The following is a 53,754-nucleotide window of genomic DNA, read 5'->3' as shown; positions in this document are numbered from 1 at the left end:
AGATCTATAGAGGAAAAATATCCACAGTGGCAAAATGAGCTTTTTACCCCTGCAAGAATTTAGATTGTGTTTAGTCTTGCTTAATTAGTTTCTATAGATTTGTTAATCTAAAAATTATGAAATTTTTGCAGTAACTTAATTTAAACATGAGTGATCCACCATAAAATTTTCATACTCATAGGACCTAGTTTAGTATATGAATATAATATGTAACGAAACTTAATGATGTGTATAGGTATAATAATATTTATTTTACATGTAGATTTTTATACAAATTATAAGAGGCAAATAATAATGTCTTTGCTAGTCATTTTTTGTTTTATAGTAAATCATGCTCTAATTGATAATTTGGCCTTTAATTGTTTCTAGCACTTAGGGTTAAAGTTAATTATCACCATACTTGCATCCTTTTGAGTAAATTGTTAATTTGTTTAATGCTTATCATCTAATGGCAAAGTCATGTTGGCATTTACTCATTGTATCATATGCATGACAGTTACTCATTGTTTCATATGCATACATATAGAATCCGCGACCGAGGAAGTCGTGTACGAGGTGATCGCGGAGCCGCAGGAACAGACGGAGCCAGCCCCGCAGGCGTTTCGTGACGACCCGGCCCAAGGCCCAGTGGACACTAGCTTTGAGCAGCAGCCCACAGGCAAGCCCCGGTGCATGTCCTAGTATTTAAAAATTATGACATCCATATATGTTGCTATTACTTATGCATTACGTTTTAGGAGTTGATTTGAAACCTAGTTGCATGATCCGTAGTTCCTTGAGTTGTACTAGTATGTATAGGGCGATAGCAACGCTATGCTTAATAAGTATCGATAGAAGTCGAGTGACTGCTTGTCACTCGCGAGATATAGGATGTTTAGAAGACGAGTAATTTCCAGTTACTCGCGAGATATAAGTTATATGTATAGTTATGTTACAGTATCTGAGTTATTGAAAGTGATATGGAATTGTGAGACCGGGCGGGGAGTGATGATGTTTAGGTATGGCAGCAGGACAGGGTTCCTGGTTGTCTTAGCCCCGCCTGTGTCGATCAAGGACCGGTCGTTGTGGCAATGCTGATCGGGGATTGAATTGTACTAACTGCATGCCGGGAGTAGGAGGTAGTCGAAACCGGTAAGCCGAGTACTGCCTTACTTCGAAAGTACAGGACTCCTTCCCACCCCTTAGGGCGAGTCGAGTAGTCGCGGAGAATCGGGATGCATGTATTTACTTTTGGTGGTCTCTCGTTGAGCTCGGCTGACTATACGCTGGTGGGGCGGTCCTGTAGTTTGAGGCGGGGAGGGGAATGGTTGGTTTGTATTGTCCGACGGGGCAAATACGGGCCGTGTTGGTTAGGTCCACCTTGCAAGGTTAAATCGGATCGATTCGCCGTGTCTCGCGGTTATGAGGGCCTTGATCTCTTTGTCGCCACGTAGAAATGTATTAGAAATATTAGTGATACATGATGGAACTATTTCGAATTGTTATTGTAATGCTCCAACATGATTGTTTTAGTTAGGCCAACATTAGATGAGAGTCTTTCTACATAGAATATGAGGCTAAAACATTGAAAGTAAGGATTTAATTATAGACGCTTTTTCTGCAAAACAACTATGAGCCAGAAAGCCGTACATGTCTAGATATAGGGGCTATGTATACCCCTGGTCGGGTAAGCCTTGCTGAGTATTAGAATACTCAGGGTTTGTTGCCACCATTATTATTTCAGGACCCCAAGATGTAGACTTCTGCCCGTGTTGTGCTAAATTTATACAGCTGGGCGCGGATGGTTGGGAGGTGGCCGGACCAGATGCTTAGTCATTGCTAGTTTCCAAATCACACACCCGTGGGCTGAGTGTGTGATTCGATACGGCACTTCGTGTATTATAGACGTCAGGTTTCTATATTGGATTTGTTTTAAAATAAAGTTGCTCTTGTATATTACATATGTAATTAAACCAGGTCTGTAGAACTTAGTGTACTCCACTCAGTATTGTAATCGTATTTATATGTACTCGTCATATTTGTACTGCCTGCTCTCACCTTCGCGTGAGACTACTGGTGTTTGTTTCGATCGGAATGTCGGTTTCGAAAGGACTGTCAAGTTAAACCGTTAAGCCAAATGTGCCTGATGTGTTCAAATGATGGCCATTTAGCTTAATTTGAGTTTTAATTTGACGGTTCTGTCACAGCTGGTATCAGAGCCGAAATACACCAGGGGTGGTATGGATGTGACTATTTTCTAGACTTTCAAAAGTAAAAACGAATTTCTAGGTTATAAAGAAAATCGTTTCAGTCGCGCTTTACGATTAAATCCGTATTAAGCCCTACATAGTACTTGGTTGTTTATGAATTGGTGGCAATATTTATATTCACTGACTTCCAGCACATTTCTTTCGGTTAAACCTTAATTTCTTGCATAACCTTTACTTAATGTTGTAACGACGCACCTACGCTGAGGTAAGCAAGGTGAGCATACTTGGTAGTCCTTAGAATAGCCCACGTGTTTCATACGTGCGCGGGTCCCGTATGATGAGCATACGAGGAGGTGATAAGGCTCCATTCAAATGAGCCTGTCGCTATCTGCCGCCTGATATGGAGTGCGGACTTCCCGCCGTGTGATTGCAATCACGGCCATCTCGTAAGGCAATGTTACGAGATGTAAATCTGTCATGCGATTGGCCATGACCGTGTACCTTGGGGCACGTTTACCCTTGGATGTCCTGTAAGGCGATTTGTACGGGAAGTGAATACGTTGCCTCGGTAACGTATGCAGCGCTGTCCATGCAGCGTTGAACGCATGGACGCCATCTCTATAGTGGATGGTGATGTATGTGTGAATATGTGGGCAACTGCATATGCGTTACCCATGTGGCGTAGGACACATGGGGGCCGTTCGTGTGTGCTGGCACGAAGGGTCCAGTCGTGGATATATGCATATATCTGTATATCATGTGATTTCTGCAGGTACACTAACAAACGAACGCGTAAGTTAAGACGTGTAGAAATCAATTATATAATTGAGAGCGTATGTGCCACCAAAAGACCACGTATATTGCCCTATTATTGTCGGCAAATTTTGTTGGAAGAGTGACGTAGGACGATCATGCATAATACCATTCATTGCATTGTAAGAGTGGGTTAGCGAGTGAATTGTGTTGTGAATTTTTGTTGGAAGTTTGAAATTAAAAGAGTATTGTTTTTCTAGAGTGCTGTAAGTGTTTACCATTTTATTAGTTGTGAGTTCGTATTTTCTTTTGGGAATGTTCCTTACCGCTGTCGGCGTTTTTCGCAGATGGCGGCTTTGTCGGACTTCCACTTTGACGAGGACGGGTGGGTGCGTTCCACTTGTCTTCACCGTGAGGGCCTTCCCGTGTTGCTGTGGGAGGTGCTCCAGGAGTTTGGCCACACCGAGCCTCCCCAGTACTACGGTCGCGTGCCTTCCGAGGGGGCCATCTCTGGTTGGGAGGCTCGCCTGCGAGTTCCGGCACGCCTCGGTCTCTTTCCGTCAGACCCTTGGGAGGTGCACACTGAGGGTGCTGAGATTTTGAGCGTCTGGGATCGTGCAGCTGCGATGGCTATTACCCAGTTTTGTGAGCAGGAGCCCATTTTTGCGAGTTACTCTGCTTCGACGGTTGGTTTTCCTGTCAGAGTGACTTCTGAGTACTCGAGGCAGCGGTTCTCTCTTCTGTTGGACTCTACTCTTCCAGGCCACGTCCCAGCTTTGGCCAGGATCGCCCGCTACGCCGCCGGTATGTTGGGTGTGTGCGACCAGTTTAGGAGTGAGAACACACTCTACCGGCAGGGACTCCGGACAGCCCACGCTACAGCACAGGAGCAGACTCAGCAGATCTTAGGACAGAGCCAGCAGCTCGCAGAGCAGAGTCAGCAGGTAGTGGGGTTGGCACAGCAGTTCTGGGAGCAGGAGCAGAGGATAGTTGAGCAGGCTCAGCAGATTTTGGAGCAGTCACAGCAGCTAGAGGAGCAGTCACAGCAGCTAGCGGAGCAGACACAGCAGCTAGCGGAGCAGGCTCAGCAGATTGAGGAGTTGACTGAGCAGGTGGACGACCAGGAGGCTCTAGCTGACCACTTACAGGACGCGCTTCAGGTTGCACTAGGGAACGTGCACCAGTTGCAGCTTCAGCAGCAGCAGGCCGCAGCCCCACCTGAGCCACCACCTCAGGTGTCAGGTGTTGAGTCAGGAGTTGGGCCTCAGGAGATGTCTGATGCAGCGAGTTCCGTCGGTCAGAACGACGTTCCACCTCAGGCAGGGTCCACAGCCATCTTAGTGAACGAGCAGAACGTGGGACGCCTGCAGGAGGAGTTACGTGCGCGTGGGATCGAGGTGGAGCGTGTCTTCGAGTACCAGCCGCCGCGTTGAGGAGCTAGACTCTAGATGTAGGAAAGGCTGACATAGTATTGTAGTTTGGTAAATGTCCTAGGGACAACTAGATCCTGTAGTATGACTAGAATAATTCTGATGTAAGATAGGAATGTGGGTTGTATATGTTTGGACCGAGCTTGTATGTGTGTAATCCCATTGTAAAATATCGTCTTAGTGTTCGACTTATGGTAATTCCGAGGTTTAGAACGTAAAAAAATTCGTGAAGACGATCCATGCGGTAAACGCGTGTTATACTAAAGTTGTAGAGTATTCTGATGGCCATTCGTTTGCAAAAATTACGAATTTTTGGACGTATAGTTTGGGAGATACTGCCAAATCTATACCGCGAAGATTTGTGATATTGAGATTTAGTTGGGGCCTATTTTGTATTCACTAGATGATGCAAAAATGGTTTTACCTTCCTCATGCATGATCCAGTTATTCTTGTTGCAATTAGGGGGCATAAAAGTGGTGATACAATTATTGAGTTATTTAATCAGTGTTCTAAATTCAGCATTTTTCATGAATTGAATATTAGTTGCTATCATGATTATTTAATTTAATCAGATATTGGGACTAATCGATTCATGATTAATTGCAGAATGCCGAACACCGATAATGACTCCTCTGCGCCCAATAGCGCTAATGCGCTGCCACCGCCTCCCAATTTGGTTGAGGCAATCGCGGCCATGTTGACTGGGCGCGATGAACAGACGGAACTGCTCCGTCAGCTCGTTCATCAGGGTGCTGCACCGCGGCATGGAAATCATAATCATCACCAGCCGCCTGTCCCTGGTTATCAGGAATTCTTGGGTACTCAACCACCGCTTTTCCATAAGGCGGATGAGCCACTGGAAGCTGATAGTTGGCTCCGGACCATTGAGTCCAAGTTCACTCTATATCAGTATGATGACAATGACAAGGCATCATTTGCAGCTCAGCAGCTCAGAGGTCCTGCACGTACGTGGTGGGATAATCACGTAGCTATGTTCCCTGCTGGCACTCGGTTTTCTTGGGATGAGTTCAAGGAAGCTTTCAGGGCACATCATATCCCTGCAGGGGTGATTCGCAGGAAGCTTAATGAGTTCTTGGCTCTGAAACAGGGCAATAATACTGTGATGCAATACGCTCAAGCTTTCAACACCTTGTCTCAATATGCTGGATATCATGTGGAAACAGATGAAAAGAAACAAGCATGCTTCAGGCAGGGGCTTAGCAGCAAGCTCCAGGAACGCTTAATTATGTTCAAATTCAACACCTTTAGTGAGCTGGTTAATGGGGCTATCACTCAAGAGGACGCCCATATAGCTCATCAGGCAGAGAAAAAGAGGAAGGCACCAATGGGTGGATCTTCTAGTCAGGCTAATCAGAGGTTTCGTCTGATTCAGGCCGGACCCCCTCGTGCACCTTATCAGCATCGGCCGGTGTACCGACCAGTGCAGTATCAGACCACATATCGGCCTCCACAACAGCAGTTAGGTTATAGGCCAACACAGCACCAGACGGGTTATAGACCACCTCAGTACCCACAGCCTCAGGGGGTAACCAGATCTCCGGTGCCTCAGCAAAATATGCAGAAGACGTGGGTGCAGCCACAGGGTGTACGCCCTAATCTTCCTCCCTGTTACAACTGTGGTCAAGTTGGTCATTTTGCACGCTAATGCCCTATGCCACCTAAACAAGTTCAGGGTTCTAATCAGCAAAATCAGAAGCCGAAAGTGGCTCATTTCAAGCCAGGACGTGTGCACTATACCACACTAGAGGATGTTCCTGAAGGAGCTCAAGTGATGGCGGGTACGTTTTCAGTTCATAATCAACCTGTTACCGTATTATTTGATTCGGGGGCATCTCACACATTTATTAGCAAGGAGTGTGTGATCAAACTTGGGATAGAAATAGAATATATGCCAAGATCGTGCTATATTCAATCACCTGGGGGGCAAATAATTACCAATCAAGTTGCCAGACGAGTGCCTCTACTGCTGCAAGGAAAATATTTTACCACATCTCTTATAGTTCTCCCAACCCAAAAAGTTGATATTATATTGGGTATAAACTGGATGGGAGATCATGGGGTTCTTTTAGACACTGCTTCACAACATGTGCACATTGATTCTCCTCTGTATGGTTCTATGACTTTGAATCTTATGAACCATATACTTTCAACATCCACAGTGCATCAGGTTAAGGTCAAAAATCTGGCTGAAATACCAGTGGTGTGTGAATACCCGGATGTTTTTCCGGATGACTTACCAGGCATGCCACCTGACCGTAAGATAGAGTTTGCCATTGAATTGCAACCGGGAACGGCACCAATTGCCAGAAGACCTTATCGTATGCCACCCAATGAGTTAGCAGAACTAAAGAAGCAATTGCAGGAGTTGCTTGATAAGGGTTATATCCATCCTAGCACTTCACCTTGGGGCTGTCCAGCGCTCTTTGTTAAAAAGAAAGATCAAAGCCTCAGGTTGTGTGTGGACTATCGGCCTTTGAATACTGTCACTATCAAAAACAAATATCCACTCCCCCGAATTGATATTTTGTTTGATCAGTTAGTCGGGGCTAAGGTATTCTCCAAAATTGATCTTCGATCGGGCTATCATCAAATAAAAATTAGGCTCGAAGATATTCCAAAGACGGCTTTCTCTACACGATATGGGCTTTATGAATATCTCGTTATGTCATTTGGATTGACGAATGCCCCGGCTCATTTCATGTATCTCATGAACTCGGTGTTTATGCCCGAGTTAGATAAGTTTGTCGTGGTTTTCATTGACGACATTCTTATATATTCCAAGAATGAAGAAGAACATGCTGAGCATCTTCGCATTGTTCTCCAGCGTCTTCGGGAACACAAGTTGTATGCCAAATTCATCAAGTGTGAGTTTTGGCTAAAGGAGGTTCCATTCCTGGGTCATGTTATATCAGAAAATGGAATTTCTGTTGACCCTAGTAAAATCCAAGATGTTTTGAATTGGGAAGCACCTACATCTGTTTCGGAAATTCGGAGTTTTCTTGGGCTAGCAGGATATTACCGGCGGTTTGTTCCGGATTTTTCAAAAATTGCTAAGCCCATGACTGAGTTGCTCAAGAAAGGGGTGAAATTTAATTGGAACGATAAATGTGATCAGGCTTTTCTGACCTTGAGGAAACTATTGACATCTGCCCCTGTTTTAGCCCAACCTGATATTACTCGACCCTTTGATGTATATTGTGATGCATCGGGTACGGGTTTAGGTTGTGTCCTCATGCAAGACCGTCGAATAATTGCTTATGCTTCCCGAGCACTCCGACGACATGAGGAAAATTATGCCACTCATGATTTAGAACTAGCAGCAGTGGTTCATGCTTTGAAGATCTGGCGTCATTATCTTCTGGGCAATCCTGTTCACATATATACGGACCATAAAAGTCTCAAGTATATCTTCACCCAGAATGAACTAAATCTACGCCAAAGGCGATGGTTGGAATTGATTAAGGATTATGATTTGGAGATTCACTATCACCCGGGTAAGGCCAATGTGGTAGCAGATGCTTTAAGCCGCAAGGCTCAGTGCAACTGCCTGTCTATTGTGCCTTTTAATGAGACCCTTTGTTATGAACTGGAAAAATTAAACTTGGGGATCATCACGCAAGGCAGTCTTGATAATTTAGTCCTTTCACCTACTCTTCGAGATCGGATTATTTCTGCTCAAAAACATAATGTCGGGATGGAAAGGATTCGCCAAAGACTTGCGGAAAATGACCCGGGGGTGAATTGTTTTCATTTAGATGAGGCTGGAATTCTATGGTTCAAGGATCGTTTGGTGGTACCTAAAGATGTAGAGCTCCGAAAACAAATCTTTGATGAAGCTCATCTCTCTATGTATTCTATCCACCCGGGCAGCAATAAAATGTATCAAGATTTGAAGCAATGATTCTGGTGGACAAGAATGAAGCGGGAGATTGCTAAATATGTGTCTGAATGTGACACCTGTAGAAGGGTCAAAGCGAGCCATTTGAAAGCAGCAGGTCCTCTTCAGCCTTTGAGTATTCCATCCTGGAAATGGGAGGACATCAGTATGGATTTCATAGTCGGCTTACCCAAAACTTCCAAGGGGTATGACTCGATATGGGTTATTGTGGATCGCCTCACCAAGTCAGCCCATTTTCTACCGGTAAAGACCACACATACAGCGAAACAATACGCTCAGCTGTATATGGACCGTATTGTGAGTCTTCATGGGATTCCAAAGACAATTATTTCGGACCGGGGCACTCAGTTCATTGCCCGGTTCTGGGAGCACTTTCACGCCGCTCTGGGCACTCAACTGATCCGTAGTTCGGCCTATCATCCTCAGACAGATGGTCAGACAGAGAGAATTAACCAGATTCTGGAGGATATGCTTATAGCATGTGCACTCACCTACAGTCAGAAGTGGGATGAATCTCTACCCTTAGCTGAGTTCGCTTATAATAATAGCTATCAAGAGAGCATCAGGATGGCTCCTTTTGAGGCGTTATATGGGCGAAGGTGTAGAACTCCATTGAATTGGTCAGAAACCGGTGAGAGAAATGTATTCGGCCCTGATATGGTTAGTGAGGCAGAAGAACAAGTCCGGGTTATACAGGAGAACTTAAAAATAGCCCAATCCCGGCAGAAAAGCTATGCGGACAAGAAACGTCAAGCGATCTCGTTCCAAGCGGGAGATCATGTCTATTTACGGGTATCTCCAATGAGAGGAGTCCAATGGTTCGGTGTGAAGGGAAAGCTCGCCCCTCGCTATGTTGGGCCTTTTCCTATCATCGAACAATGTGGGCCAGTAGCATATCGCCTGGAACTTTCTGCCCAATTATCCGCAGTTCATAATATATTCCATGTCTCCCAGCTCAGGAAATGCCTCCGTGTTCCAAACAAGATAATGGACATAGAGAAGTTACAAGTGGAGCCCGATCTTGTCTATCCAGAGCATCCAGTAAAAATTGTTGATAACAAGACTCGGGTCACTCGAAATCAAACCAGCAATTTCTATAAGGTACAATGGAGTAATCACTCAGAGCGAGAAGCTACCTGGGAAACGGAGGAATTTGTTCAATCCAAATGTCCTGAGTTGCTCCAATTATACCAAGGTATATGAATTTCCGACTTCCTTTCAATTCGACACTTTTCTACTAAATCTCGGGACGAGATTTCTTTTAGGGGGAAGGATTGTAACAATCCAAATTCAATTCAATTGGAAATTCAAAAAATAAAGAAGAATCTTACACGTGGACCCCACCTGTCATACACCCACCTCCCTTCTTCCTGTGCTGCACGTCGCAGTAATGGCGGTCTCCCGAAGCTCCCCGCCGTGCGTGTCGTCGTGGAGGCCGATCCCGGTTTCCCGGCCGTCGGTGACGCCGCCAAGTCGCCCACGACGTCTCCCGAGCTCGCCACCTGCCCTCACTCCCGTTTACGCGCTCCCGTTCCTCTCCTTCTCCTTCCCTGGTCGCCATGAACGGCGAGTGAGCAAGCTCACTGTCTCCACCCGATTCGCGAGCTCCGCTCCACGAATTCCAAATCCACTTCACCCGAAGCTCCTCCACCTCTCTAGCGACCTTCCCAACCCCTTCAATCCTAGCCACGACCCCTGCTTCATCGAAAATCGGAGGTTTTCCTGCCGCCAGCCATTAAAGCCGCTTGGAGCTCTGGTCGCCGTCGAACTCCCTCATCCGATCATTGTTTTCGTTGCTTGACGGCTCAAATCGACCCTAGGTGAGCCACTGGTGCTCATGCCCTCCACGTTCCCTTGCGTTCGCTTGGTTTCCACGCTCGTTTCACGCCTTGCTGCCGCCGGCCGGGGTGCTTCGCCGCCGCCGTACGCCGCGGACCACGCTGCGCGCCGCCCCCGCCACCCTTGCGCGCGCACCAGCGCCGCCCGACACCACTGGTGCTCACCCGCGCCGCTCCGCCGCCGCTAGGGCGCCGCCGCCGCCGGCACAAGCGCGCCGCCGCTTCCCCTGTTTCGCGCCGCCGTTAGGGCACCGCAGCCGCTGGCCACCCCGCCGCTCTGGGTCGCGCACGCGGGCCCCACGGCGCTGCTGTAGCCGCGCCGCCGCGCGGGCCGCCGCCGGCCAGCCGCCGCCGCGGGCCGCTCGGCCTGACGCCTGCGCGCCGCCGCACGCCACGGCGCGTGCGCTGCCGGGTGGGGAAGAAACCCCTCCCACTGACCAGTGGGGCCCGCTGGTCAGTGGGGTAAAAGGGGGGGATTTTATTTATTTTGTGTTCAATTTGGCTGTGAATTGTAAATTCCGTATAAATTCAAGGAAAAATGCGAAAAATATGAAATAAATTTTGTTGGATTTGTTAGAGTAAGATCTATAGAGGAAAAATATCCACAGTGGCAAAATGACCTTTTTACCCCTGCAAGAATTTAGATTGTGTTTAGTCTTGCTTAATTAGTTTCTATAGATTTGTTAATCTAAAAATTATGAAATTTTTGCAGTAACTTAATTTAAACATGAGTGATCCACCATAAAATTTTCATACTCATAGGACCTAGTTTAGTATATGAATATAATATGTAACGAAACTTAATGATGTGTATAGGTATAATAATATTTATTTTACATGTAGATTTTTATACAAATTATAAGAGGCAAATAATAATGTCTTTGCTAGTCATTTTTTGTTTTATAGTAAATCATGCTCTAATTGATAATTTGGCCTTTAATTGTTTCTAGCACTTAGGGTTAAAGTTAATTATCACCATACTTGCATCCTTTTGAGTAAATTGTTAATTTGTTTAATGCTTATCATCTAATGGCAAAGTCATGTTGGCATTTACTCGTTGTATCATATGCATGACAGTTACTCATTGTTTCATATGCATACATATAGAATCCGCGACCGAGGAAGTCGTGTACGAGGTGATCGCGGAGCCGCAGGAACAGACGGAGCCAGCCCCGCAGGCATTTCGTGACGACCCGGCCCAAGGCCCAGTGGACACTAGCTTTGAGCAGCAGCCCACAGGCAAGCCCCGGTGCATGTCCTAGTATTTAAAAATTATGACATCCATATATGTTGCTATTACTTATGCATTACGTTTTAGGAGTTGATTTGAAACCTAGTTGCATGATCCGTAGTTCCTTGAGTTGTACTAGTATGTATAGGGCGATAGCAACGCTATGCTTAATAAGTATCGATAGAAGTCGAGTGACTGCTTGTCACTCGCGAGATATAGGATGTTTAGAAGACGAGTAATTTCCAGTTACTCGCGAGATATAAGTTATATGTATAGTTATGTTACAGTATCTGAGTTATTGAAAGTGATATGGAATTGTGAGACCGGGCGGGGAGTGATGATGTTTAGGTATGGCAGCAGGACAGGGTTCCTGGTTGTCTTAGCCCCGCCTGTGTCGATCAAGGACCGGTCGTTGTGGCAGTGCTGATCGGGGATTGAATTGTACTAACTGCATGCCGGGAGTAGGAGGTAGTCGAAACCGGTAAGCCGAGTACTGCCTTACTTCGAAAGTACAGGACTCCTTCCCACCCCTTAGGGCGAGTCGAGTAGTCGCGGAGAATCGGGATGCATGTATTTACTTTTGGTGGTCTCTCGTTGAGCTCGGCTGACTATACGCTGGTGGGGCGGTCCTGTAGTTTGAGGCGGGGAGGGGAATGGTTGGTTTGTATTGTCCGACGGGGCAAATACGGGCCGTGTTGGTTAGGTCCACCTTGCAAGGTTAAATCGGATCGATTCGCCGTGTCTCGCGGTTATGAGGGCCTTGATCTCTTTGTCGCCACGTAGAAATGTATTAGAAATATTAGTGATACATGATGGAACTATTTCGAATTGTTATTGTAATGCTCCAACATGATTGTTTTAGTTAGGCCAACATTAGATGAGAGTCTTTCTACATAGAATATGAGGCTAAAACATTGAAAGTAAGGATTTAATTATAGATGCTTTTTCTGCAAAACAACTATGAGCCAGAAAGCCGTACATGTCTAGATATAGGGGCTATGTATACCCCTGGTCGGGTAAGCCTTGCTGAGTATTAGAATACTCAGGGTTTGTTGCCACCATTATTATTTCAGGACCCCAAGATGTAGACTTCTGCCCGTGTTGTGCTAAATTTATACAGCTGGGCGCGGATGGTTGGGAGGTGGACGGACCAGATGCTTAGTCATTGCTAGTTTCCAAATCACACACCCGTGGGCTGAGTGTGTGATTCGATACGGCACTTCGTGTATTATAGACGTCAGGTTTCTATATTGGATTTGTTTTAAAATAAAGTTGCTCTTGTATATTACATATGTAATTAAACCAGGTCTGTAGAACTTAGTGTACTCCACTCAGTATTGTAATCGTATTTATATGTACTCGTCATATTTGTACTGCCTGCGCTCACCTTCGCGTGGGACTACTGGTGTTTGTTTCGATCGGAATGTCTTTTTCGAAAGGACTGTCAAGTTAAACCGTTAAGCCAAATGTGCCTGATGTGTTCAAATGATGGCCATTTAGCTTAATTTGAGTTTTAATTTGGCGGTTCTGTCACGGCGACGAACGACGGGTAGTTGAGGCCGCCGGGGAGCGCCGTCGTCGTGCACGTGCCCAGGTCGGGCGCGAACCGGCGCAGCTGCTCCGTGGTGTAGTTCAGGGCGCACAGGAAGTCGACGTAGTCCCTGGCGCCGGCGTCGTACACCAGGCCAGGGTCCATGGCCAGCTGCGGGCGGACGTGCCCAGCCCCCGCGGCGAAAGGCGTCGTCGGCGTGGCGCCGGCGCCGCTTCCTTGGATATGGAGGACCACATCGTCAAGGATGCTTCGGCCGGTGTTGTCGAGCGCTCCCGCGGTTGTGATCAGCGCCGACCTTATCATGGCCGGCGTCCAGTTAGGATGCTTCTTCTTGATCAGCGCCGTGACGCCGGCGACGTGCGGGCAGGCCATGGACGTGCCCGACTCCAATCGGTAGCTGTTGTTTTTTTTTTTGAAACGAACCAGGCAGAAGAGCTGCCAATTATATTAAAAAGTAGATCAAGCCCAGACTGAGCAAACAACAAAAGAAAAAAAAACTACAGAGCAACACCGGCCGGCTGGATTGGGGCATCAGTACGCGCCACACAATGCTAAAGAAACTCAACTAAACTCCACATCGGCCGGTTGGATTGGGACATCGACACGCGCCGAGCTCAACTCATCTCTAACCCACCCAAGTGCCGCGGCACAGCACAACACTGCTGTTGTTCGTCGGTATTCTCGCCTACGACAGTTTGGCAAGCAAAGCTGAAGGAAGAAATTGGATTTTGGAATGCGCTTACGTATTTTCTCAGCCTCTCGCCGGCGCTGAAGCTCAGAACTAGGATCGGTCCTGAGAAATCCACGGCCCCAAGGTCCATAATTCCATCTTGGGACCAGGAACTCTCGACAAGAACTATCCCAGCGGGCTGGAAACCAACAGCATCGTCCCGGACCCGGACTTTATTTCCTCTGGGTCCTCCATCATCCATGCACACCAGAATCTTGCCCTCCAAATTGTCTTCTGGCGTCAGATATTCCCCATAGCACGAGCTGAGCAGCATAGGCATCATGATGGTGCGGTTGGCTTTCGAGGTGTAAAGGGACTGGCCGCTGAGCACAGCTCCGTCGCCAAGAATGAGGTCTGCAGGGAACAGCCGGTCCGCGGTGGCGGCGCCGACGGTGGTCATCCACGGCGCCACGTTGGTCACCGTGGACGCTTTAGGTCCAGCGTTGCCGCCAGCAAGGACGACGCTCACGCCTCTGCGCTCGGCGCCAAACGCCGCAACGGCGAGTGCGTCGTCGTAGAATGGGTGCGGGTTATCGTCACCGAGGGAGAGGGAGATGATGTCCACGCCGTCCTTCACCGCGGCGTCGATTCCCGCGACAATCTCCGCCATTGCCATCACCGACAGCTTGTACATCGAGATCCTCGCCTTGGGAGCGACGCCCCTCGCCGTGCCCCGCGCAAACATGAGGAAGCCCGTGTCGGGGACCTCGGAGCCGGCGGCTGTCGACGCCACGTGCGTGCCGTGGCCCAACTTGTCCCTCGGCGAGGCGGAACTGTTGCGCATGCCGAAGGTCTTGGCGCCGACCAGCTTGTTGTTGCACATGCTGGCGTTGAAGTCCCCGGCGTCGACGCACTTGCCCCTCCAGCTCGACCGGACGGGACCCAGCCCTCTGTCGCTGAAGCTCGGGCTCTCCGGCCATATACCGGAATCGACGAAGCCGATGATGACGCCGTCGCCGGAGTCAGTGTCCCGCCAGGCTCCGAATCCGGGGTCGAGGCCGAGGAAGCCCGGCGTCCTCGTCGTCATGTGATGGAGCAACCTGTCCTCGTACACGCCGGCCACGCCCTCAGCACCCGACATGCGTCGAGCCTCGTCGCCGGTGAGCTGGACGGCGAAGCCGTGCATGACGGTGTCGTAGGTGTACAGGATGCGGCTGAAGTCGTCGGCCACGGAACGAGGTGAGTGGGCGGCCACCATGGAAAGGTACCAGTGCTCGAGGGAGGCGAAGTGGGGAGGCTTGACGAGGTGGTTGGCATGGACGATGTAGGTGCTCGACGCCTGAGGCTTGAGCGCGGGCTGGTTGTTGGTCTTCGGGACGAGGGCTGAGCCGGTGAGCTGCGCGAGGAGGAGGAATAGGGCTAAATGGTGCATCAAGAGATTGGTGGTGATGGACGCCATTGCTGGTGGATGTGTGAGCTCGGTGGTGAAGGAGTGCGTGCCCGGCCGCGGAGGGCTTTATATATAGAGGCTGATCGAGCCCAGTTCATCTGCCACCCAGCGGGAAACCTGCTGGTACACAGCACATGGTGGATGTACACTAGGAGAAGAAATTTTGCTCACTACCAAATTACAAGGATAGCCACAAAACATGTGGATGATATGTGCGGGCGTATTGTCAGTGATAACAATGCTATTTGTTCTTTGTAGTACTGCGATGCAAAACTTTGCTTGATGGTTGATACATGATAGCGGAAAAATGGACGCAATGCAACCAATACTCCGTATGAGCTAATTCTAGGACTATCAGACACTGGTGCCCAAGTGCCTCTAGGGCTCTAGGCTCTAGAGGTCTATTTTACACTTGAGCAAGGGATTGCTCGTGTTTAGTTGCCCCCCTAATTTTTTTCACAAAAAGACGATTGTATGCATAGAGTACTAAACGAAGTTTATTTATGAAACTTTTTCACATATAGGTGTAACTTTGCGAGCTGAATCTAATGAGTCTAATTAATTCATGATTTATAACAGTAATGCTATAGTAACCTTCCTTTAATCATCCTCCAATCGTATATTCAAAGACTTCATTAGCTACAGCAACTGCTACAGTACCATAGTTATGGAGGTGGTTTTATAATTAGACTACATTTAATACCTCTAATTAGTGGTCAAAGGGGCAAAAAGTTTTCGCAAATTTTTTTTCACTGGCAACCAAACACGGCCAAGATGGATAATGGATTTTACCCAGGTGAGAAGCTGTAAAAAAATGGGCCTTTTTTTTGGCAACTATCAGGCTAAATTCATCATATATTGTTTGTGTAGAAAAAAAAGGAAAACTCCCAGCCTATGCTCATCTTATACCGCATAAACTTGCAGGACTTGCGGTTTGCAAATGGCATTTTTTCTGGAGATGCAAAGCAACGAATGATCGTGCACTCTACAGGCGTGCATTGCAGACCGAAAATATGTGAACACTGTGCGCCCCTGCACTCTGAAGCAAGCATTAGTAGGCATTCTGGGCCGCAGGACAAATCAGGGTCTGGAGCTATCTACTTTGGTACAGTCGATAGCAACTACACATAGTTTAAGGGAAGCGTAAGGATTCCGATTTCGCCAAGATAGATGACATGTATATAGTGAATATGAAATCTGAAATATCAGATTAGGAATGGATAGAAATAAGCATTCAGTTGACACCTTGCAAATTCACAGCACCATGTATTCAGAATGAGAGAGCAGCACAAGGCTTGTCTGGCCTCTGATATCCTCGAGGTTCAATCAGACCCAGTTACACTAGGGAAAAAAAATCAGATGACACATATGAAAAAACGGTGGTCAGTTAGGCTTCTTCGGTTCTTCCTATCTATTGAATTCTGAAACCAGTTGCTTGCATCTGTCTCCTGAATATCGGAATCACTGATGGACTGGTAGGCAAAGTGGCTGTCAAAATGGATCCACAAAGGTATATAGTTGTGGCCTTATGGGCTTATGGCTAATAGGCATTACCTGAACGTTATGTGACTTCATCTGAGGGTTGTCCTGGATTTACTCAAATCAACATGAACCCCTTCGCCTTTGGGAAAATAGTAGAGAAATTTTTGTGTGATTACTGGGCTAGAGATCTACTCGAAAGATATAAAGTTTCGAGTAAAAGAAAGGGAGACACACAGTTTTGTCAATTATTTGGATGAATTTATCCTATATAACTAAAATTGCAGAAAAAGAGTGCTTCACAAGACTTGCCGCTTTTGCCTGCTCACCCTATGAAAAGTGCAATGCGCTGGTGGGCAACCACTAGCATGTGCTGAAGCAAGCACTAGTGGGAATTCTGGGATGTAAAACAAATCAAATTTTGGAGCTATCCAGCTTTGGTATTATAGATACATGGAAGTGTAAGAATTTAATTTCATCGGGCTGCTAAATCAGGAGAAGGCGACATGTATACTAAATGTGAACTCTGCATCAATTTCCATTCAGAAATGACGAACTCTGAAGCCATTGGATGCTCCTAAGAAAGGCTAGGCAGTGCTTGTCCTGCAGTCCTTCTCAACCATCACATTCCATAATTTTCTGTCAATTTTGAACCAAGGCTAAAATAGATAAACCCATTTACATGAAAACTCCTGCCATCTTCCATCTAGGAATAGGAACGGGTAGAAACAAACATTGAGTGGTTGGTCAGACGCTCACAGCCACTCAGAATGAGACGCCAGTACGCCACCCACTAACCTGGTCCTGCCTCAAATATGCTCTTGGTTCAACCAAATTCAGTTGCATCAGGCAAAGTCACACCGCACATGTAAGAAAAACAATGCTTCGATCAGCTCGGTTAGTTAAAGATTCCGGCCACGTATGTATCAACGATGAAACCAGTTGCTTGCATGTGTCCTCTAAATATCAGAAATAATTGCGTAAATGGTGGAGCTGAGCGCTCTCTGTCTGTCACAATATGTAGTACGAAGCTAAGTGTGAATCATCACGTGACAGTCATTGATAGGTAGTTGGTGCTCTTTCACTAGTACAAGACAAACACCTATATATCAACATATACTGCGGAAAACCGGGTAACCACCCAACCACGTCCTGTTACAAACAGCTCACCCTGAGAAATCCCAGTCCAAGTACATCCATCAAACAGGAGGACTTTTGCGCACACAATACGATCATATACTGCTGTCTAAAAAGGATTCATATGTAAACATCGAACGGTTGAGATTTATCTATACTACTGAAGCATTGATCAGTAGTAATAGTATGACGTAGTATATCTAAGCAGTACAGATAGTCAGAATCGCCACTGGTGAGGCGGCAAGTGGCGCACCCAATGCGTGGCCCCTAGAAGGAGGACGGGACGGCCGACGCTCCCCACTGGGAGGCATCCATGGCGTCTCTCGCCAGCATGATGGTGGATCGGCTCCCGCCCATTGGTTTAAGGTCAATTTATATTAAGCTAATAATAACAATCATACCCCTTCTAATGAAGGATTGGATATTTTCTATACTGTATACTATCAAGTGGTATATTGTGCGCCGTAAAAGATCACTTGAACAGAAGTAAAACAAATTAAATTAGTCATCGCTAGGTTTTAGATCTTGGCAGCGGCAGGTGAGGGTACGGTGGTCAACTGGTCATCCCGGCTTGGCTATCTGCTGCGGGCCGGTCGGTCATGGAGGCCGTGCCGCGGTCGTGGACGTGGGCATGCGGTTGCTGCGTGGGCGCGCGCGCGAGGCCGAGATGGGCAGCGCGGGCGCGTCAGGGCAGGTGGAGGAGGGCGACGAGTGGAGCCTCTTCATCGACCTGCCCGTGCTCAAGGCAGCCACGGATGGCTTCTCCGACTGCAACCTCGATCCTCGGCCCCGTCTACAAGGCAATCCTCTCTTTTCCCTCTACCCATGTGCTTCAGTATTCAGTTCAGTTACAGGATTTAGCACCGGCTTAGTTTTGCTTCGAAACGGTATATTTTCCTTGTTGATTCACTGATTTGGTTGCGTCCATCGAGTAGGCACGCGGCGATATTGGTTTGTGGTAGGCAGCCTTGGTTTCTCCATTCATTGCTCCCATGTTTTATCCTTCAGCAACCAAACATGCTTCGTTGGGTTTCGGAAAGGAACCATATGCACCTCATATGTGCATCAAGATCAAATGTACACACTGTAAAAAAATAATGTTCAAAACGTAAACAAAAGAGCATGCACTGTAAAAAAAGAGATAGGGGGTGAATAATGTAGAGGAGATATGCTACTATAAAATTTTAGGAGAACACATTAGATCCACCTAACCTGTACTGTATACAGTAGAACGATGAATACTAATGGATGGTACGCCGCCACGGTGCACGTAACCGTCGTAATAATTAGAGCAATACTGACTAGCGAATGACAATAAAATGACATTACGATGATTACGTACATAAGGACTTCTGCGACGTACAGGCGCCGCGGAGCCATCGATCAGCAGATCAATCGATCAGGCACCGTCGTCCCATCCGCCCCCCACCATGGCCGCGAAGAAATCGATCTCGTCGCCATCTTCCAGATCGAGCTCCGCCGCCGTCTTGAAGCCCAGCAGCCGGATGGATCCGTCGAACATGAAGGTCCCGGTGCCGTAGGTCACGTCCAGCCTGTCTGACATCCTCATGGTGTGGAAGGCCCTGCGACCCTCCTGGTCCGCAACCTTGAGAGTGATCAACGGATCCGGCTCCGGCTTGACGACCCCCTGCGGCGGCGGCGGCGGTGACATGCAGCTGGGCTGACCGATCCGCCGGTGCCTTGCACTCAGAAGCGCGATCTTGCAGTCAAAAGGAAAGGTTGCCGTCAAAGATCTCCAGAGTCCGGCCAGGCCGCTAGGGCTTCTTCCTATTTATATTAGCAACAGTGGTTGGGTTGGTTCACATCAGAGCAATCTGTGGGCTCTATCCTAACAACAGATCCTCAGGATGGCTGCAAACTCGGCATGTACAGATATACTCCGTATCACACATTTTTTTTAGGGAGCCTTGCTTTCCATTTTGTCGGAAGCCTAAGTGCAGTCCAAGGATCCAGTTTAACTAAATCAGCAGCCCACGAATTCAGCAGACCACAAAACATAATGTCTTGTTCGTCCATTGCTCTCGTTCCCTCGCTCGAGGGGCAAAGCCAGACGAGAAAACCATTAGAATCGGATGCATTAAACGTTGGGTAGGCTACAGTAATTTTCCATTAATTTTAGCAAATTTCGTCGGGGTCCGACGACCCAGCTCTGCCCCAGCCCATTTACACAAAGGCGGCGAGCGTGCCAGTTGCCACGCCTTCTAAATCTAATCCAAACTCGTATTTTGTGGTCACAAACACACATTTAGAGAATGAATTTTAGTTAAGAATTATTGTTCCAATACGAGAAAATTGTTTCAAAAATTTCCGTTGCTTAAAAGCGTCTCTTCAGTCTAAACCGCTGTAGTGGCGCGATTAAAGAGCCAATTGATCAAACGAAAAGGTAAGATGCCTTTCTTTTTTTTTTTTGCTCAATCGCTTCCATTAATCGAATTCTGAGTTGTGAGTTCATATAGTATCATCGACTGCACAAAAGACATTACGGATACCAGTAGTAGCATATGGAACGTGCGTCGATCAGGCATCGTAGGACTCCCGCCGGCTGCCACCGTCGGCGTACGGGAAGAAGTCGATCTGGGCGTCGTCCTCCAGCTTGAGGTCCGCCGGCGTCTTGCCGCCGCGCAGGCGGATGCAGCCATCTACCAGGAAGGTGCCGGTGCCGTAGCCGACCTCAGGCGCCTCGGCGTAGTACCTGTCCATCACAGCCTGGAGACGGTCCGTCGCCCTCATCCTGTGCTCGACAACGCGGCCTTCCTGGTCCACCACCTTGAGCGTGACGAGCTCGGCCTTCACCTGCAGCCTGGCCAACTCCTCCAGCTGCACCATCATCCACCGCGACATGCCGGCCTGCGGGCTGGTCGATCCCCCGTGCGCGACGCGTGCCCTCGTTGATCGATCTTGTGAGCTGCGAGCCTGCGAGCTCAGATGGGGAGCAATGGCGTGGCGCGCAACCCGTGTGGGTGTGGCTTGCTTATATAGGGGACTCAAAGTGGATAGTAGTAATTCATAGTAACTGCACAGACTCTTCGGCAACCGCGGCAGAATTCAGGGAGCCCGGTTCCGAAGCGCCAAGGGTTTGGGTATGGAGCGGCGCCGGCGGCGACTCCGCGTCTCCACCGGCGGCGATTTGGAGAGGCGCGAACCGAGGCCGACGCCACTACAAAGAGATTGTTGGGCTAGGTTTACTGGGCTGCAAGGCCTACCTGGCTTGGATGCACACCAGCCCACAGCACAAAATAATCCAACAAAAAATGCCCCGACACCTGAACCAAGTTCGGTACTCCGGTTCACTGTGGAACTTGCTGCAATGCAAAGTGAAGCTGGAATCTTGTCTGCACCCCTGCCACTGGTGCCACTGCCAGCAAGACGCCAACGTCCCCCTCGGTACTCCCGTGAACTCGATAGTCGATACTCCTCCACGCGCCATGGAACCGCGAGCCCTCTCGCTTCCTTTCGGCCGTTTCCGTAAAGCGGAGTGAGCACCAGTATCTCCCCGGCGACCATCACGGCTACGTGCAGCCCACCAAGTGCGTCCAAGTTCCTTCTGCCCAAGGCAGGGAAAAGGGCCTCGTCAGCTCCCTCCTCGCCTCGTCTGCTTGGACCTCTCCTCCTGGCTCCTGTCGCCCGTGGCCGCTTTCACCTCCACCCTCCCCAGTCCCCATGACCATTGACACGCATGGGAGGGAGTACGAGACAGGACACGGCACCGCTACCCAGCTTTCTTCCTCCTTGGACCCCTCTGCTCGTCCTCGTCCTACGCTTTGTACTCGTGCGCCGTTCAAAATTGTCTACTCCCCCGCGCGGAATCGTCACCCCCGCGCTATAAAACCCGTAGATTTCTCGGTCAAACGCAGGCGAAAATCTTCTTTTTGCAGCTGCCAAGATGTCTCGCCTCCGCCATTGCTCGTTGTTCCTGCTCCTCGCCGTCTTCATCCACCTATCCATACGCTCAGTGCACGGAGAGCTCGCCAATGGCGGCCACCAGGACCTGCCCGCGCTGCTCGCTTTCAAGGCCTACAATCCGAACGCCACGGCCCTGGCGACCTGGGCCGGCCCCAACCCGTGCTCCGGCGCGTGGTTCGGGATCAGGTGCTACCGGGGCAGGGTGGTGGGGGTCTTCCTCGACGGCGCGTCGCTGGCCGGCGCCGTGGCGCCGCTCCTGCGGCTCGGCCAGATCAGGGCGCTCGCAGTCAGGAACAACTCCCTGTCTGGCGCCCTCCCCCCGCTGGACAACGCCACGGCGAGCCCGTGGCTGCGGCACCTGCTCGTCTCCCGCAACCACCTCACCGGGAGCCTCAACGTCTCGCTGGGTGCTCTGGTCACGCTCAGAGCGGAGCACAACGGCTTCCGGGGAGGCCTGGAGGCGCTGCGCGCTCCGATGCTCAGGAGCTTCAACGTGTCGGGGAACAGGCTAGCCGGTGAGATCTCCGACGACCTGTCCAGGTTCCCGAGCTCGGCTTTCGCTGACAATCTTGCGCTCTGCGGCACGCCTCTGCCAAGATGTGCTCTTGCTTATAATGCATTGGGATCAGTTAGTTCCTCCTCGAATGCTACCACTAGTATTGCTGCTCAGTCTCCTAGCGGTGGTGTCTCTTCCAGCAATGGAGGTTTCAGTAAGCGTAGCTTGATTGCGCTAATGGCCACCGGCATTGGCAACGCGGTGCTCATCACGGTCTCGCTAGCCGTCTCTGTTGCCATGTTCGTGTACATGAGGAGGAAGCTCCGGTCCGCGAAGGATGCTTCCGACGCGGCGCCGTGCCTCGAGGAGGAGGAGGACAAGCGGAACGGAGGTGACGGCAAGTGTCAGAAGAGCAGCGGGCTGGTCTGCTTCGAGGGCGGCGAGGAGCTGCGGCTGGAGAGCCTCCTCAAGGCGTCCGCCGAGGTGCTCGGCAAGGGCGTGTCCGGGAGCACGTACAAGGCGGTGCTCGAGGACGGCATCGTGGTGGTCGTCAAGCGCCTGAGCGCGCTGCAGTTCCCCGCCGGCCGGAGAAAGGCGTTCGACCGCCACATGCGGCTCGTCGGCCGGCTCCGGCACCGGCACGTCGTCAGCCTCAGGGGGTACTGCAACTCCAACGGCGAGCGCCTGCTCGTCTACGACTTCCTCCCCAACGGGAGCCTCCACTCCCTTCTGCAAGCCCATGGTGGGTTGCGTCGTGCCGAAATGAGGAAAAAAAAAGATCCAAATGCATTGCCAATCTGCAGTCGTGTTCTTGACGGCCTATTTAATTTGTTCTTGTTGCAGGTGGTGGCGCGAGAAGCCTGGACTGGGCGGCGAGGAAGAGCATCCTGTTCGGCGTGGCGCAGGGCCTGAACTACATCCACACGTTCCCGGCGCGCCCGGCGCTGGTGCACGCGAACGTGAAGCCGTCCAACATCCTCCTGGACGAGCACGGCGGCGCGTGCGTGTCCGAGTGCGGGCTCATGCGCTACGCCACCAACATCCAGCACTCCATCCTCCCGCAGGCCGCCCGGTTCCCGCCGGACCTGTTCCTGGGCCGGGCGGCGGCCACGGCGTCGCCGGCGCCCGCGTCGAGAGGCGGGTGGCACGGGTACGCGGCGCCGGAGCTGGCGCCGGGGGCCGGCGCCGGCGCGAGGGCGACGCAGGAGTCGGACGTGTACAGCTTCGGGATGGTGCTCCTGGAGGTGGTGGCGGACCGCAAGGCCGCGGACGGCGAGGAAGGCGGCGAGGGGGAGGAGACGATGGGGATGGTGAGGATCGGCATGCTGTGCACCGCCGAGGCGCCGGAGGAGAGGCCCGCGATGGCGCAGGTGCTCGCCATGATGAGCGAGTTCATGTGATGCGGCTGTGCTTGCCTTGTCCGTCGCCATTGCCATTTGCTACTTGCCAGTGGTATCAGTATGTACCTGCAGTACGTCGCCTTGTTGAGTCTAGCTTGCTACGCTGCAGATGTCGAATCGAAATGCCGCGGGAAAACGAAAAGTTCTTCACATCTTTTATAATTGGAGCTTCCTCCAGAAGTTGCCCGATAATAATCAATCAACGAAACACTTAAAAAGAGAGAGGTTCCTCTAACAATACCCGTGACATTCCCCCATTATTCCGGCCGGTGGATTAAACTGGGAGCGCAAATGTAAGTAAGCCCAAAGCCCACCGGCAAACTTAGGATGACAGCTGCCCAACAAACTGGCCCGAAACGTTTCCGAGCAGGCCGGAGAAACACAGAAATGTTCTCTCGGTCAGTGGGCCGTTGGGAACGAGAAGCCATCCTTTTTTTCTCTCTCTCTTTGCGGGTAGGGAACGAGAAGCCATCGATCGACCAGCGTCCCACATTTACGAGCACGGTCAAAAATTCCATAAAAAACATACCACACTAGTAAAAAAAAAGAGCGTGACACAAGCTGCCAACCACGGTTGGATCGACGAGCTCGGATGATACTGCAGGAGGCTGCGGCGATGGCGACGGCGCACCATTTCCAGCTTGGAGCTGGAGCATGCCAGCCGGGATACAGCAGGCCGATATGGCTGCCGCCACCAAGACAACTCATCTGTGGACCAGTGCTTAACCAGCAGCACATGGCTCGCGGCTGTCAAGTGGCAACGCCAACATGCTTCAATCATTTCAACCTTCGGAACCCCGCGCCACAGCATTCTTCTCGAGGGAGGAAAGAAAAGTAAAGCCTTTCAATTCTGAATTGGTTCATCATCATGAATAAATATCGTTACGCCGGTCGTTCTGTTTCAGAATTCAGATAACGGTGAGTGTCCATTTTCAATTGCATATTTCAATTTTTCCTTTTCTAGACACGCATCGTTTTGCTTTGTAACGGGTAAAGAACTACCGGGACAAATTCGTTCGAGTTATTTCGCAGTCTGCACATCCAAATTCGAAAGTTTGCAGAGCAACACACATCAGACTGAATACGCAATTCCCATGTAGTATGTAATAATAAGATGGAAAGAATCAAATAAATGATCTCATCAATAACCAGAAACGGAGTGAGTACATGATCGACGCCACAGAGAACGGCGCGTCGACGCACGCCCCCACCGCCGCCGAACTCGTACATACACACGCCCACCGACATCCTCCCGACACGCCACGGACACGGACTCGACTCACGCCAAAACGAATCATCATATCAGCAGGACCCACGGGGAACGGCCGATGGTTCTAGCAGAAGAGGTAGCCGAAGGCGGCGGCGGCGAGGGACGCCGCCGCGAGGGGCACCGCGGCGGCGGCGTCGGAGGCGGGCGCCGGGGCGGGGGCCTCGATGGCGGCGGCGGCGGACGCCACGAGCGCGGCGGCCACGGCGGCGGCGGCGACGAACTTCATCCTGAGGCCGGCCATCTGCGACGAGGACGAGCTGGGTCGACGGGTTTCCGGGCTGCGCGAGATCTCCCTAGGAGAGCAGAGAGACGCGCGCAGCAGGCGAGGAGAGGCGGCTGGATGGATGGATGGATGGCTGGCTGGCTCGATCGATGAGATGGGGGAAGGACGGTGCCTGGGGGCGAGGGTTTTATAGAGGAGGCCAGGGCAGGGTCCAGGGGCGGAGCGGCCAGGTAGGTTGCGTGAGGCGGTTGTGGCCTTGTGGGGCGAGGGCGACCGGGCGAGGAGGGGACGCACGGCTCGCTGGACATTTGTTGGGTTCCGCGTTTGGTGGCGGGCGCGGCCGGTCAGGCGGGCAGCCTGGCATGTGGCATCGCATCGCATCGCATCGCTAACCTTGCCGTTGCGCGGGCGCGGCGCGCGGGGGGCCGTTGGGATCCTCTCTGCTGACCACGCGGCGCGCGCGCGCGTTTGAGCGCGTCCGTCGCCGCCCGCCCTTCGCGGAGCGTCTCCACTCCACGACGTCACGAGCCGCCCGCGCCAAGGAAACTTTAGGTTCCGTGGAGTACTTCCTAGCGCCGAGTACTGATACTCCCTGGCTTAAGAACGAAGTTGCTTCAAAACGGTTTCGTTCGTCGTATAAAAACCAAAGCTCAGATTCGGCGGCGAAGCAATGTGTTCGTGGTTTATTGTTTCAAAAAAAGAAAGCAAAATGTTTGTGGATTCGGAAAATGCTGCAGGAATTTGTGATGGCTCTTGGCTAGGCATGATGAGCCCCAGGAGAGGTCGCACGGACCACGGAGGGACCGGATCCAGAGGATCGCCGGCAAACGGTCATGCGCGCATGGGGCGAGCGAGACCAGGCTGGTGGTCACAGCTGGCGTGACAGTTGCGAGCGGCCCCCACACACATTAGCTGTCAGCGTAAAATACTCCGGCCGTATCGCGGCCGTGCCACCCACCACGGCACACCACTGATGGCTGTTAGAATTAGCCAGGCTTAAACATTAGAGGCTAATAATTCAAGATCCGAACATCATGACAAATCAATCTAATGCGGAATAAATTGGTAAACATTATACCAGCGTTAGCAGTAGCAGCAGCCATTTACGCCTGATCCGTAGAGGAAGTAGACGTTCTTGTCGGTGTAGAAGACGCAGCGGCGAATCGGCGTCCTCCGGGCGCCAAACGAGAGTGCTTGACCTTCCAAACCCCTCCAGTGCCCTTAGCGATCAGACTAACGGTGGCTAGGGTTTTAGATTGAGATGAATGGGGTGATTAAGGTGCTAACCACGACCTTATATTTATAGGCACTGTGGGGCTGGGGGCCAGCATCTGGAAACGGGCCTAATGGGCCTGCTGATCACAGCCCATTAGGGTTTTATCATTAGGTTTCCTTAATCACGTTTAGATGGTTTAAACGTTTCCTTAATAGTGAAGATCACAATATATCTTAACTGAAATATTTATTTCCAACATTCTCCCACTTGATCGAACGGTTAAGGCTAATGTTCGTATCATACTAATGTTCACCCTTAGTAGTAACAGAAAGTACCGGACCAATGCGTCGTCAGTAGCTTGATGCACTACTGGGACCCCATTACCCACAGTCTCACTGAAACACCTCGGTAGAACGCTTATTCGTTAGTTGGGAGTCATAATGGCCCTAAACCAGGACCTAAAGACTATCCACCAAACCCATATTAGTAACGTGCTGCTTAAACACGTTCGGTGGTAAGCCTTTAGTGAGCGGATCCGCTAACATAGAATTAGTTCTTATGTGCTCAATCTTAATGGTTCGATCCTGGCATCTTTCTTTCACAACACGATACTTAAGGTCAATGTGTTTGGAAGCACCACTTGACTTGTTGTTACTCGAAAAGAATACTGCAGACTGATTATCGCAGTATAACGTTATAGGTTCCGTAATGCTGTCAATTACCTTGAGGCCCGGAATAAAATTCTTAAGCCAAACAGCCTGTCCAGTTGCTTCATAGCATGCCACAAATTCAGCTTGCATCGTCGACGCTGCAACTAAACTTTGCTTAGAGCTTTTCCATGATATAGCTCCACCAGCTAACGTGTAGATATATCCTGATGTAGATTTTCTACTATCCACACATCCAGCAAAGTCAGCATCAGTATAACCCACAACTTCAAGGTTATCTGATCTTCTGTATGTGAGCATGAAGTCTTTAGTGCCTTGGCAGTAACGTAATGCCTTTTTGACACCAACCCAGTGGACCTTTCCGGGATTTTTCTGATATCTTCCAAACATTCCGGTAGCAAATGCCAAGTCAGGACGCGTACAGACTTGTGCATACATCAGGCTTCCGACAGCTGAAACATAAGGTATGTCCTTCATCTCATCTGATTCCAATTGGTTCTTAGGACATTGGGCTTCACTAAACTTATCGCCCTTCGCTAATGGAACAGGTGTGGCCTTTGTGGCCTTACTCTTATCCATATTAAATCTCTTAAGCATTTTCTCAATATATGCCTTTTGAGACAATCCTTGTACTCCTTTGGTCCTATCTCGGTGTATTTCAATGCCCAGAACATAAGAGGCTTCACCAAGATCTTTCATATCAAAATTGGATGAAAGAAATCCCTTTGTCTCATGCAGCATACGCTTATCGCTGCTCGCTAATAGGATATCATCCACATAAAGCACTAAAATTATAAATTTACCACCCTTTATCTTAGTGTAGATATAATTATCCACATCATTCTCCTTAAATCCGAATTTCTTAATGACTTGATCGAATTTAAGGTTCCACTGTCTTGACGCTTGCTTAAGCCCATACATGGATTTCTTAAGTCTGCATCCCAAATGTTCCTTGCCCTTCACAACAAAACCTTCCGGTTGTGCCATGAAGATGGTCTCATCCAAGTCACCATTAAGGAACACAATTTTGACATCCATCTGATGTAGCTCTAAGTCATAATGAGCCACTAGCGCCATAACGATTCTGAATGAATCTTTCTTAGACACAGGGGAGAAGGTTTCATTATAATCAATCCCTTCCTTTTGCGTAAAACCTTTGGCTACAAGCCTTGCTTTGAATCGTTCGACATTCCCTTTAGAATCACGTTTAGTCTTGTAGACCCATTTACAGCCTACTGGTTTGACTCCATTAGGAATATCTACCAGATCCCAAACATCATTGGAACTCATGGACTTAAGCTCTTCTTCCATGGCCTCAACCCATTTGGCAGAGTTCTCACATGATACTGCCTCTCTAAACGAGTTAGGATCATCAGCTTTCCCAATATCATACATGTCTTCACTTAAGTATGTCTCATAATCAGGGAAAACTATCTCTTTCCTAGCCCGCTGTGATCTTCTTAATGGTTCAACAGGCTGAGGTGCTGGTTGAGGTGCAGTCTGAGGCACCTCGACAGGGTTCTCAACTTCAGCATTAGGCGCCATTTGCTCAACTTGTTGTTCGCTCGCAGGCTCAGGAGCTACTTCAACAGGCGGAGCAGCGCTAGTACTCTGAACAGGAGGCGTAATCTGAACAGATGGTGTACTCTGAACGGAAGGAACGAACAGCGGCACTAACTGAGGTGTTACTGTTTCTTGAATCACCGGGATGGGAAGCTCAGCCCGTATTTCTTCAAGATTTATTTCCCTCCTCGGAAAGCTCCCACTGATTCCTGCATCCTCTAGGAATACAGCCTGCCTGGTCTCAACGAACTTAGTGAAACGATCAGGACAGTAGAATCGGTATCCCTTAGACTTATCAGGGTATCCGATGAAATAGCAGCTCACCGTCTTATCATCTAATTTCTTTTGCTGTGGATTAAATAACTTAGATTCGGCTAGACAGCCCCACACACGCAAATAATTAAGCAATGGTTTCTTCCCAAACCACAACTCATAAGGTGTTTTTGGCACGGATTTGGAAGGAACACAATTAAGTATGTGTGCAGCTGTTTTTAATGCTTCCATCCACAGCTCCACAGACAAAGTAGAATAACTAAGCATGCTGCGTACCATGTCCATTAGTGTACGATTACGACGCTCAGCAACTCCGTTTTGCTGTGGTTCGCCCGGCATACTGTACTGGGCCTTTATACCATTATCTTCAAGATACTTAGCGAATGGTCCAGGTACTTGGCCGAATGGAGCATGTCTCCCATAATATTCACCACCTCGATCCGATCTCACTAATTTAATAGTGACATTATGCTGATTTTCCACTTCAGCCTTGAATATTTTGAATTTATCTAATGACTCGGATCGATCACGAATGGGGTAAATATAACCATAACGAGAGAAGTCATCTGTGAAGGTAATGAACGAGTCAAAACCATCAACAGACTTTACTGGGAACGGGCCACAAATATCAGTATGAATTATTTCTAATAGGCCCGAACTCCGAGTAGCTCCTTTCTTAATTGTCTTAGCGAATTTCCCCTTAATACAATCAACACATTGTTGATCTAAGTCTGAGAGATCTAATGAATGGAGTATCTCTTCTCTTATGAGACGCTCAATTCTCCCCCTCGAAATGTGGCCCAAACGACAATGCCACAATTTCGAAGAAGTCTCATCATCACGCTTACGCTTATGCGATACATCATCCACATTCATTGCAGAATAAACTTTATCAAGAGAGAGCAAATAAAGATCGCCTTGCAAATGACCAAGGCCCACACTTAAATTATGAAATTTAATGTTGCACACAGAGTTGCCAAACTCACAAATATGTCCCGACTTATCTAAACGCGAAACAGAAATAAGGTTTCTCTTCAAACTGGGAACATAAAGAACATCATGCAAACTAAGGTTGAAGCCGCCTGGTAACTCCAAATTGAAGCTCCCAATGCCTTCAACCTTCACTTCATTGCCATCAGCCACTCTTAGACTTCGCTCCCCCTCTCTTATAGTTCGGATCGAACTGAATACCTGCAGTGAATTGGAAATGTGCACAGTGGCACCTGAGTCAATCCACCAAGTATTAGGAGAAAAATTCACTAAGAATGATTCATCAATAAAAGATACATAATCAGTAATTGTACCTTTGTTCTTAAGCCACTCCTTAAATCCATGGCAATCCTTCTGCTCATGTTTAGGTGACTTGCAGAACTTGCACAGCCTCTCATTAGAGGTCTTCTTATGAGACACGGCCTTGCTCTTATGGCCCTTAAACTTTCTCTTATGCTGCCTGCTGCTGCCAGATTCAGCCTGATGCTTAGGAGTGTTGCTCATGCTAACACGCCCAAAGCGCTCGCTGACCATGTTGACAGCATCCTTCATCCTCTCAGCTTTCTGCCTTTCTTCTTCCTCAACACAGTAGCTAATGAGCTCAGCCATGCTCCAAGTCGCCTTCTGAGTGTTGTAGCTTATTTTGAAGGGACTGTACTGTGCTGGCAGAGAAGTCATGATGAAGTGCACCAGAAAACCATCAGAGATAGCCATATCCAGTGTCTTCAGCTTATTTGCCATGTCACACATGCTCATAATGTGCTCCCTGATTCCACTTTGCCCATCATACTGTGAAGTCAGCATCTTCATGATCAGGGTGCTAGCATAAGTCTTGGAAGAACTCTTAAAGTTCTCCTCCACCTTGGCAAGGTATGCCTTGGCGCTCAGATCATTACCATCTTTGTCCTTATCAGGAATAGCACCACAGATGGCCGGAGTGATCGTGTTCTTAATGATCACGTTGGCCATCCTGTCTGATCTCTCCCACTTCTCAATGGCAGTACGATCACCATTGGGATCAGTGGGCTCTGCTGGCTTGTCTTGACGTAAGGCGAGATCATACTCACACACAGCAATGGCCACCTGAACATCTTTATACCAGCTTGGATAGTTGGTGCCATTCAGGGGCTCAATGGACTTCAGGTAGCCCGTCACAGTGTTCACTGAAAATCATGAGAACAATAACTTAATTAAACTCACAATTAAGATGCGCATAAGAAGTATGAAATTAACCCTACGATGGTCTGATTAAAATCATACATAAATTTCAATTTGCATCACCGATGGGGAAAACAAACGAAATTTATCATTAAAACTCGTAATTAAATCAACGATGGTCAGAATTAATTACAAGTGCTCTAAATAAACTTCCTGATGGTTCCATTTAAATAGAGTGCATCTTAATTGCTTATGGTGGATGAACATAATTTTCAGTGAATAAATGCAATTAAAACATAATTAAAAGCATTTACATAACTCATGGAAAAAATTAAATAAACATAATGCTGGTAATAATAAGTGCAACAGAAATAATTAAAGCCTTTAAACATAACAGCAATTAAAATTAAGCTTAAATCATAAGAAACAGTAAAAGAATAAGGCTTTAATATTAAATGGGCTAAAACTCATGAAAACAGCCCAAAATATCCCCTTCGCTCGCGGCCCAATATGCGCTCTCGGCCCATTTGGCCCATCCCGCGAAACCCTAATGCGCAACAATCTCAGCCGTTCGTTACAATCGGATGGCTGATAACTGATCTAGCATCATATATAAAGGGACGAGGCTGGTCGGAAAACCCTACTGCCTCACTGTTTTCCCTTCGCTCTTCCTCAGATTGTTAGAATTAGCCAGGCTTAAACATTAGAGGCTAATAACCCAAGATCTGAACATAACCTAGTTGATGACAAATCAATCTAATGCGGAATAAATTGGTAAACATTATACCAGCGTTAGCAGTAGCAGCAGCCATTTACGCCTGATCCGTAGAGGAAGTAGGCGTTCTTGTCGGTGTAGAAGACGCAGCGGCGAATCGGCGTCCTCCGGGCGCCAAACGAGAGTGCTTGACCTTCCAAACCCCTCCAGTGCCCTTAGCGATCAGACTAACGGTGGCTAGGGTTTTAGATTGAGATGAATGGGGTGATTAAGGTGCTAACCACGACCTTATATTTATAGGCACTGTGGGGCTGGGGGCCAGCATCTGGAAACGGGCCTAATGGGCCTGCTGATCACAGCCCATTAGGGTTTTATCATTAGGTTTCCTTAATCACGTTTAGATGGTTTAAACGTTTCCTTAATAGTGAAGATCACAATATATCTTAACTGAAATATTTATTTCCAACAATGGCCACGACGACCTCCCTCTCCTTCCTGCAAAAACTTGACCGTTGGCCCGGCCGCCGCCACCGCCAGCTCCACGCCAGATGTTTCACCGCGCATCCGCCCGTTTCGGCACGGAGGTAGGAGCGTGCCGGGCCGAGAGAGCTCGGCCGATGCCGATCTGCATCTGATCGCGGCAGGCCACCGACCGACGACGGACTGGTGGACGGACGCGCTGGCGTGCGGTGCGGAGTAGCGGCTCGCGACGCCATGGCGTATTAGGCTGGCGAATCGTGACGGGTGAAGGGGTTGTTGAAGAAGCTCCATCTGGACTTGGAAGGCCGTCGTGTATGGGTGATCACTGATCAACTGAGCATTGAATAATCCTTGGAAGCGAAGGTCTCCGACTCCGGTGGCGGTAAAACCGCGTTAGGTACCGGGCGCCACCCGGAACATTCCTCTTGCTTCTTTGTTTTCTTTGCTTCGGGCGTCGTTGCTTTTGCGGCGTGCGCGAGGCAGGTACGACGACCACGCGGCGTGCGTGGGCGCAACCGCCTTTCGTCCCGCGACACGACGGCCGGGAGCCACGCGGAAGTCGAGACCGGCCGGGCCGCGGCCGGCAAGCGGGCGCTTGCGTCGTCCTGGCAGCGTCGTGGAGGTGCGGGACACGCCACATGGTCACTCTTCCGAGCCCAAGTCTTTGAGCCAGTCAATAGTAGTGGTCGTGCAAAGAGCATGAGCATGAGCATTGGTGTTTTGACGGAGATCAGCGTGTAGAACGCACATTTATAATGGAATATGTAATTTGCAGATATTATTTAGTCTTTTTTTAGTACAGATATTATTTAGTCTTCTAATAGGAATGTAAATACACAATACTTTCATGTCGTTAGGAAGTTATAATCCTGATCAAAGGATATAATAATAAAAAACTGTCGGGTACCACAATTAGGGACACCCTAATCGGGGTACTAAGATCGCTCTAAACACGCAAAACACCTGTTAAAATAACTGGGCCCACTAAGGCCCACGGCATGCTTCCCATTCGGAAGAAAGGAAGGGACTCAAAGAAACCCAGCGTGCGGCCCATTCACATCCCCCTCGAACCCGCGGAACGATCTCCGTCTCGCTCGAGGGTCCCTCTCGGGCCCGCTGGACAATCTCCGCCTCGCTCGAGGGTAGCGGATCTACCCTCGAGCGGGTGACTCATCTCCGCATCGCTCGAGGGTCCCCGTCGGGATCCCTCGACTGCACTCCGCATCTCCGCCTCGCTCGAGGATAGCGAATCTACCCTCGAGCGGGTCGCTCATCTTCACCTCGCTCGAGGCCACCCCTCGGCACAAGGGACAAACAACCTCGCCGCCCAACTGCTCGTCGTACGAAGACATTAAAAGCCAGCCACTCCGCCACGGCTCAAAGGACGGGTGGCGTCAGGCCGCCATTCCCACAGTGGATGTGACCGGGGTCCCATCCGCTGACTCCGATTACCATTCCGCCATCCTGGATGTTGTAGCAGTGCCTTGGGACCTGCACGCGGAACAAGATGGGCTCGGCACTGTTCCCATTACTGTTCTGCCGACGCCGACCATCCGGACTCGCCTCCCACTGGGGAAGGGGTCCGGGACTTCCACGCGTCCCCGGGACCTTCTAGTGTGCACGCCCGCACTCCCACCAGGGGGTCCGGGGCCGTCGCGCGCCATTACTACCACCAGTCCACAGGGCCCACTACACACCACCACCACACCGCCTGCGGAGACACTGCAGGACGACCGGCGCGATCTTCACAGGACCAAGGACAATGCCCAGGACGACTGCGACGCGCGCCGCCTTCACACAGTGTACTTCCTACAGTGTTCGACCACTGTACCCGCGATTCAGGGGAAAACGATGACTTCCACGCCCCTACACTCGTGTGCGCCGCCCCCTCCTTGTAACTATAAAAGGAGGGGGCGGACTCCCTTCAAGCCTCTCTGGGCTCTGGCTGGTTAGACTCTCTCTCTGGCTTCTCTTTTCCAAGAGGACGTTCAGGAACTACTGAGCATTCATCTCAACCGACTCCACCCCTAGCAGAAACTTGGGAGCTTCCCTCCCTCTCTCGCCTTGCTTGTATCCCCTACCACAAGCACTCCGGGTGCAAGGTAATACAGTGCCCTCGCACACCCCCTTTGCTGGACGTACGGCCCCGCGGCCGGAACCAGGATAAACCGTGCGTTACTGTGATTGCCTCTTGCATCATCATCTGGGACGAGGAAACACGCAGCATTTACTAGTTGGGATCCAGGCCCCCAGGTCGAGACACCGACAGTTGGCGCGCCAGGTAGGGGAGCTGCGTGACTTTTTTTCTCTTTTTCCCATTTGATCTCTAGGGATGGCGGGCAGATCCAACCCATACCCCATGGGCGTTTCGGATCCGTTTCCAGTGGGATGCGTGATCTCGTTCGGGAGTCTCGAGTTCAGGGCAACCGGCAACGGTTACCTCATGCAGCTCCTCTCCCCCGGACGCAACCTCATCGCTCCGACTTCGCCAGCCCGGCGCAACAGGCGCTCGGGTCAGCGTTCGCAACAAGCACGTGCGGAGCGGCGTCGTGCGGCACGCCACAGCTCCCCCACGTGGGTCGAGGCTGGCATGTCGCAACTCAGCATCACGGCCAACGGGGCCACCGTTTCGTCATCGTGTGCCTCGGCGTCATCTGCGCCGGCACCATCGCCTGCGGCAGCACTAGTGCCTCCCAGGGGGGACTCGACTTCGGCGTCGCCCTTCCCCTTCGGGATGCGCAACGCTGCCGCCCACGCCTCATCAACCAGCGCTAACTTCATCGAGCATGAGGATCTGCCGGGTCATCACCTTCTGTCGATCCACAGCCTCATCGCGTCGTCTCCTGACGAATCCTACCCCGAGACGGCGAGCTCGATCGCCGACGACATCGACTTCTTCATGAACAACTTCGTGGCCGAGGAGGCCGAGGACTACTCCGGGGTTCGCCACCCCGACGCTCTTCGCTCGTTCCATCTGGCGATGGCTTACTGCCTCACCTGCTCCGAAGACTCCAGCGAGGGGGATTTCGATCCTTCCCGGGAGTGCTTCATGGCGGACCTTGCGGACGAGCAGGACGACAATGCCCCAAGCAACGACGGGGACGGCGGGGTGGACGTGCGGGCAAAGCAACTGATGGTCCCGCCTGCAGCCCCTTCCTCGTCAAGTTCAGCGGCGCCGCAAGCTCAACTGGCGCAGCTCAACAAGCTTCAAGCCAAGCTCGACGAGCAGCATCAACAAACCCAGGAGCTGCGCGCCGCACTCGAGCAGCAGCGTACCGTGCGTGGTGCACACGCCCAGGCGGCGGGACGTGTTGCCCGGGAGCGCATCCTGGCCGACGACAACGTCGACAAATCTCCGGAGCTGAAGACGGCGGGCGAGAAGCTCGTCGCTGCGGCTTACCTACTCCAAGCTATGCCCGAGCCATCGACACCTTCGGGCCGCAACCTGCGTCGCGAGGCACAGGAGCTCATCGAGCAAGCTGCCGTGCAGCAGGCCGAGAGTTCTGCGTCTCGTATGCGTTCAAAGGCCCCGAAGCAGCGTGATGGGACTGCGCATCAGGACCGCGAGGTTTCTGTGCACACACCCCCAGCGGGGAAGGGCAAAGCGGCCGTAGCGCCCGGTGCGAAGGCGCCCTCGGTGCACGAGCGCATCAGGAGAGTTCCCGTAAGGGAGCGACTCCGTGACACTCGCGGGCACGCTGGCGATGGCGACGCCCGCAACGTCATCGATGGCAGGAGCTACACCCCTCGACGGGGTGGATGCTTCGACCCTGAGCACGATAGGGGTGAGTCACCGGAGCCTCCGGGCACCCGGGTGTTCAGCCGGAAGATTCGAACTGCATCTTTTCCCCCGCGCTTTCAACAACCCAACACCCTCGTCAATTACTCGGGCGAGACTGATCCTGCAGTTTGGCTCAACGACTACCGCCTAGCGTGCCAGCTAGGCGGCGCGATGGAGGACGCGGTCATCATCCGCATCCTTCCTCTTCATCTTGCAGACGCCACACGAACGTGGCTCGAGCACCTGCCTGCGGATCAGATCCACAACTGGGCCGACTTGGTCCACATCTTCGTGGGCAATTTCCAGGGCACGTACGTGCGCCCTGGGAACTCCTGGGATCTCAAAGGGTGTCGCCAGAAGCCCCGCGAGTCCCTGCGTGACTACGTGCGATGCTTCTCCAAGCAGTGCACCGAGCTCCCTAGCGTCACCCACGTCGAGGTCATCAACGCTTTCCTCGAGGGTACGACCTGCAGGAACCTGGTGCATGAGCTCGCAAGAAGCTGACCCGTCAACACCAATGAGCTGTTCGACGCTGCCACCAACTACGCCGCCGGCGAGGAGGCCGTTGGTGCCATCTTCGACGACAAATTGAGCAAGCGCAAGGATGATGCGCCCGCGGAGGGCAGCAACACCATGCCCAACGCCCCCGCCAAGAAACAGAAGCGGGGGAGGAAGGGAAAGAAGCCGGTCCCACCGAACCAGCGTGGGTCGGGGCAGGCAGAGGACTCTGAGGAGGCCTTCGCCGCCGCCCCAGACCGAGCAGTGTGAAATGCTCAAGAAATACTACAACTGCGTCGCGCATCGCGACGAGGACAAGAAGAAGGATGCTGGCGACAAAGGTGGAGATGATGAGTTCCCCCCCAGTGGAGAACGTCTTCTTCATCTTTGGAGGAGCAACGACGAATATGACTTCTCGGCAGCGCAAGCGTGAGCGCCGCGAAGTCTTTTCCGTCACCAAAGCCACGCCATCCTACCTCGACTGGTCGAAGGATACCATCACCTTTGGCCGCGAGGACCACCCCGACTACGTCCCGCATCCGGGACGGTATCCGCTCGTTGTCGACCCCATCATCGGCAACACTCGCTTCTCCAAGGTGCTCATGGACGGAGGCAGCAGCCTCAGCATCATGTACGCCCCTACCTTGGAGCTCATGGGGATCGGACTGGACAAGCTTCGCCCCAGCAAGTCGCCATTCCACGGCGTCGCGCCGGGGAAGCGAGTCCAACCCCTCGGCCAGATCGATCTGCCTGTGTGCTTCGGCACAGCAGCCAACTTCCGCAAGGAGGTACTCACTTTCGAGGTGGTGGGGTTTCGAGGATCCTACCATGCCATCCTGGGCCGTCCTTGTTACACCAAGTTCATGGCCGTCCCCAACTACACCTACCTCATGCTCAAGATGCCGGGTCCAAAGGGCGTGATCACCATTGGCTCTTCATTCGAGCACGCCTACGAGTGCGACGTTGAGTGCGTTGAGCGCACGGAGGCTCAAGCGGAGGACGAGGCCCTCACAGCCACCCTCGACAAAATGGCAAGCGAGGCCTTGGACTCCACGCACCGACATGCCGGGAGCTTCGAACCCGCCGAGGGAATCAAGAAGGTGCCCCTCGATCCGAACCACTCCGACGACAAGGCGTTGCAGATCAGCGCCAACCTCGACGACAAATAGGAAGTGGTGCTCGCCGATTTCCTCCGCGCCAACGTAGACATCTTTGCGTGGAGCCCCTCGGACATGCCTGGCATACCGAGGGAGGTCGCCGAGCACTCCCTTGATGTCCGACCCAACTCCAAACCGGTGAAGCAGCGCCTGCGACGCTTCGACGAGCTCAAGCGCCGGGCGATCGGCGAGGAGTTGCAGAAACTTCTGGCGGCCGGATTCATCAAAGAGGTATTCCATCCCGAGTGGCTAGCTAATCCAATATTAGTGAAGAAAAAGAGTGGAAACTGAAGGATGTGTGTAGATTACACTAGTTTGAATAAGACATGTCCGAAGGTTCCCTTTCCTTTGCCACGGATTGATCAGATTGTAGATACTACTGCGGGATGTGAACTCCTATCCTTTCTTGATGCCTATTCCGGTTACCACCAAATCAAGATGAAAGAGTCCGACCAGCTTGCGACTTCTTTTATCACACCCTTCGGCATGTACTGCTACGTTACAATGCCCTTTGGCCTCAGAAACGCCGGAGCCACATACCAGCGGTGTATGCTCCACGTTTTCGGAGACCATCTCGGGCGGAGCGTAGAGGCATATGTCGATGATATCGTTGTAAAATCCAGGAAGGCGGACGACCTGGTTGCCGATCTCAAAGTCGCGTTCGATTGCCTACGGGCCAAAGGGGTGAAACTCAACACCGAAAACTACGTGTTCGGGGTGCCTCGAGGCATGCTCTTGGGTTTCATTGTCTCCCAGCGGGGCATCGAACCCAACCCTGACAAAGTCTCGGCCATCACTCGGATGGGACTGATCCGAGACCTAAAGGGGGTACAGAGGGTCATGGGATGCCTAGCATCCCTTAGCCGTTTCATCTCGCGTCTCGGCGAGAAAGGCTTACCCCTGTATCGACTCTTGAGGAAAACCGAGCGCTTCACGTGGACCCCCAAAGCCCAAGAAGCCCTCGAAAAGCTGAAGGCGTCGCTCACTCGCGCCCACATTCTCACACCACCTACGGACGGCGAGCCCCTCTATCTGTACGTAGCTGCGATGACCCAAGTGGTCAGCGCGGTGATCGTGGTCGAAAGACAAGAGGAGGGTCATACTCTGCCCGTCCAACGACCGGTATATTACATCAGCGAGGTGTTGTCTGAAACTAAGACACGTTATCCGCAGATTCAAATGCTACTCTACGCAGTGGTTTTGGCTCGGCGCAAGCTGCGCCACTACTTCGAGGCTCACCCCGTCACCGTGGTCTCGTCTTTCCCCTTGGGAGAGATAGCCCGCAACCAGGAAGCCGAGGGTAGAATTGCCAAATGGTCTGTGGAGCTGATGGGAGAAACACTCACCTACGCCCCCCGCAAGGCGATCAAGTCCTAAATCTTGGCTGACTTCGTGGCTGAGTGGACGGACACTCAGCTACCCCCACCACAAATCCAGGGCGAATGCTGGACTATGTACTTCGACGGATCGGTGATGAAAACCAGCGCCGGTGCCGGCCTCCTCTTCATCTCACCCCTCGGAGAACACATGCGGTATGTGATACACCTACATTTCCCTGCTTCCAACAACATGGCGGAGTACGAGGCCCTTCTCAGCGGCCTCCGCATCGCCATCGAGCTCGGCGTCAAGCGCCTCGATGTGCGCGGGGACTCTCAACTCGTCGTCGATCAAGTAATGAAGGAGTCTAGCTGTCACGACCCGAAGATGGAGGCGTACTGCAATGCAGTGCGCCGCCTCGAAGACAAATTCAACGGCCTTGAGCTCAATCACGTCCCGCGCAAGTACAATGAGGACGCCGACGAATTAGCCAAGATCACGTCGGGGGGACGGTAGACTACCGTCCCCCCGAACATCTTCGCTCGAGACATCATCAAGCCCTCTGTCGAGTTCAGGGACCCGACGGAGTCAGGCCCCTCGTCCGCTGGGCCCTCCGGCGGGAACCCCCCGACGGACGAGGTCGAACCCATGGACATTGACTTCGAGACCACCTCCGTGGACGAGGCCGAAGCAATGGAAGTCGACAAGGCCCCCGCTTCGCGAGACTGGCACGTCTAGTATCTTGACTGGATGATTCGAGGGGTCCTACCCTCGAACCGTGCTCAGGCGCGGCGCCTCGCCCGGAGGGCCAAGTCCTTCGTCCTAATCGACAACAAGCTACACAAACGCAGTCCCTCGGGTGTCCTGCAGCGATGCATCCCTATCCCCGAGGGCAAGGAGCTGATCCGCGACATCCATGCCGGCATCTGCGGCCATCACGCTGCGCCGCGCACCCTCGTGGGTAACGCGTTCCGGCAAGGCTTCTACTAGCCCACCGCGGTCGCTGACGCCACCGACGTCGTGCGGACCTGCGAGGGTTGCCAGTTCTATGCGCGAAAAACACATCTCCCGGCCCATGCTCTGCAGACCATCCCCATCACGTGGCCGTTCGCCGTGTGGGGACTAGACCTCGTCGGTCCGCTAAAGAAGGTGCTCGGGGGCTTCACCCACTTGCTGGTGGCGGTCGACAAGTTTTCCAGGTGGATCGAGACTCGACCCATCGGCAAGATCAAATCCGAGCAAGCAGTTTTGTTCTTCACCGACATCGTCTTCAGGTTCGGGGTCCCGAACTCGATTATCACCGACAATGGCACCCAGTTCACAAGCAAGAAGTTCTTGGTGTTCTGCGACAGTTTCCACATACGTGTGGACTGGTCGGCTGTGGCACACCCACAGACGAACGGGCAAGTGGAGAGTGCCAATGGCATGATCCTCCAGGGACTGAAGCCGAGAATCTTCAACAAGCTGAACAAGTTCGGCCGGAGGTGGCTCACGGAGCTACCCTCGGTCATTTGGAGCCTGAGGACGACCCCAAGCAGAGCCACAGGATTTTCTCCGTTCTTCCTCGTCTATGGCGCCGAGGCCATTCTCCCCATTGACTTGGAATACGGATCGCCAAGGCTCAATGCATACCAAGAGCAACAAAACCAGCGAGCTCGCGAAGACTCGCTGGACCAAGTGGACGAGGCTCGAGACGTGGCTCTCCTCCACTCCGCACGCTACCAGCAGTCCTTGCGAAGGTATCAAGCGCAGAGGGTCCGGCGCTGAGACCTCAACGAAGAGAACTTGGTGCTGAGGCTCCGGCAGGACAACAGGGGCCGCCACAAGCTCTCACCTCCATGGGAAGGGCCGTACATAATCACCGAAGTGCTCAAACCCGGCACGTACAAGCTGGCGAACGAGAAAGGCGAAATCCTCACCAACGCTTGGAACATACAATAGCTACGTCGCTTCTACCCTTAGCATTTCAAGCTATTTGTATATTGTTCGTACTCGCACTTTTAATTTCCCGAAATAATAAGGAAGTACGCTTTACTTATTGCTTTTTGGGAACCTTCCGGACCCTCGAGGGCTCGGGTGCACACGAACATTGAGGTACGCTCGGCTTTACCCTCGGCAAAGCCGAGCCTCCCTCGGGGGCTACTACGGGGGCAACCCCCGAACATCCCCAAAAAGTCGCCAATATTTTTTCGAAATATTTCCGTCTCGACCCTAAGCTTCTCGTATCCTTTGAAAAAAATGGACGCGAGGCGTAAGCAACTACGGTACGGGGCTGGCCGAGTCGTGGGGCCGCCTACGCCTCCGGGATACGGCACCCCCTCACCACCCTACGCCTACGTTGCTTATGAACGCGAACTTCCTCGCAGATGTTTATCTAAGTCGCATACGAAGAACACGGAAATAAAGTAAAGAAATATAGGCTCGAACTCACAAGGCCTCGACGGGCCACACATTCAAATTACGATAATAAAATCTCTTATAGGATGCGATTACAAAGCGCGACTATGATAAACACTAATCTATTTACATGGGCTTCGAGGCCCAGTTTTCCTACAGGCTACCATCCCCCCCCTTGCAGGCCCTCAGGGGCGTCGAATTCGGCGATGGGAGGGATGTCTGCTTCGAGCTTCTCGGCAAGGACGGCGGCGAACTCCTCCGCGGCTGCGTCAGCTTCATCCATGATTACCGACGCGGCGTCCGCATCCGCATCATCGGGAACGACGTACCCCGACGACACCCTCTGGAGATCCATGAGGTAGTGTGTCGAGGCCACAGCGAGAGCCCGCAGGACACCGAGATGGAAGGTGCTCTTGGCGTGTTCGGCAATCCGACCGCCTAGCGCGCGCAGGCGGCTGATCGCCGAACTGCCCGAGACGGCACCCTCCCCCTCGAGCTCTTGACATACGCTCACGGCGGTCTGCTCCAGCTCAGCAAACTCCATCTGCACCGCCGTGAGCATGGTGTGGACCGCTTCCTTCGCCGCGGTCTCGTCCGCCACCTTCTGCCTTGGCTCTGAGCAAAGGAAACCAACGCCAGTTACGAAAAGTAACAAATCAATGAAAAATCGAAGGTACTCACCCGTGATGTTCTTTTGCGCCTCCTCCCTCTGGGCTCGAGCGGCCTCTTCGAGTGAGGACATGGAGGCTTCCTTCTGCTTAAGGGTAGCCCCCATGTTCTGGAGGGCCACCCCCTTCTCCTCGAGGGACTCGCCCTGTTCCCGGAGGGTCCCGGTGAGCGCAGCCACGGCTACCTCCCTGTGGAGGAGCTCGGCCTTCTGCTGCTCGAGCGTGGTGCTGAGACGCTGCAGCTCAGCGCTTTGCGCTTCAGCCTCTTGAGCTCTATCCTCGAGCGCCGTCCGAAGGCGCTGCAGCTCGGCAGCTTGTGCCTCGGCCTCCCGGGCCTTCTCCTCCGCTGCCACCCTCTGGACATCCCGCTCACCAGCAACCCGCGCCAGCTCCTCCTCCAGCGCCTGCTGACGCGCTCCCAGATCCGCCATCTTCGTGTTGGCGTCAATATTCTTGAGTACCAGCTCGGCGTTGTGCTGCCCGAGCTGGCTCAGCTGGGAGTACAGCCAGTTCATCTTGGCGCTCTTTTCACGCGAGATTTCCCTTAGCTGCTGCAAAGGGGAGGACGTGGGTGAAGACGCGTAAAAGTTAAATCAAATCCGAGCAACTTTCGGGGGGAGTATTTACCTGGCTGACCTGGTAATCCGCGTCCTCGAGCCCTCCACCTTGCTCCCGGGGGTGAGCTCGAAAATCGGCAGGGCCCTTTCCACGAGAGGGATAACCCTCTGCCGGTGGAAGTTCGCGATGACGGCCGCTGCCGTCAGCCCCTTCTTCGCCAAACGCGCCAGCGCGTCGGTGAGGCCCTCGAGCTTGGCTTGCTGCGCTGGGGGCGACACCCCCAGTCCCACTTCGGTGGTCGCTCCCGTGAACTCTGTTAGTAAACGCCGGGAGCGCGCCCCTGAAGTTCCGAAGGTAGAACCACCCTCGACTCCACCCGGCGTTGTTCGTCGTCATCTTGCTCGAGATGTAAAAGTTCCTCCGGGTCGGCGGATGTGGAACGTCAGGCCACCGGCGCACACGAACCGCCTCGGCTGGTTCCGTGCGTTCTCGACGAAGAGTTCGCCACGGAACAGATGGATCCAGAGGTCCCAGTGGGCTTCGATGCCGAGGTACCCCTCGCAAACGGCGACGAAGACCGCCGCCTGCGAGATGGAGTTGGGGCTGAAACTGTGCAGCTCCACTCCGTAGTACTCGCACAAGGCCCTCATGAACCTGCTGACAGGGACGCCGAAGCCTCGCTCGTGGAGGCGCACGAAGCTCACGACATAGTCTGTGGAGGCTTCGGCTCGGTCTCGTCCGGGTGCGGGGAAATCCATGCCGGCGCCCCCAAGCTGGGGTTCCGCGGCAGCAGCCGGTCGGCGACCAGCTGCTCCAGAACCGCCACGGTGGCGGAGGACTTCCCCCACGGCAAGGGCTCCTGGATGTCCGACATGTCTTCAATTCAAGGGGGAATGTGGGAGCGACGGCTCTGAGATGGCTAAGGTGCCCCTTCTCCCTTTTTTCTCTCCCTCTCTCTCTCTCCTTCCTTTTCCTCCTTCCGCTCTTGGCTGCGGGCTCAGGGTGCAGGGGAGGCGGAGAAGGCAAAGCAGAATGAAGGCGAATGGCCAGGTGAGCCAAAACACCCCCTTTCTCTTCATTTTTATTCACCATAACGGGCGCAGCCGCAAACACGGCCCAAATCTACAGCGTTGAATGCGGTAGATTTCGCTATCACTGGCGGCTGGGCCCCACGACCGCGGAGTCCCCCACGCGCGCACACAGCAATAACTGCGGCACGGTAACTGGCGGGTGCGGCACGACTGTTGCGCTATCCCATCCGTCAGCCGCCGCCCACGCCGCTTCATCTGCAAGAGGCTGTCGCCTGAAAAGGCGCGCCCACACCGCACCGCACAAACCGGGCCACATCGCCCACCACCAGCGGAAGACCCGCGCGCATGACTCGCGACTCTGCATCGTTTCCGAATCACGACGGAATATTCCTTAAAGGGGTCTCTTTACCCTCGAAGGAATCGCATTTCGAGGCCTTACTGATTAGGGGGTCGAAGCCTGGCCCTTCAGGGGGTTCGACAGGCGCCCCAGATCACTAGAGTCAGGGACTGCAGGGATGTGCCGTACAAGCTACCCTCGAATGCGGAGTTCAAGACATCCTACGCAGTGTTCAAGGCCAATCGAGGGTGCCTAGAAGGGGGATCCCATCGAGCCCTCGGACCCTATCGAATGGGTCCGAGCCCCGCCTAGCGAACCTTCGCAAGTGCTCTATGTGACGTGTCTATGGACCACGAGCCGACCCTTATCGAACGGGGCACGGACGTCCGCTTGAACAACCCGCTAATAGCTCACTGAAGCAGCCATAGCTCGCGGCCCGGGCATGGGTAGCATGGTGCGCTTAACCCCTCCTCCCTGCGGAAGGGCGACGAGGGTCGTAATCAAAGTCGAGGGTTCCCCTAAACGCCTTCATACGGGCCTGGGATCGGGGGCTCCTCGCACACCACGGTTCAAACCGCACCCTCGAATAAATCAACAACCGTCACTTATGGAGCTCCACGTGTATAACCGAACCCCCCCCCCCCCCCGCTATTAGCGTACGTTCCCCTAACGGCTAAGCTGAACGCCGGGTCGCTGTACCAGCACTGAGAGTGCCGAGGCCGGCTGAAAAAGTGCCGATGCCGGCTGAAAAAGACGCTGGACGGCCATCCCAGTAAAGCTACCAAGCGGGACAACATTTATAGCCCTTGGACGAGCACAAACTCTCCTCCAAGGCCTCGGGGGCTACACCCGCGGGTGCGCTGACGCGCCCCCGCGAAGGTGACTTCACACATATTCGAGGGTCGTAACTCTATGTACACCCCTATACCTCCGGTAATCCTCCCCATAGAGGAGAAAGGGGACTTTATTGCTCAAATACAAATAAAGATTACAAACGGTTACCGGCGCGAAGCCATCGAAAGATACAAACAAGTTGACACCTACGTGGCAATTTTCCCTATCTTGGGGAGGAGCGAGCGACGAAGAAAGGCACTGTAACACCTCCGGTGTTTAACACTATATAAAACAGGCAATTAACATGCAATGACACATTAAACCCTCCCCCAACTTCTCAATTACTGCAAAGCCGAAATTCCGTTTAAATACACCAAAAAAAAAGTCAACTCTCGCACCCTTGATCAAATGAACTTTTGCCCAACACGAAAGTTATAGAGTTTGACAATATAAACAGCTTTCGTGTTCAAAGTTTTTCAAGTTACAACATGAAATTTTGAGTTAACCCTGAAAAACGAGCGAGATCATTAAACTTGATTTCAAATTTTAAACTTTCAAACCAACGCTCAAATGAACTTTTGCCTAAAAGGAAAGTTGTAGGAAATTTAATTTTGAACAACTTTCGTGTTCAAAATTTTTCGAGTTTCAATTGAAAATCTTAAGTTTGAACCAAGTCAAACTGCTGACTTTTTCTTCCTCTCTCCACTCTCTTTCTCTCTCCCCTCTCTCTCTTCCCCGCTGACTCTCCCCTCTCTGCTCTGCGTGCGCGCGCAGGCACTTGAGCGCGCGTGCGCTCGCTGCCTCGCTGTGCCGCTGCCGCAGCCTCGCTGCCTCGCTGCCGCCGCGCTGCCTCGCCGCGCCGCTGACGCCCCTCCACTTGAGCGCGCACGCTGTCCTCGCCGCGCCCTGCCGTTGACGCTCACGCCACGACAAGAGCACGGCGACGCGCCGCCTCGCCGCCGTGGCGCCCAAACGGGCCGGCCGTGCCCTGCCGAGCCGCGGACCGCGGCCGGACTTCATTACCGCGCGCTACTGACACCACCAAACCGCTCGCTGCGCCCTGACCCGCCTTCAAGGCCGCCGGGCGAGCACACCACCGCCAGACCGCGCGCACGCCGCCGCCGCCCTTCTTCTACGCCCTCCCCTCCCTGCCGAACTCTCCCTTCCCCCTTTGCTTCGCCCAAGGGCGTTCCACCCTCGCACTCAGCTCCCCTCCCCTTCCCAAGCCGAGCCAAGCCGCCCCAGTGCCAGAACACGCCGCCGCCCACGCCATTGCCGCCGCTCGAGCTCACCGTGGAGCCCCTACCCCCGGTGCCCCTCGGTCCAAATTGAACCCCGGAACGGGACCTCCTCGACTCCGTGAAGCTCCACGGCCAAGCATCGTCCACCCCCATCGCCGCCGAGCACTGCCGTCGCGAGCAGAGCCGCCGCCGGCCGCCGCCCGCCGCGGAACTCCTTGCTCCGCCTTTCCCCGACTCCAATCGACCCCCGAGCTAGCTTCCTCATGGCGCCGTGAAGCTCCCCGGCCTGCTCTTGCCCCTCCTCCCGCACCGGAGCGCCGCCGCCCGCTGCAGCCGCCGCCGCCGCTCCCTGGGCGCCGCCGCCGACCCTGCTCCGACCATCCCCGTCGACCACATCACCCACCCCTAGGTAGAGCTCGGTGAGCTCTCACCCCTGGACCCCATCCCCGCCGCCGGCGAGCCTCCTCCTCGCCGGGAAAACCCCCCGCCGCCGCCTCCCCTGTCTCCTACCTCTGGCCAAGGACCCCGGCGCAATTTGTTTTAGGTTTCCAGGGGGTTAAGTGAAAGATTGCGGGGCCCCTTTGCAATCTGTGTTTTTGTATTTTCTAGATTTTCCAGTGAACTTGTAAATTCGATTAAAAATCGTAGAAAATTAAGAAAAATTCAAACTCAACTGTTATGGAATCTTTGCAAAGAGATCTACAACTTTTGTTACATACACTTTTTCATTTGCTCAATAGTTTTTATTTCATTTAAAATACAAAGAAAATGTGCTTTATATTAGATCTCAAGTTACAAACATGAGTTGTTAGCCATTTTTGGCTGGTAGGGTACATGTTAGGTGTATAACCTTGTGTAAAAGTTTCATAGACTTTTGATATGCCTAGCTATCGGTTTATTTAAATCTTGCTTTATGCCTACTTTAAATTAGTTTGTTTGTACATGCTGTTTAGCTTGGTTTAATGAGCTCAAACTTTTACAGTGCCTTTAAATTGATGTTTAGTTACTGTACAAAAATTTTGAGAAATTTTAGATAGGAGGAACCAGTCCAACTAATTAATAGTATAGCTATTTACACTAAATCAAGAAAAATAGTTTATTTGCATAGAAAAATCTGATAATTTTTCTAGGGGATTAAATTGAGTTTATAACCCTACTGGTAAAATATGACGCTCTGGAACTTAGTATAACAGCCTATGAAATTTAATTTCTATCCATGCAGCATTACTTTGTGCTATTTTTCATGCCCTGTAAAATGCTTTTTTAATTGTGAAAAATTTATGGCAGGCTTATATTTAGGTATAAAACCTTCAGTTAAAATTTCATTACCAGTACTTGCATAGTTTGACCTGTAAAATTCATTTTTGTTTCCAGCAGTAGCTGTTTGTTTTATTTTTCGTGGTTAATAGGCTGCATAAAATGGGCTGAAAATTTCACAGTAGGCAAGTTATTTAGATATGTATCATACATAAAAATTTCAAACCCAGAATCTCTGTATAACATTATTTATGATAAGGACATGCTTAACCTAGTAATAAATAAGAAAAATCTTCTTTTGCTGCATAGGGATAAAAGAGAAAACCCATCCGAGTTACTTTGTGAAGTCAGTACAATGATTATTACTCTATAAAGGGTTGTCCAAAATGATGTAACATAATCTTTTGTAAATCATCTTGAGTTTGTGTTGGAGTACAATTCTTTAGTGAAGAATTGATTAAATCATATCACTAAAATAACTCACGCGTATGCATTTCATATAGATTCGACTGCTCTCCCTGACGGTACATACGAGTTGGTGCCGGAGTCCGAGAGTGAGCAGCGTGAAGCTCAAGTAAATCTGACTGAAACTACCGAAGACCCGAACCCAGTTTCGGAAGAGCCCACAGCTAGTTACGCTCAGGAAGGCAAGCCCCGGAGCATGTCCTACCTATTTTAATTTATGCAACTATTTGTATTCCTGTTTATTGCGCATTTAAGTTGCAGGAATTGTTTGGAACCTTAGTTGCATGATCCTAGGTACCTATGCTTGAACATTAGTATGTGTAGGTCGCTAGTTGGCTATGCTAATGGTTCGGTAGAAGTCGAGTGATTTCCTGTCACTCGCGAGCTCATAGGAGTTGAATGCTTACTACACACTGCAATATAAGGTTTACGGGCGGGGTTGTTGTACTTGTGATACCCCGTCTGTTTAGTCAAAATGGATAAGGCCGCGGTGTGTGGTAGTGGTGGTTAAGCGTTTGAACGTACTAACCACATGCCGAGAATATGGTAATCGGTAAGCTTAAGTACCTGATGGAACCGGCCGTGGAATATACTCCCCACTGTCTGGTCTATGGTCACGCACGGGTGCAGGGCACCCTAGGACGGTGGGCCTGTTTCATGCCCGGGGAAAAAGGGGAAAAGTCGCGTGGGTGACTGCATTTCCCATGCGTGTGTTTAGGTCTGCCTGGCCAGGTTAATAAATTCGATTCGAATCGTCCGTCTCTCACGGATATTGAGACTGCTTAACCCTTTTGCCACATAGAGTAAGAAGTGGAACAATGATGATGAGAAATATGGTTGAATGATGAAAAATAATTGCTTTCCACCATGTATGCTTTAGGATAGATGCTAATGTAGAATGGTTAAGCCTAATAGAACTTGAAAGCTAAAATCGGAAAATAAGGACTTACTGCTTTTCGGCAAAGACAAACCCCTCAAGCCAAAAGCCTTGCATGTCTAGTTAGAGGGTTAGTTATATCCTAGTCGGGTAAGCCTTGCGGAGTATTAGTATACTCAGCCTTGCTTGTGGCTAAATTTTTATTTCAGGTAATACTTTTGAGGACATGATTGCTAGCTTGACTTGGCCGTGTACCTTACCCCCTGGTTGGTCGGTGGAGTGGGATACGACTCCGGCCAACGATGACAATGCCGAGTGATGTCATGTACGGGCTTCATCATGACATCATGTATCGTCGTTTAGAACTCGTTTTATTTCCGCTGCTGTGAACTCTGAACTACTTTCTTTTCGAATTTCAAGTACCTTTCTATGATTTCGAACTGGGTTTGTAATAATTAAGTTAAGACTCTATAATGTAAGATATTTGTGAAATATTGTACTCTCTGGACTCACCTTCGTGTGGGTTACATGTAAGCTTTGGGTTCGATCGACGCTCAGGTGGATTCTTCGGGACTTTACCCGACAGCACTGCCGAATTACTCCGTTTGAAGTGCGTGTTAGCCGGGATTGTCTTTAAGATGATGGTTAGCGCACTTGAGCCGGATTAATTAGGGCGGTACTGCCACAGCTGGTATCAGAGCCGAACAAAGCGCACACCCGAGAGTACGACAAGATTTCAAAAGTCTTCCTTAAAACTTAGCCACAAAGTCGCGTTTGGAAAATACGTTGGTTCGCTAAGGATCGTGCATAGTACGTAAAGCCCTAGGGAAAATTATGAGAGTTACTAGGTGGCTAACTAACTTATGTTTTATTTATAACTGACTTCCAGCACATTTCTTCTGTACTTAAATTCAGTACTTTCCATTATGTAACGACGCACCTACGCTGAGGTAAGACGGTAAGGATCCTCAGTCAGCTGAGGGAGTCTGACCTTCCCGTCGGTGATGCGAGCCGAACGCTGCCCTCAAGCAGTGGCTTACTTGAGGTGCTGCCAATATACCAACTATTAGTTGGGTATATTGGGAGTAAAGTATACTCAGTCAACTGAGGGAGATTGACCTTCCCGTCGGTGATGCGAACCGAACGCTGTGCTCAAGCAGTGGCCTACTTGAGCTGCTACCAATATACCGACCATCGGTCGATTATATTGGGAGTAAAAGAAAACGTGAATACGTCACCTCAGTAGCGTATGAGCGCTGTCCATGCAGTGTTGGACGCATGGATGCCGCTTCTATAGTGAGCGGTAATGTTTGGGGACGCTTTCATGTGTGCTGCCATGAAAGGTTCAATGAAATTTATATCTGTCAATTTTCTGCAGGTACACTAACCGCGATTACGTAAGTTAAGCACGGTTAGAACTCGGCTAGAAATATATATAGGGAGAGACGTAAGTTGTGCCATGCCACCGGTGCTAACCCCGTAAGTCCAAAACTATTTGGCAATTGTTTTCTTCGGGAGGACGATTATGTCGTGCATGCATCATGCTCATAAAATTGAAAGCCAAAGAAAATAGATGTGGGTTAGTCGGGAATGTTAAGGTTGCACGTGAGCACGGTTCCTCTCCTCTCACTTAAGGTCTATCTAGAAATCTGTCATTTTCTGCTATAGCCTGGAAGATGAATTTATTTGACATGGTAGATGACTTTATCTGTAGAAGCGCCAGTGGATAATTTTGCTCCAAAACTTGTCTACTAGCTTCTGTTTAAATTTGAGAATTTTTCGACTGGTATACAGTAGGGTACACTAGAAACTTTGACACCCTGTTTCTCTGTCAGCTTTGAGCACCTGTGTTGCACGAATTTTTAGGCCTTCCTAGAAATGTTTTCTGCAGATATGTTCAACACAAAACTTGCGCCAAATTTAATCACCAAGCTTCTGTAAAAATTTGGTAAATTTAGGCTTAGTAGTTTGTCCTCAGCACTCAGTTTACTAGCTCTCCGGTCACTGAAAATTCTGGGCTGACAGCAAAGCAAAACTATAAGGATAAGACTTTCTTAGGATCTGATCTAGATCTTGAGTTGACTAGCAAAGTTGTTCCTAAAAACCTTAGGAATGTTCCTGTAAATTTTGAGAATTTCTAGAGCTCTGTGCTTCCAGTTGTACTCATTTTCGTGCACTACCCAAAATCTGTTTCAACCATCACTCACTTGTGTACATCTTTTGTACAGATGGCTGCCCTTGCTCTCCTGGTGTTTGATGAGGATGGGCGTGCACACTCCGAGTGCACACACTGGCAGGGTTTTCCCTCCATTCTTTGGGAGGTGATGCGCGATGCCGGATATCCCAGTCCCCCGCGCTATGTGGGCGAGGAGTTCCATGAGATGGGAGTTGTGCGCTGTCGCGTGCGCATGACTCATGCTCCCCACCCTTTTCCAGATCACTGGGCTTCCTTGGAGCTGGAGGCAGTTGGACACCGTCTGGTTGACACTTGGGAAGTTGCAGCCATGACAGCACTCAACAAGTTTTGTGAGAAGAATTACGCAGCTGTCACACTAGCTCCTATTGGCCTCTTCCCAGCAGAGCAGCCCAATGACCCTAACTGGCTTAGTCGGGTCGGACACACTGGGTACCTTCAGCAGAACAGAGCTGCAGAGACTATCTCCATGTCAGTGAAGTGCATGAATGCACTATACCGCTTGCAGACTTTACAGGCCAAGGCCATGACCCAGATCATTGCTTCTGCACGGACTAGCCACGAGATAGTGATTGCTAAGAATGAGCAGATCAGGGATTTGGATGCCCATGTTGGCCAACTGGAGGGTCTGATTGAGGAGCGTGATGTTCTCTTGGACAACAGGGATGCTGACTTTGCACTTCTGGAGCAGCAGTTCACCACTCAGCAGGTTCAGTTGAATGCTGCCTTTGATCACATTGAGATGTTGGAGGCTCAGCAGGCCCAGCCTGAGGCCATGGAGGAGGAGCCCCAGGAGGTTCAGGGTATCTCAGGACTTGACACTATGTCTGGAGTGCCCCTGCCACCACTTCCGGGAGCTCACTCTCCAGTGAGGAGCGAGTCTTCCGTCAACAACCTGGACGACTTTTAGAGGATGTCTTAAGTAGTCGTTCGCGCATACTCCTCTATAGGGTAGCCTAACTTTGGATGGTGATGTAATAGGCTAACTAAGAGTTGAGTACCTCGCTTTTGTCAAAGAGTACCACTCCTATGTAAAAGTATTTTAATCGTTTAGGCTGTAGCTAAGAACTTGATGCATGGTTGTAATGGTTTAATTGCAGTGGAGTCTATCGCTGCAGAAACTTGTCTGAATTTTTATCCATGTTTCCTTGCATTTCTGGGCTGTGTGTTGAATACCAAAGTGGTTGGGAATTTCATGATCTAAGTGCTCACCAAATTTCAGCATTTTTAGACCTGTGTGTCAAAAGTTATGGCCCGAACATTGCACCTCGGCCTGCTGAAAAACAGACTGGACAGAGCAGTAGAAATTGAATTTTTCGCCCACCTTAACTGTCGATTTAGCTTTGGAGTTGAATACCAAAGTTGTAGTATGATAAATTATCTATCTGCTGTACATATTTGGGCGCATTTCGATGAACAGAGTGCAAGTTATGAATTTTCTTGTAACAAGCAGCGTTGCTGTTCCTATTGTTATCGTGCTCCTTTTAGTTCTACATTTCCGCGCTTACCCTTCTGTTTTTGGGGATTGTCATATGTCATCCCACTAATGAGAGATTTTGCCATTCCAGATGGTAGGAGCGACACGTGGCAACCCTGAGGGTTTCGGGGACGCGAATGGTAGCAGTTCGCAGCGACCGCCACCACCGCCACCCAACTTCGCGGAATATCTGGCTGCCCAAACCGAGTTACTCCGTCAACTCGTCCAGGGACAACAACAACAGCAGCAGCAACGGGGTGGACCCAATGTTCATCAACCTCAAGCTGCTGGTTATCCAGATTTCTTGGCAACTCAGCCCCCTCTGTTCAACAAGACAGAAGAACCACTGGATGCGGATGCCTGGATTCGCACAATTGAGTCCAAGTTTTCACTACTTCTGGCACCATGCTCAGAGCAAAACAAGGCTCGCTTTGCCGCGCAACAGCTTCGCGGTTCGGCACGTCTTTGGTGGGATAACTACCTTGGCATGCTCCCAGCGGATCACGTTGCCACTTGGGATGAATTCAAGGCTGCATTCAAGGGTCACCATATTCCAGAAGGACTCATGGATAGGAAGCTGAATGAGTTTCTGGCTCTTACTCAAGGGACACGTACAGTTCTCCAATATGCCCAAGCTTTCAACAATCTCTGTCAGTACGCGGGCTATCATGCTGACACAGATGTTAAGAAGCGTGATCGTTTTCGTAGAGGCTTAAACACCAAGCTCAAGGAACGACTAAACCCCATTAGGGTCGACACATACAATGAGCTGGTTAATCTCGCACTCACTCAAGAAGACTGTATCATGACTCACCGTGCTGAGAAAAAGAGAAAAGCGCCAGCTGGACCCTCTAGTGCGCAGCCACAGAGGTATCGCATAGTACAGAATGTTGCACCCCAGATTCCTCAGAAAGCCCCTCAGCCAGGGCGTTGGGTTATCAGGCCTCCACTGCAGCAAAGCGTTGCACGTTTCCCTATTCCTCAGTTAACTGGCCCAAGGCCAACTGCTCCACCGCCAGCCCGTCCAAGTGAGGGAAATCGTTGTTTCAATTGTGGGAGCTCAACTCATTTCGCTCGTGAGTGCCCGCAACCCAGGCGACAAAACCAGGGCCAAGGCTTTAATCAAAACCACAAGAACAAGGGCAGAAGGCAAACTGTTCAGGTCAAGCAGGGGCGTATCAATTTCACCACTCTTGCAGAACTCCCTGAGGGCGCACCAGTGATGACGGGTACATTTTCTATCCACAACAAACCTGCAGTTATATTATTTGATTCTGGTGCATCGCATAGTTTCATTGATGCAAAATTTGGTGCAAAAGTGGGTTTGGATTTTATTCACACGAAAGGGTCATACATGATATCAACCCCAGGAGGTAAAATTGCTTCAAACCAAATAACACGACTTGTGCCAATCAAGTTGGGTAGCCTAATTGTCAACACCGACCTTATACTCCTACCACTTGAGGGTATAGATATCATCTTGGGGATGAATTGGATGACTCAGCATGGGGTTATAATAGATATTCCCGCCAGGGCGGTGGAATTAAATTCGCCAAAATATGGAGCCACTACTCTCTATTTACCCTTCCGAGAGTGTGTCAATTCTTGTGCATTTGCCCTGAGCACATCCAACCTAGAAG

General features: G+C 51.1%; 5 protein-coding genes across 5 annotated transcripts; 1 reads left to right on the top strand and 4 right to left on the bottom strand.

Annotated features, from left to right (window-relative positions):
• Nucleotides 1-12,874: 12,874 nt before the first annotated feature.
• LOC120695561 (subtilisin-like protease SBT1.6) lies at nt 12,875-15,042 on the bottom strand. Its single transcript, XM_039978780.1, has 2 exons — nt 13,657-15,042; nt 12,875-13,348 (listed from the first exon to the last, which is right to left on the bottom strand). Exons 1-2 carry the CDS (start codon nt 15,040-15,042, stop codon nt 12,875-12,877), a joined length of 1,860 nt encoding a protein of 619 aa, XP_039834714.1.
• Nucleotides 15,043-18,979: 3,937 nt separating this feature from the next.
• LOC120696205 (small ubiquitin-related modifier 2-like) lies at nt 18,980-19,379 on the bottom strand. Its single transcript, XM_039979340.1, has one exon. The coding sequence runs from the start codon at nt 19,319-19,321 to the stop codon at nt 19,049-19,051; it is 273 nt and encodes a 90-aa protein (XP_039835274.1). The 5' UTR covers nt 19,322-19,379; the 3' UTR covers nt 18,980-19,048.
• A 492-nt stretch (nt 19,380-19,871) lies between these two features.
• On the bottom strand, nt 19,872-21,246 carry LOC120692513. The gene has a single exon (XM_039975848.1). The coding sequence runs from the start codon at nt 20,509-20,511 to the stop codon at nt 20,188-20,190; it is 324 nt and encodes a 107-aa protein (XP_039831782.1). The 5' UTR covers nt 20,512-21,246; the 3' UTR covers nt 19,872-20,187.
• LOC120692509 (probable leucine-rich repeat receptor-like protein kinase At1g68400) lies at nt 21,230-23,631 on the top strand. Its single transcript, XM_039975836.1, has 2 exons — nt 21,230-22,811; nt 22,913-23,631. The coding sequence occupies exons 1-2, from the start codon at nt 21,554-21,556 to the stop codon at nt 23,467-23,469; spliced, it is 1,815 nt and encodes a 604-aa protein (XP_039831770.1). The 5' UTR covers nt 21,230-21,553; the 3' UTR covers nt 23,470-23,631.
• A 5,970-nt stretch (nt 23,632-29,601) lies between these two features.
• LOC120692503 lies at nt 29,602-31,666 on the bottom strand. Its single transcript, XM_039975828.1, has 3 exons — nt 31,618-31,666; nt 29,987-30,835; nt 29,602-29,873 (listed from the first exon to the last, which is right to left on the bottom strand). The coding sequence occupies exons 1-3, from the start codon at nt 31,640-31,642 to the stop codon at nt 29,818-29,820; spliced, it is 930 nt and encodes a 309-aa protein (XP_039831762.1). The 5' UTR covers nt 31,643-31,666; the 3' UTR covers nt 29,602-29,817.
• Nucleotides 31,667-53,754: the final 22,088 nt, after the last annotated feature.

The sequence above is a fragment of the Panicum virgatum genome, chromosome 2K, assembly GCF_016808335.1.
Source record: "Panicum virgatum strain AP13 chromosome 2K, P.virgatum_v5, whole genome shotgun sequence".
In the NCBI taxonomy this organism is placed as follows: Eukaryota; Viridiplantae; Streptophyta; class Magnoliopsida; order Poales; family Poaceae; genus Panicum; species Panicum virgatum.
Note: the sequence above shows the minus strand (reverse complement) of the source record. Positions and strands in the feature narration are given on the sequence as shown.

What these genes read in the sequence shown, in the direction of transcription:
- LOC120695561 (XM_039978780.1), bottom strand. Translation starts at nt 15,042, where the DNA reads ATGGCGTCCATCACCACCAATCTCTTGATGCACCATTTAGCCCTATTC. An exon ending in GCGAGAGGCTGAGAAAATAC is followed by an intron (nt 13,349 to 13,656) that starts GTAAGCGCATTC and finishes TATAATTGGCAG; the next exon opens with CTCTTCTGCCTGGTTCGTTT.
- LOC120696205 (XM_039979340.1), bottom strand. Translation starts at nt 19,321, where the DNA reads ATGTCACCGCCGCCGCCGCCGCAGGGGGTCGTCAAGCCGGAGCCGGAT.
- LOC120692513 (XM_039975848.1), bottom strand. Translation starts at nt 20,511, where the DNA reads ATGTCGCGGTGGATGATGGTGCAGCTGGAGGAGTTGGCCAGGCTGCAG.
- LOC120692509 (XM_039975836.1), top strand. Translation starts at nt 21,554, where the DNA reads ATGTCTCGCCTCCGCCATTGCTCGTTGTTCCTGCTCCTCGCCGTCTTC. An exon ending in CTCCCTTCTGCAAGCCCATG is followed by an intron (nt 22,812 to 22,912) that starts GTGGGTTGCGTC and finishes TTCTTGTTGCAG; the next exon opens with GTGGTGGCGCGAGAAGCCTG.
- LOC120692503 (XM_039975828.1), bottom strand. Translation starts at nt 31,642, where the DNA reads ATGGCTGCTGCTACTGCTAACGCTG. An exon ending in TGCTGCTACTGCTAACGCTG is followed by an intron (nt 30,836 to 31,617) that starts GTATAATGTTTA and finishes CATGATTTTCAG; the next exon opens with TGAACACTGTGACGGGCTAC. An exon ending in GGAGTGGCTTAAGAACAAAG is followed by an intron (nt 29,874 to 29,986) that starts GTACAATTACTG and finishes AATTCACTGCAG; the next exon opens with GTATTCAGTTCGATCCGAAC.